Raw genomic sequence first — 72,089 nt, 5'->3', positions numbered from 1 at the left:
TGGCTAAGGGCGCTGACTTCAAATCACTAGCCATTCATCGATGTGGGTTCGAGCCTCACTCGGGGCGTTGAATTCTTCATGTGAGGAAATCATCCAGCTGATGAAATAACACCTGGAGTCTTCCTCCACCATTAAAGCTAGAAAGTCGCCATATGACGTAAAATTGTGACGGTGCGACGTTAAATCCAACCAATATATATATATATCCTATTTGCGTTCGGTTTTCTTTTTTTTTGGGTAACTTAATGGTTAGTTTGACTTGTTTTAGATATACCCCCTTTTATTTTCTCGCTATGTAAGACTGTCAGAAAGGCGTTATGGGCGCCGATGACGACGAGCAGCCCCAGTTTCGGGGATGCTAACAGCTATCACGAAGTAAGTATCGTGAAAGTTTTTCGCCTTTTCTTAGTACCTTTATAACGTAGGACTACAATACGTGTAGAGATTGTGGTTAGTATGGTAAATTCAGTACATATTTTGAGTCTAATATTTTTATTTGTAATTATTTATTTAATAAACTCGTTTCTGTCGCATTTCAATTAAAACAGTATGATTTATTTTATTTTCAGATGTCTTCCATCTGTTGGGATGTAAGTATTCGATGAATTCTCCAATAAAATAATCGGTCTTTTGATTAAATGAAAAAAAAAAACAAAATTGATTGTGAAACAAATTTTTACAATTTATATCGTTAGTGCTATAATTAAGAAATAATAAGTTCCCAAGAGTGGTTTATCGTAGAATAACCCGTGTTTTGTGTTCTTATGCGTAAGAATATATCACGAAGGCCGTAGGAACGAAAATCTAGGGTTATTCTACGATAAATCACAATTGGGAAGTTGTTATTTCGATTCTTACACGACAAATTAATATCAACAGTGTTAGAAAAAATAGTTACTACTTTTTACGACCGTGCTACGCACTTGGATTGGATGACGTCATTGCACGCGAGTGGTTTATTGCAGAATAACCCGAGATAGATTTTGCTCTACATGTATGTAGGTTATTCGCTGGTTGTGTTAGAATGATCGTTTCAGGGGTTTTATAACCCATATACTCTTTCCTTACAACACTTAAGGCCTTAATTATTGGTGTTCTAACCTTGGACCGCAGTTTATAAGCAAAATTACATCTGTCTATCTGTATGTCTGTTTGTCTTAATAATCTTACCTATTTTTAGGATGCACTTTCCAAAGACAGAGACTTCGCATTACGGAGGCCTTATTACAACTCCTCCTAGAGGAAATTGATGCCTTAAAAAAGTGACATAGGTAAGTACTGCTTAAATCATATTTTTCAGTAAAGAAATTCAGAGAGAGAAAAACATATCGTTATTCCAAATGTTTTATAAGTGTTTTATTCTTGCGCCAAAGCTTTTAAACTGTTGTAATATACAAAATGGATATATATTAGAAAGCTTTTTATCGCGTTAATTGGTTCAGAATGTCGTAAAAAGGTCGTAAATACTGATGGTATAAGAGATGACGGGAAATGGTTCAATTTCAAGCCGTTTAACTTAATTACAGAATATTAGCCTAAGATCTTAATTTTTCATTGTTAATTGATAAATGTTTCTCTTTTCAATTTCAGAATGAACACAGAAAAAAATCTTTTCAAGATCAATTCAATTTATTTATGTTTTTTTATTATTATTATTTTTATTTTATTTTTACTGTACTGTTTTTGTGTTTTTATGTTTTTATTTTTATTTTGTCGAACCTCTTTAGTTTTTTTTTCTTTTATTTAAAAAATACTACAAAAAATTTAATATTGTTTCGGTGTTATGCGTTTGTACAACTGTTAGCTCTAGGTTATTAATGTCTGAGTTTAGTTTCGCTCTAAGTACGGGTCTGGAACTCGGGATCCTCTCTGAGTCATAACTCATTAGACAATCGAAGTGTATTATTGCTTATCTGTTGAAACGTGACTCATCAAAATTCCCTGGATGATGGGCTATGATTCGTCTTATTAATACCTAAAGAAAGGGTTTGGCTATCTGCTACGTAATACATGAATCATCGAAATTCCACTACTATTTAGATGATAGGCCATGATTCGCCTAAAGAAAGGGTTTTGTTATTCATACTGGAATGGGCTATAATCATTTAGGGGTAGGGCCGTGATATCTCGCTTGAAGTGATTGAGTCATTTAAATGAAAGTTCGGTGACTCACTGATCACTCCTTAATGACGTCGACGTCACACTGGATGACTGGCCCCATGACTCATGATGACTCATCCGTGACGTCACGGTGACACCTTGCCACCAAAGTTCCCCCAAACGATTGCTATATACAACTGTTATCTCCAAATGACATCTCCTGCTTGCCCTATTTTGAAATAATTTCACACACATGGTCCTTCTGTGATACTCTGCCAAGATTATTTTGATTATTATTCTGATTTGTCAAAAACATGTTGCAACACAGGCCTGGTTGTAAGCATGGAAATGCTGAGGTACTATTGAGAATGCCGGCAGATGGATGGCACGGAGGATTTAATGCTGGGGTACGACTAAAAGACTTGTCTTGTGGTGGGTGTAAGTTTTGTGCGCGAGCTCATGAAAATTGGGCTTCCTTCACAGAAGAAGTAGACGACGCAGTGCCAGTGGTAAAGGGATCACTCCTGGATGATATTGCAAGGGCTGGCCACTCTTGTAATCAGGTAGGTGTATCGGATTACCTGGAGGGCATGGGTACGACTACGGGCAGAAGAATGAATCTACGGACTACTTGCGGAATAGTGATATGGTTGAACCATGCTGAGACCATTATTTCGCAATGAAGGCTTGTCATTAAAACAAAGGGAAAGTCTTAGAGATGTTAGTCAACTAATAGCTAAAATTTAATGTGCTCATGAGTCTGAAAACCACAGACAAATGAAATTAGACTATGATCTCCGGCAGAGAAATTACAAGGTGGGTAACATAGTCTAATTATTAGATTCTGCAGTGCTAAAAGGAAATGCAGAAAACTCCTCCGTGGAAAAGACCGAGGTAATATTTTAGAAATTATCTTCTTACCTTTTCAGGGTAAATTTGAGAAATAACGAAATAAAGCACGACCATATTGAACCATGTCGGGAAAGAGATTCCTCAGTGGATAACAACACTGGCTAGTGAATCCAGAACAGGCGTAAACAACCGCTATAGACCTAGATAAGTACAATTGCAAAGAATGTAAATACCATAATAAAATGTGGGTAAATTTGTCCTTATCATTTCAGAACTTCCAACAGAATCATTTGAGTCAGCAAGGGATTTACAAACTCCTTACATCGTCTGCCAGCTTGAAAGGTGCAACTCAGTCTTGATATTAGGTGTAGGGTGCCAACGTGTATCCCTATTTCCGTGTACCAAAACTGGTTAGTAATCCAGGCAGCTGTACTTCGAAACCCAGAAGTTAGCGATAAAACTGTACTGGTCAGAAACCCAGTAATAACACTTTGAATCAAAAGTGAGTAAATTTAATCTACTGGTTAGAAAACCAGTACTAACTATACTGGTTAGCAATCCAGTAATAGTACTTCGATATCTAGGAGTACAATGTCTGAAGACTCGGTGTCTGTGTGTATAGGACCAGTAAACACCATCCCAAGAAGGCGTTGTCAGTTTTCTCTGTAAGTATATATAGTGGAAAGTTAAGAAAAATATTTTAAGAAACAGCATGCCTAATTAAAAAAAATACACAAATGTTCCTTCCGTGACCCTTTATTAATACGAGGGATGTTCGAAATGAATTGCTTATTTCTATCTGGAGACTTCAAATTTCAAGTTAGCCCAAAAGGGCTAATTTCATGCCCTCGAAGTACTCCCCGTGGCTAGAAATGCAAAGTTTCAGCCGATGTATCCACTTCTTGAAGGCGTCACGGTACGCTGATTTGGGCACAGTAATAAGGTACTGATGAATGGCAGATCCAAGTGCCTGTCGGGACTGGTATTTCCGCCCAGCAAGGAATGATTTCAATTTCGGAAACAAAAAGAAATCACATGGGGCAAGGTCTGGGGAATACGGGGGGTGAGGCAAAACAGTTACTTTTTCTTTCTTCAAAAACGCCGTAACTATTGCGGGGGTATGAGCGGGGGCATTGTCATGTAGAAGACGGACATGTTTAAAACCAGTGGCAGGGCATCGTTTCTGATGATACTTTTTCAGTTTCTTCAGTACTACGTCTTTGTAGTACTTACCGGTGATGCTTTTGCCCTTTTTCACCGGCACTTTTATTGCGACTCCTTCACCAGAGAAGAAGATTAAATACAAAACCTTCTTTGCACTCAAAGAACGTTTGGCAATTATTGGGCGTTTGCTGTGTTTAGTGACCCAGATCTTATTGCTAACCTTTCTGACGGGCTCAAAATAATGGACCAGGTTTCATCACCTGTGACGACATTGGCAAACTGCTTTTGTCATATTTTGGAAACATTTGAAGCAGCTTTTTGGCCACTTTAACCCGTTGCCTCTTTTGCTCATCAGTCAACAGATGTGACACCCATCTAGCAGAAATCTTTCTGATTTTCAAATGCTTCTTCAAAATAAGGTAAACCGTTGATAGTGATATGCCTACCTTTCGTGCAATATCACGAACTGTAAATCTGGCATCTCCTTCAATGATTTCCTTTATTTTGGAAACGATTTCTTTACGAGATGCAGATTTTGGCCTACCTGATTTCGGTGCATTTTTGATGGACTCTACACCAGACTCAAATTTCTTTTTCCACCGCCGAGCTGTGTCATAAGACACACAAGAAGGTCAATAAGCAGTAGAAAGTTCAGTCATCAGCTGCTTCAAAGAACAACCAAGTTTTGAGCGAGCTTTGATGTAAGCCCGTATTTCATCTTTCTTGTCGACGCTTCTACCAACCATTTTTACTACAGTGGTCAATGATTGCGTGTATTCAAATGGCAAATTTTATGTCTTATACTTAGTCTAACATGTACATTTATACACCGTTGTGTAGGTATTGAATATCCCTATACAGGTAGGTATTGGTTTTTATCGTGCCCCACGTGGATATCGAGCTAGAGGACAATAAGCAATTCATATCGAACACTCCTCGTATTTTGAACTATTCAGATTTGTCAAACAGCATGGCATCCAGGGATGTGTTGTCATTTATCCCCTATATGTACATTGTATAAAGTGAAAACTTAAAAAAAAATCAGCAAAAAACAAGCCCAATTTAAGAAACATTGATACTAATTCAAAATAATTTCATAGATGTTTTTCTGCATAACTATCTACCAAAAGTGTTACAAGCAAGCGGTGTCACTCAGGTACGCGACCCTGGGCCATTATGAACCTCTTGTTGTATTACCCACGTAAGCAGCAACAACTTAGTTGTAAGACCTGATCTGATTTTCGTGTGTGCTTTTTCTTTTTTGTATACAAGGAAAATCTTTCAAAGCTATGTTTCATTGTGATGACATTTTTATGATATTCTTGGTTCATTAAGCGGTGCTGTATCTTTGTATTAACAAACCATTAAATAGGAAAGAACTTTTATTCTATCTTAAATTAAAGGACATAATGCCTAGTTACTTAAATAGTACATGAGTGTCTTCTCATATTTATATACCCTTAATATTGACAATGTTTCGTCAGCAGATATTTATAGCGCGTTTTAACTAGCCTACACAACGAAATTATGTCAACATGAACTCAGAATCGAATTAATTGTCTCCCACATACGCACCCTGCAAAGATAGTCTTAAATTGAGGTGTAGTGTAGAGCTATATCTGTAGCAGTAGTATTTCTAAATGTTGAAGTGCTTTAAACGGAAAAATAAGGAACCGCCCCTGGTAACCACACACAGATATGTCGGTAGGATAAGAATTAATCACTAGCTAATTTATCTAAATTCCGGTGAAATATAATGTCCTGAATACATTTTGTTAAATTATATAAACTTGATTATCGAATTTCATCTATTACAATCTTTTAATTTTGTGTGTAAAAAAAATCATGGTTTTGCTCAAAATGACCAATTTTGTTGGGAAATGAAATAGCAGATTTCCTCTGTAGAGACCCTCTATGATCCTAGCGGATCCTAATAGGTCGATATGTACGTTATGGTAACCTCATTATGCTTAGTGCTATGCTGCATTCTGGTTAATAACAAGGGAAAATGTGTGTGTTTTAAACTTTGTTAGCCGTCCATGCGTACGAGTAAGCACATTCAACCCGTTCATGGGCCACTTCTGTCCATATCATCAGCACATAGACAACATAAACACATGGGGAAGGAGTGTCTAGGTAAACCACAAACTAATACACCGACTAATGCATGCCACATTGCAGCATCACCAAAAGCAATTTAATATCATAAACTAATGAAGTGGTATCCATGTTATTAAAATGAAACAATTAAACATGTATGAACGTCAGAAAGAAACACATAAACATAAAATGCACAAACGGTCATGTAACAATGAAAAATGGGATGTCAGATGCATGTGAATATGAGAATCACTAACGATATATGTAAATTGCAAGATTGGATATACGAAATCAGAACGCAGTTTATGTCCTAATTTTGTTCCATACTATATATTTCACAACTTATTCGTTTTGCAAGAGCTTGCTCAAACTTAGATGATTTTAATGATAGAAATCTTCGTATCTGGTATTTTTCACTTATTTTAGAACCTTTCCCAGTGGGAACTGTGATGTCTAACTTGTTGAAAATAGGGTAAGTGCGAGGTTGGCATGCCCTTTTCTTATATGTAGGTGATATACTATAAAAGAGAACAAGCGTCTTTACAGTGGCATAACTGGGGTATAAGAAAAGCAATTGACTCTTTTATATTCTTTATTAACGTTTCACAGAAACAAATATGCATATGTAAATCAATATCAGTATCCAAAAGAAAAATATTTTGTCATTTTTTATTTCTTCTGAATCTATTGTCGATACTAAAAAATCCTGGTATCTGATGTCTTGCATACATACTATGTTGACAAATTCTGAAAAAAAAGAATTATAATAAGAATGATTTTATGATTGAGGATTATGTTAGTCTCACATGTACATGTATACGAAAACATGTCGAGTCCTCTAGCTGTCAAAAGAACTAGGTCTTGTACACGACAAGATGTCTCATTGAGGCAAACATTTTTGCCAAATAAAAATGTTGCAATAAGTCACAATATAAATTATTTATAGTAACAGTAAAGGGAAGTAAATCTTAAAAAGTCTAAGTCTAAATTTGTGTCCACACAAAAATCCTGACCAGTAGAGATATGTCAAAATACACCTCAAAAATGAACGTAACATACATGTTGTACTACAGAAAAGTGGTCTTGCTTTTTCCCTATGCCCAGTAATAAAGAGTTACAAAATAAGCTATTGGTAGTAGCAAAAAAAATGAAGTAATTCTAGGTTCTCGTGCATGACACTCCGACTCATGATGCTGAACAATTGTGCCAAGTTACACTAAAATCCCTCTTTGCATGAAAAAGAAATAGGAAACAAAGTTATTCTTGTATCTGACATTTAAGCTCTACGTGTGACCTTGACCTTAGACTTAGGAATCTGGTTCTTGTGTATAACACTCCGTCTCATAGTAGTGAACACTTGTGCCAAGATACATTAAAATCCTTCCATGTATAAGGAAGAAATATCATTCTTGTATTCTTTGACCTCTAAATGTGACCTTGACATTTAATATAGGAAGCTGGGGTTAGCGCAAGACACTCTGTCTCATAATGGTAAACAATTGTGCCAAGTACCATCAAAATCTCTCCATGCACGAAGAAGAAATGCTCCGGACAAAGATTATTGAATTTGACCTTTGACCTCGAAGTGGGACCTTGACCTTTAATATAAGAAATCTGGGTTTTTCGCAAGACACTTCATCTCATGATGGTTACGATTCATACCAAATATAAACAAGCTCCATGCATGTCAAAGTTATGGTCCGGACAAACAAATCCGGACGCACGCACGCACATACACCGAACAGTCATCTGGACGACTATGTTTTCGCTTCCGCAAGCGGGCTTGACAAAAATGATAAAATTGTTTTCCAATAAATGATTACTCCCATATGTAACGGATATTTACAAGAGTAAAGTTCAAAAATGTGTATAATATTTAAAAAAATACACTCTAATCATTCAGTTATGAGTATTGGATCCACTGTGTTTCATACATATATCTGGTGAATCGAAGTTCATAAACTGTTATATAGAGATGCACCGAAATATCTTTAATCAAGTTTTTCAGTTCTTCCTCAGTATATCAAAAAGATAGCAAATCGTTTTTTCTCAATATGTTGCCTTTAATTTTACTTAGATCATGTCCTCATGCAAATACCCACAAATTACCTATTTTTATGTGCAACTTGTCTTCGACCACGACCCATTTGCTTTGCACTTAAGTGTCGTTTTGCTAGTTGAAAACCCTGGATCACACGTGACAGTCGCAGTAGACCCATAAGTGGTTGACAAGCTATCATCAAGGATGGCAACACCATCTGAGATTGTAGGCAAATCTGATCCGCAATCTAATTGAGTAAATACATGTAATGTTAAATGTTACCGGAATATTTATGACGTACTGATCCTAGTTTACACAAACATTTTGTTTATCCTGCAGCATGTTAGTATTTAATTTATCTTAATAGTAGTCATGTTTCTGCAATGCTACCAGAAAATTTGAATGTCTTGTTGGAGATGAGAAATCATGCTCATTTGTTTACACAAGAGGGCCATGATTGCCCTATTTTTCTCACCTGAGTTTAGTTTCTTGCTTTAACAAATCTCTTTGCTATAGCTTCAAAAATAAATAAATAAAAAGTTGAGTAGGCCAAGAATTATTCATGATAACTTATGAAATCTTTTAAAAAAAACTATACAGGTCAGGGTAAAGAATATTAGATATGGTTATTGAAATCTGTATTGAAAGTTATACACGTGGTCCATATTTTTATGCTGTACCTCCAAAATCAATTAAGTTGGTCAGTATGTCAAGATCAAACTTTTCAAGATGAGTATTATGATCTGTATGAAATATTATACAAGTGATTAAAATTTCTGTAACTTCAAAAATGAAAATTAAAAATTGGTCAATAGGTCACAATTAAGATTATTCGGTATGAGTATTGAAATCTGAATCAAATATTATACTCAGTCATGTGGTTCAAATTTCTTTTTTATATGAGCTACGTTTCAAACCGATAATTAGATATTAAGAAAATAGGTCAGTAGATCACATTTCCGGTCACTAAAAGTTCAACTAAGGACTTCAACATGCTTCCCCGTTAGGGGGTATAACGACTTGGATGGTTTACTACATATAAACGGTAATTTCTTCCCAGCAATAAAACCATACTAGCTCTAGTTAAATAAAATGCATAAATATGTAATGAATGTATATCTCTGAAATCCTTTACTTAACTGCATCTTGAAAAATAAATCTTTTAGAAAACATATCTGTATAGTTACTTCGCATAAGAAGTCTTGGTAGAAAAATCTTTCATAAGACTAAAATTTCTGAATAGCGATAAGTTTGACATGAGAGTACCATAGAAAATTTCTAATATCGGGTACCATCAATAATGTAATTTAAAAAAGAATAAATTATGTATTAGTTACATCTCATTTTAATTTTATAACATCTTTTCCCTATAATATCAAGATGTCCTAAAATTGCGACTTAATAGCAAAACGGCACCATAACAACTACATATAATTAATATCTCTTATATTTATCTCACCTACGATGGTACATTTCGCATTTTGCCAGTTTCCGTTAGTCTTGCACTCTATAGAATCTTTGCTCGCCTCATAACCCTCAATGCATGTTACAGATGCTGTTGACCCAACAGTTGTTACTGAAGAATCAGGTGTCACAGTTCCATCAGAAACCGTAGGTGTACCGCAGTCTGAAAATGTTATCAAATGTTATCAAAATTTACAGATTTTCAACTAGAACAGTATTACAAAATGATAATTTAATCCAGGATTTATTCTGCCTCTGCGACCAGCGTAGATCATGATCAGCTTGTACATCCGTGCAGTCTAATCAAGATTTGGACTATTCACTATTCAATCAGTTTCTATTCAGTAAGTACCCCTTACATCAGTTTAGGGTGCTGTCCAAATTGAAAGTTGGATAATTTTCTTACAGAAATGGGTCAAATGTACCCTTTCAGTTTGATAAACTGCTGCACTGGTTACTCTTTACTTTCACAATTCAGTTCAAATGACCGCTTTACTGGTCAAATTACTTAAGCGTGCCGTGTAAAAAGACACAACAAAACAAATCGAATTTGTAGCATGATTAAACATATTTTTGCCTAAAGTATACATACTTGCGTGTTTTGCCCAAACAAATATATTAACAAAACGTATTTTAAAGGTTGTTTCAATGGTATTTCTACAGTAGACTAACGTTAAAGGCGCTCGCGGTAGTTTTTTCGGACGGGTCGATATTTACCACAACACCGTGCCAATTTGGATGTTCCTAATCCCCGTACCGTATCCATACCGTACATCCGTATTCGTGAAGTTTCTTGAACTATAGGTTTTGTTCGGAGAATGGCGGAAACCTACATCATTCTATGAAATCAAAATACTTCAGAAACATGTAAAGTCCGCTTATTAAGAAATCTGCCGTTTGATAATTTGATATATCTCTAGATCACTTGCTCAAACACTGTCCGTGGCATTTGTCGAGAAGCCTTTAACCTGCACTCTTCAAACTTAGTGGGTTGATTTGCTAAATGGAGTAGATAATCCCTACTGCTTTTTAGATCAATATGTTAAAGGTAAAGGATGCAGCAACCGAAATGATTTCTTTCTAAAGAAATACAGAAAAAATAGTTTCTTCAGTAACACTTTCAGCGAGTTTATTCCAGATGTTCCTCAGATTAGCGAGCTATGGCAATTTGATCCTCTTATTAACTGTGCCTGAAGCTGTGGACAAAAACAGAATACTGTCCAGAGTTTGGCTGAACATATGCCCTTCTTTGAAATAAAAATTGATTACGTATTTCGTACCAACCTGCGTTTTATAAATGCCCGCCACACCCCACCTCGTTGTAATTTAATATAAGCCAAATCTAATATAGTGACCTATCCATTTTCTTTTTGTTTTAGATTAGGTAGACATAACCAAATGTATGTACAGAGTTTGACTGCACTCTATAGTGTGAAACTTGATAAAATACAAGATTCACAAAAATATGAAAAAAAAAAATACGCATTGGATCTGCTGAACAAGTATTCTTTTTTTACAAAATCAATTTCTTTTGATTTCTCTGAGCATGTTTCCATTAGATATATTGTTTTCTTTACAACAATGCTTAGATATCAAATTGAGGCTGCTTATTGAACTTTACTGAAATATATATTTTAGGAGTATGAAAATTTTGAAAACTGTTGAAAATAGCATTATATCTAGGGGCAAATAAAACTGAAACAATGCTGGTGACCTAGTATTTTTATTTCATTTTTCAATACATCATAACATGATCTTGTAATACAGAACATTTCATCAAAATCTATTATTGGAAAAAATACGAAACTGTAGCGAGCGTCTTTAAAATGGGATTAATGTACAGATTAAAACCGAAAAAGTTATTATTTTTCATAACTTTTCTTTCAGTCGTTGAAGAACACAAAAATATTTGCAGTCTTCAAGTAGCGGCTGGGAAATTTCTTCCAATTCTTGGAGTCTAAATTAAGTTGTATTACGATAATAGAATTTAGCTCAAGCAGGTGCTAGGACGCATAGGATATTTGGCATTTCATTGACATAGTCATACAGAGTCTGCTTATTTTTCTTGGATCCGTTTTATGCGTTCAAAGGGTCGTTATATAGATTTTGTTTCATATCAGGACCCTTTATCTGTGTGTTTGTCTTATGAAAGAAAGAATGCTTTTCATGTTATCGTTTCTTTAATTTTCATTCGTGGTGAAAAATTCCATGCAAGAAATGTAGGCTGAAATACTTTTTCCATAATACCTCTATCCGAATATTAACAAAAAGTTACTTTGTTTGACAATAATAGCAGCACAATTTTGGTAATTTTGAATAAATGTTCAATAAATACCAGATGAAAGGGAATTTTATATTTCCGCAATCTTTTTCTGTAACGTATTTTAAAGTATATCTTCTATCAGATTTCTTGATTGTCTTAAATGACATGCTATAGCTTTACATCATACACTTTCACGTTTCATGCTTGTTGCAAAAGCATAAAGTGGACGGCTCTCAAACTTCTCTTTGCAGCAGTGTTTGAAAAAAACAACACTTAAAGCTGGCATATATCAATGAAGTTACGAATGCAAAGTAAATCACAACCTTTAATACATATAACTAGTATGATTTCCGGTTTTAGGTATTGTTAACCGAACGCATTATCATTTCTACTGTGATATTCTACTACTTCACTTTTTTCCGAATAAAACCTGTAAAAAAGTTTTGGAAGCAAAGAATGCAACCAAGAAGAAAAACAACAGACACGGTTTGAGTGAAACTGTTCATGTTAGGTAATGAAATGTGCAACACCTTTCACGCCCCCTAGCACCGGCTTAAGTCTATTACACATATGTTGAATGAACTCCATGATCCCAAAGGCCAAGAAAATTTAACAACACTGAACCCAGTGTTGATTCTGTTAAATTCGTTATAAACAGATCAAAAACATGTCAGCAAGTAAGTATGTGGAACTTTGTTAAAAAATAAATAAATAAATAAACTATAATAAATAAACTATATCAACCGTATATATATAGAATACCTCTGATGGTGCATGTTGGTGTTTCCCAACTTCCACTTGCCTGGCATGTAATTGTATCAAGATTTGAATCGTATCCGCTATTACAGGTGACACTTGCAGTTGATCCATAAGTAGTAGATGTTGAAGAGGTCAGGGTCACAGTCCCGTCAGATACAGATGGTGCAGCGCCGCAGTCTGTTTAATATTACATTTTGTTATAATCAAAATGAAGATATTTATATTTCTGTACGTTTCAGATACATTGAAATTCAAAATTTGATAAACCTTTAACTCTAACCTCCGAATATCACAAACAACTCTTCGCAAATCGTTTTATCTTTATATATTAAAACAATTACGTATCCAAGGAAATAAATGAGTAAAGTTTTAGTGTTTAGAAAATATGATTTGCCTAAATGTTTGTAATTTTCTAGACTTTTGTAATAGTTCCTGCTATGCAGGAAATATAGGCTGAAATAATTTAGTTACCATACCTCAATGAACTTGTAATGCAAAGAAAATCACTTCATTATCATTTACCTCTCTTGCAACCTTTGACACATATAACTAGTATGATTTCCGTTTTCAGGTATATTGTTTACCGAACGCATTAGCATTTCAACAGTGAATTTCTATTCCTTCATTTTTTTCTGAATAAAATCTGTAAAACGATCCTTTTGAAGCAAAGAATGCAACCAAGAAGAATAATAGCAGACTCGGTTTGAGTAAGCCTGATCAATGAGAGGTAATGAAATGTTTTACACCTCTCACGCCCCCTAGCATCGGCTTAAGCGGAATTCTATTACCCATATGTTAAATGAACTCCATGATCCCAAAGGCCAAGAAAATATAACAACACTGAACCCAACCTTGATTCTGTTTAATTCATCATATTTAAACAGATCAAAAATATGTCAGCAAGTAAGCATGTGGAATTTCGTTAATAACAAATAAATAAACATGATCTGTTCCGAAATGATCAAAAATAATAACAACACTGGTTAAAAATATGTTGCGTTTCTATGGCCGCTACACGAAATTTAAAGTTGTAAAGGCCTTTCAAATCATAGAACAAAATCAAGCAGAAACTAGCAGGCGCATTTATTGAATAATAACAACGCATTTATATATAAAGTGTACCTTTGATGGTGCATGTTGGTGTTTCCCAACTTCCACTTGCCTGGCATGTAATTGTATCAAGATTTGAATCGTATCCGCTATTACAGGTGACACTTGCAGTTGATCCATAAGTAGTAGATATTGAAGAGGTCAGGGTCACTGTCCCGTCAGATACAGATGGTGCAGCGCCGCAGTCTGTTTAATATCACATTTCGTTATAATCAAAATGAAGATATTTATATTTATGTACGTTTCAGATACATTGAAATTCAAAACTTGATAAACCTTTAACTCTAACCTCCGAATATCACAAACAACTCTTCGCAGATCATTTTATCTTTCTTTATATTTAAAACATTTACGTATCCAAGGAAATAAATGATGAAAGATTAATGTGAAGAAAATATGATTTGGCTTAATGTTTGTAATTTTCTAGACATTTGTAATTCGTGCAGTCTAATCAAGAGTTGCACTGTTTGCTATTCAGTCAGTATCTTTTACAGTAAGCACCCCTAACAACAGTTTATGGTGCTGTCCAAATTAAAAGATGTACAAATTCATTATAGAACTGAGTCAAATATACTTTTTTCGTCCGATAGACTGCTGCATCGGTTACCTTATACGTTCACAATTCTGTTCAACAGACCAATTAACTGGTCAAATTACTAAAGTGTGCCGTGTAACAAGTCACAATAGATCAAATCTAATTTGTAGCATGATTAAACATATTTTTTTGCCTAGAGTTTACATTTCCTTGCGTGTTTTGCGCAAATAAATGAAACAAAACGGACTTTAAAGGTTGTTTAAATGATATTTGTACAACAGACAAACGTTAAAATGGGATCAATGTATAGGTAAAAACTGAAAAAAAAGTAATTTGTTATTATTATTCAAAACTTACATTTTGTTGTGTTTTTTATCATGGAGCCTTCATTCAGTTATATTATGATAACAGAATTTAGCTCAAGCAAGTGCTAGGGCGTATTGGATATTTGGCATTTCATTGTCTTAGTCAATCAGAGTCTTCTTATTTTTCTTTGATCCGGTTTATGCTTTCAAAGGGTCGTCATATAGATTTTATTTCATATCACAGCCCTTTATCTGTGTTTGGTTTATGAAAGAAAGAATGCTTTGCAATTTGTCGTGACTTTATTTTTTTATTCGTGGCGGAAAGATTTATGTACACGGGTGGTAAACAAGCAATCCAGTTCCAACTGGGAATACGCTAAAAATGGGTTGCGCGACTTCCGGTGCTGATGTTGCGCATCAATATATACAAAATCGAGGTAGGTCCCTTTTTGTTTTTGAAAATAATGACACATTTACGAGTGTTTTCGAAAAAAAGCAAAATTCTATTCGACACAAAAATGAATAAAAATCATGTGTGAAATACTAACTTATTCATTTAAGAATCAGCTCTTTTATCACGAATACTCTGCTGGTTCGAACTATAAAAAAAAAGCATGAAATCATGAGAAATGCCAATTTTCTAACGCTTGTGACTTCTTTCTGGAAATGTGACTCTGATCAAACACGTGTAAAACAGTCATGAATATTTCATACACTTGAATGAAATGTTGCTTTTGGGGGAGAGATTGGCAAAAAAATTATTATCGGGAAGGGGGTTGCGCCCCGGGAATGGAGTTGCGCGTATATATTATATACATTATCATGTATATGAGCAACTCTATTCCCGGGGCGCAACCTCATTTCCGATTATTTTTTTGTCAATTATGTCCCCGTAAGCAGAATTTGAAGCAAATAATTTTAATATTCGTTACTTTTTAACAGTTGAGTTTCATAAAAAGCATCAAATGTCCTCAGATTAGGCATATGAGGCCAGAAACGTCCATTTTTGTTGATTTTATACTCTTTTTCACGCTTCTTGTCGCCTGAGTTTTTGTGATAATAGAACCGAATCTCAAAGTCCAAACCAGATATTTTACACATATGATGTATTTTTATATTTGTGTCGAATAGCATTTTGCTTTTTTTTGAGAAAATTCATTCTTGTCTCATACTAAGCAAAATCATAACTTCTCATACCTCAATTTCCTCCTTTATACGCGCAACACCAGCACCGAACGTTGCGCAACCCATTTTAAGCGTACATGTATTCCTAGCGTGAATTGGATTGCGCGTTTACCAGCCGTGTATGCAGGAACTATAGGCTGAAGTAATTTATTTCACAATACCTCTATCCAAATTAAAAAAAATTACTTTCAAATTGATAAAAATAAACACGCCAATTGGGGTAATTATGAATAACTGTTCCACGAATGCCAGATGAAAGGGAATTTTATATTTCCGCCTTCTATTTCTATCACGTATTTTATAGTATATAATCAGATGTTTTGATTGTCTTAAATGACATGCTATATCTTTACATCATACACTTTCGCGATTCATGCTCGGTGCATAAACATGAATTGCAAGGCGTTCAATCTTCTCTTTTCAGCAGTGTTTGAAACATTACACTTAAAGTTGCCATACATCAATGATTTTGTAATGCAAAGAAAATCACTTCATTATCATTTACCTCTCTTGCAACCTTTGATTCATATAAGTAGTATGAGTTCCGTTTTCAGGTATTGTTTACCGAACGCATTAGCATTACTACAGTAACTGTGAATTTCTATTCCTTCACCTTTTTCCGAATGAAATCTGTAAAACGATCCTTTTGAAGCAAAGAACGCAGCCAAGAAGAATAATAGCAGACTCGGTTTGAGTGAGTCTGATCAATGAGAGATAATGAAATATGTTACACCTCTCACGCCCCCTAGCACCGGCTTAAGCGGAACTCTATTACCCATATGTTAAATGAACTCCATGATCCCAAAGGCCAAGAAAATATAACAACACAGAACCCAGTCTTGATTCTGTTTAATTCATTATAAACAGATCAAAAACATGTCAGCAAGTAAGCATGTGGAATTTCGTTAATAACAAATAAATAAACATGATCTGTTCCGAAATGACCAAAAATAATAACAACACTGGTTCAAAATATGTTGCGTTTCTATGGCCGCTACACGAAATTTAAGTTGTAAAGGCCTTTCAAATCATAGAACAAAATCAAGCAGAAACTAACAGGCGCAGTCCTTTATTAAATAATAACAACGCATTTATATATAAAGCGTACCTTTGATGGTGCATGTTGGTGTTTCCCAACTTCCACTTGCCTGGCATGTAATTGTATCAAGATTTGAATCGTATCCGCTATTACAGGTGACACTTGCAGTTGATCCATAAGTAGTAGATATTGAAGAGGTCAGGGTCACAGTCCCGTCAGATACAGATGGTGCAGAGCCGCAGTCTGTTTAATATCACATTTCGTTATAATCAAAATGAAGATATTTATATTTCTGTACGTTTCAGATATATTGAAATTCAAAATTTGATAAACCTTTAACACTAACCTCCGAATTTCACAAACAACTCTTCGCAAATCATTTTATCTTTCTTTATATTTAAAACAATTACGTATCCAACGAAATAAATGTTGAAAGTATTAATGTTAAGAAAATATGATTTGGCTTAAGGTTTGTAATTTTCTAGACATTTGTAATTCGTGCAGTCTAATCAAGAGTTGCACTGTTTGCTATTCAGTCAGTATCTTTTACAGTGAGCACCCCTTACAACAGTTTATGGTGCTGTCCAAATTAAAAGATGTAAAATTTCATTACAGAGCTGAGTCAAATATACTTTTTCAGTCAGACAGTCTGCTGCATCGGTTACCTTATACGTTCACAATTCTGTTCAACAGACCAATTAACTGGTCAAATTACTAAAGTGTGCCGTGTAAAAAGTCACAATAATCAAATCTAATTTGTAGCATGATTAAACATATTTTTTGCATAGAGTATACATTTCTTTGCGTGTTTTGCGCAAATAAATGAAACAAAACGGACTTTAAAGGTTGTTTAAATGGTATTAGTATAGTAGACAAACGTTAAAATGGGATCAATGTATAGGGAAAAACTGAAAAAGAAAGTAATTTGTTATTTATATTCAAAACATATTTTGTTGTCTTTTTTATCAAGGAGCCTACATTCAGTTAAATTAGGATATCAGAATTTAGCTCAAGCAAGTGCTAGTTCGCATAGGATATTTGGCATTTCATTGTCTTAGTCAAACAGAGTCTGCTTATTTTTCTTGGATACGGTTTATGCTTTCAAAGGGTCGTCATATAGGTTTTATTTCATATCACAGCCCTTTATCTGTGTTTGGTTTATGAAAGAAAGAATGCTTTGCAGGCTGTCGTGACTTTAATTTTTTATTCGTGGCGGAAAGATTTATGTACACGGGTGGTAAACGCGCAATCCAGTTCCCACTGGGAATACGCTAAAAATGCTAAAAACGCAACTTCCGGTGCTGGTGTTGCGCATCGATATATACAAAATCGAGGTAGGTGCGTTTTTGTTTTTGTAAATAATGACACATTTACGAGTGTTTTCGAAAAAAGCAAAATACTATTCGGCACAAAAATGAATAAAAATCATATGTGTGAAATACCAACTTATTCATTTGAGAATCAGCTCTGTGATCACGAAAACTCTGCTGGCTCGAGCTGTCAAAAAAAGCATGAAATCATGAGAAATGCCAATTTTCTAACGCTTGTGACTTCTTTCTGGAAATGTGACTCTGATCAAACACGTGTAAAACAGTCATGAATATTTCATACATTTGAATGAAATGTTGCTTTTGGGGGAAAGATTGGCAAAAAAATTATAATCGGGAATGGGGTTGTGCCCCGGGAATGGAGTTGCGCGTATACATTATATACATTATCATGTATATGAGCAACTCCATTCCCGGGTCGCAACACCATTCCCGATTTTTTTTGTCAATTATGTCCCCGTAAGCAGAATTTGAAGCAAATAATTTTAATATTCGTTACTTTTTAACAGTTGAGTATCATAAAAAGCATCAAATGTCCTCAGATTAGGCATATGAGGTCAGAAAGGTCCATTTTTGTTGATTTCATACTCTTTTTCACGCTTCTTGTCGCCTGAGTTGTTGTGATAATAGAGCCGAATCATAACTTCCAAACCAGATATTTTACACATATGATGTATTTTTATATTTGTGTCGAATAGCATTTTGCTTTTTTTGAGAAAATTCATTCTTGTCTCATACTAAGCAAAATCATAACTTCTCATATCTCAATTTCCTCCTTTATACGCGCAACAACAGCACCGAACGTTGCGCAACCCATTTTAAGCGTACATGTATTCCCAGCTTGAACTGGATTGCGCGTTTACCAGCCGTGTATGCAGGAACTATAGGCTGAAGTAATTTATTTCACAATACCTCTATCCAAATTTAAAAAAAATTACTTTCAAATTGATAAAAATAAACACGCCAATTGGGGTAATTATGTATAACTGTTCCACGACTGCCAGATGAAAGGGAATTTTATATTTCCGCCTTCTATTTCTATCACGTATTTTATAGTATATAATCAGATGTTTTGATTGTCTTAAATGACATGCTATATCTTTACATCATACACTTTCGCGATTCATGCTCGGTGCAAAAACATGAATAGCAAGGTGTTCAATCTTCTCTTTTCAGCAGTGTTTGAAACATTACACTTAAAGTTGCCATACATCAATGAATTTGTAATGCAAAGAAAATCACTTTATTATCATTTACATCTCTTGCAACCTTTGATTCATGTAAGTAGTATGATTTCCGTTTTCAGGTATTGTTTACCGAACGCATTATCATTTCTACTGTGAATTTCTATTCCTTCACTTTTTTTCTCAATGAAATCTGTAAAACGATCCTTTTAAAGCAAATAATGCAACCAGGAAGAATAATAACAGACTCGGTTTGATTGAGTGTTTGAACTCTATTACCAATATGTTAAATGAACTCCATGATCCCAAAGGCCAAGAAAATATAACAACACAGAACCCAGTCTTGATTCTGTTTAATTCATTATAAATAGATCAAAAACATGTCAGCAAGTAAGCATGTGGAATTTCGTTAATAACAAATAAATAAACATGATCTGTTCCGAAATGACCAAAAATAACACTGGTTCAAAATATGTTGTGTTTCTGTGGTCGCTACACGAAATTTAAAGTTGTAAAGGCCTTTCAAATCATAGAACAAAATCAAGCAGAAACTAACAGGCGCAGTCCTTTATTGAATAATAACAACGCATTTATATATAAAGCGTACCTTTGATGGTGCATGTTGGTGTTTCCCAACTTCCACTTGCCTGGCATGTAATTGTATCAAGATTTGAATCGTATCCACTATTACAGGTGACACTTGCAGTTGATCCATAAGTAGTAGATATTGAAGAGGTCAGGGTCACAGTCCCGTCAGATACAGATGGTGCAGCGCCGCAGTCTGTTTAATATCACATTTCGTTATAATCAAAATGAAGATATTTATATTTCTGTACGTTTCAGATACATTGAAATTCAAAATTTGAAAACCTTTAACTCTAACCTCCGAATATCACAAAAGACTCTTCGCAAATCATTTTATCTTTCTTTATATTTAAAACAATTACGTATCCAAGGAAATAAATGTTGAAAGTATTAATGTTAAGAAAATGTGGTTTGCACACTGGCCTTCCAATCCTGAGGTCGGGGGTTCGATCCCCGGCAGCTACTCGGGAATTTTCAGAAACGCTTTTCAGTGTTTCCCACCTAACTAGAGGTGTACTGGTCAGGAACCCAGGCAATCCTTGCGTGTATCAGTGCTATACACTGGGCACGTTAAAAGAACCAGACTGTCTATTCGCAACGAGCTAGGCTAAGTTAGCCGGACAAGCCTTTATCTGATTTCTGATCTCTCTGTCGTGGGGACTTTGTCTCACTTTGTCCCTCTGGTCAGATCGCTCTGTGTCTGTACTAGTAGAGGATGAATTATGCGCCCTGTGTGGCTACATTTGAACTATGTAAAGCGCCTTTGAACGTGAAATTGGTCATGAAAAGGGCGCTAAATAAATCTGGTATAATAATAATAATAATAATAATAATAATAATAGGATATTTGGCATTTCATTGTTTTAGTTAAACAGAGTCTGCTTATTTTTCTTGGATCCGGTTTATGCTTTCAAAGGGTCGTCATGTAGATTTTATTTCATATCACAGCCATTTATCTGTGTTTGGTTTATGAAAGAAAGAAGGCTTTGCAGGTTGTCGTGACTTTAATTTTTTATTCGTGGCGGAAAGATTTATGTACACGGGTGGTAAACGCGCAGTCCAATTCCCACTGGGAATACGCTAAAAATGGGTTGCGCGACTTCCGGTGCTGGTGTTGCGCATCGATATATACAAAATCGAGGTAGGTGCGTTTTCGTTTTTGTAAATAATGACACATTTACGAGTGTTTTCTTAAAAAGCAAAATACTATTCGACACAAATATGAATAAAAATCATATGTATGAAAAACCAACTTATTCATTTAAGAATCGGCTCTGTTATCACGAAAACTCTGCTGGCTCGAACTGTCAAAAAAATCATGAAATCCTGAGAAATGCCAATTTTCTAACGCTTGTGACTTCTTTCTGGAAATGTGACGCTTCTAATGATCAAACACGTGTAAAACAGTCATGAATATTACATACACTTGAATGAAATGTTGCTTTTGGGGGAAAGATTGGCAAAGAAAATATAATCGGGGAGGGGGTTGCGCTCCGGGAATGGAGTTGCGCGTATACATTATTGACATGATCATGTATTCGAGCAACTCCATTCCCGGGGCGCAACCCCATTCCCGATTATTTTTTTGTCAATTATGTCCCCGTAAGTAGGATTTGAAGCAAATAATTTTAATATTCGTTACTTTTTAATAGCTGAGTTTCATAAAAAGCATCAAATGTCCTCAGATTAGGCATATGAGGTTAGAAACGTCTATTTTTGTTGATTTCATACACTTTTTCACGCTTCTTGTCGCCTGAGTTTTTGTGATAATAGAGCCGAATCATAAATTCCAAACCAGATATTTTACACATATTATTTATTTTTATATTTGTGTCGAATAGCATTTTGCTTTTTTCGAGAACATTCATTCTTGTCTCATACTAAGCAAAATCATAAATTCTTATACCTCAATTTTCTCCTTTATACACGCAACACCAGCACCGAACGTTGCGCAACCCATTTTAAGCGTACATGTATTACCAGTGTGAACTGGATTGCGCGTTTACCACCCGTGTATGCAGGAAATATAGGCTGAAATAATTTATTTCACAATACCTCTATCCAAATTTTAATAAAAGTTACTTTCAAATTGATAAAAATAAACACGCCAATTGGGGTAATTATGTATAACTGTTCCATGAATGCCAGATGAAAGGGAATTTATATTTCCGCCTTCTATTTCTATCGTGTATTTTATAGTATATAATCAGATGTTTTGATTGTCTTAAATGACATGCTATATCTTTACATCATACTCTTTCGCGTTTCATGCTCGGTGCAAAAACATGAATTGCAAGGCGTTCAATCTTCTCTTTTCAGCAGTGTTTGAAACATTACACTTAAAGTTGCCATACATCAATGAATTTGTAATGCAAAGAAAATCACTTCATTATCATTTACCTTCTTGCAACCTTTGATTCATATAACTAGTATGATTTCCGTTTTCAGGTATTGTTTACCGAACGCATTAGCATTTCTACTGTGAGTTTCTATTCCTTCACTTTTTTCTGAATGAAATCTGTAAAACGATACTTTTGAAGCAAAGAATGCAACCAAGAAGAATAGCAGACTCGGTTTGATGAGTCTGATCAATGAAAGATAATGAAATGTGTTACAACTCTCACACCTAGCACCGGCTTAAGCGGAACTCTATTACCCATATGTTAAATGAACTCCATGATCCCAAAGGCCAAGAAATTATAACAACACAGAACCCAGTCTTGATTCTGTTTAATTCATTATAAACAGATCAAAAACATGTCAGCAAGTAAGCATGTGGAATTTCGTTAATAACAAATAAATAAACATGATCTGTTCCGAAATGACCAAACATAATAACAACGCTGGTTCAAAATATGTTGTGTTTCTATGGCCGCTACACGAAATTTAAAGTTGTAAAGGCCTTTCAAATCATAGAAGAAAGGCAAGCAGAAACTAACAGGAACAGTCCTTTTTTGAATAATAACAACGCATTTATATATAAAGCGTACCTTTGATGGTGCATGTTGGTGTTTCCCAACTTCCACTTGCCTGGCATGTAATTGTATCAAGATTTGAATCGTATCCGCTATTACAGGTGACACTTGCAGTTGATCCATAAGTAGTAGATATTGAAGAGGTCAGGGTCACAGTCCCGTCAGATACAGATGGTGCAGCGCCGCAGTCTGTTTAATATCACATTTCGTTATAATCAAAATGAAGATATTTATATTTCTGTACGTTTCAGATACATTAAAATTCAAAATTTGATAAACCTTTAACTCTAACCTCCGAATATCACAAACAACTCTTCGCAAATCATTTTATCTTTCTTTATTATATTTAAAACAATTACGTATCCAAGGAAATAAATGTTGAAAGTATTAATGTTAAGAAAATATGATTTGGCTTAAGGTTTGTAATTTTCTAGACATTTGTAATTCGTGCAGTCTAATCAAGATTTGCACTGTTTGCTATTCAGTCATTATCTTTTACAGTGAGCACCCCTTACAACAGTTTATGGTGCTGTCCAAATTAAAAGATGTACAATTTCATTATAGAACTGAGTCAAATATACTTTTTTCAGTCCGATAGACTGCTGCATCGGTTACCTTATACGTTCACAATTCTGTTCAACAGACCAATTAACTGGTCAAATTACTAAAGTGTGCCGTGTAAAAAGTCACAATAAATCAAATCTAATTTGTAGCATGATTAAACATATTTTTTGCCTAGAGTATACATTTCCTTGCGTGTTTTGCGCAAAAAACAAAACAAAACGGACTTTAAAGGTTGTTTAAATGGTATTTGTTACGTAGACAAACGTTAAAATGGGATCAATGTATAGCTAAAAACTGAATAAAAAAGTAATTTGTTATCATTATTCAAAACTTATATATTGTTGTGTTTTTTTTATCACGGAGCCTACATTCAGTTATATTACGATAACCGAATTTAGCTCAACAAGTGCTAGGACGCATAGGATATTTGACATTTCATTGTCTTAGTCAAACAGAGTCTGCTTATTTTTCTTGGATCCGGTTTATGCTTTCAAAGGGTCGTCATATAGATTTTATTTCATATCACAGCCCTTTATCTGTGTTTGGTTTATTAAAGGAAGAATTCTTTGCAGGATATAGTGACTTTAATTTTAATTTTTTATCCGTGGAGGAAAGTTTTATGCCCAGGGGTGGTAAACGCGCAATTCAGTTCCCACTGGGAATACGCTAAAAATGGGTTGCGCGACTTCCGGTGCTGGTGTTGCGCATCAATATATACAAAATCGAGGTAGGTGCGTTTTTGTTTTTGTAAATAATGACACATTTACGAGTGTTTTCGTAAAAAGAAAAATACTATTCGACACAAAAATGAATAAAAATCATATGTATGAAAAACCAACTTATTCATTTAAGAATCAGCTCTGTTATCACGAAAACTCTGCTGGCTCGAACTGTCAAAAAAATCATGAAATCATGAGAAATGCCAATTTTCTAACGCTTGTGACTTCTTTCTGGAAATGTGACGCTTCTAATGATCAAACACGTGTAAAACAGTCTTGAATATTACATACACTTGAATCAAAGGTTTCCTTTGGGGGAGATTGGCAAAAAAATATAATCGGGAATGGGGTTGCGCCCCGGGAATGGAGTTGCGCGTATACATTATATACATTATCATGTATACGAGCAACTCCATTCCCGGGGGGCAACCCCATTCCCGATTATTTTTTTGTCAATTATGTCCCCGTAAGCAGGATTTGAAGCAAATAATTTTGATATTCGTTACTTTTAACAGTTGAGTTTCATAAAAAGCATCAAATGTCCTCAGATTAGGCATATGAGGTCAGAAACGTCTATTTTTGTTGATTTCATACTCTTTTTCACGCTTCTTTTCGCCTCAGATTTTGTGATTATAGAGCCGAATCATAACTTCCAAACCAGATATTTTGCACATATGATGTTTTATCATATTTGTGTCGAATAGCATTTTGCTTTTTTGGAGAAAATTCTTTCCTGTCTCATACTAAGCAAAATCATAACTTCTCATACCTCAATTTCCTCCTTTATACGCGCAACACCAGCACCGAACGTTGCGCAACCCATTTTAAGCGTACATGTATTCCCAGCGTGAATTTGATTGCGCGTTTACCAGCCGTGTATGCAGGAACTATAGGCTGAAGTCATTTATTTCACAATACCTCTATCCAAATTTAAAAAAAAATACTTTCAAATTGATAAATTAAACACGCCAATTGGGGTAATTATGAATAACTGTTCCACGAATGCCAGATGAAAGGGAATTTTATATTTCCGCCTTCTATTTCTATCGTGTATTTTATAGTATATAGTCAGATGTTTTGATTGTCTTAAATGACATGCTATATCTTTACATCATACTCTTTCGCGTTTCATGCTCGGTGCAAAAACATGAATTGTAAGGCTTTCAAACTTCTCTTTTCAGCAGTGTTTGAAACATTACACTTAAAGTTGCCATACCTCAATGAATTAGTAATGCAAAGAAAATCACTTCATTATCATTTACATCTCTTGCAACCTTTGATACATATAACTATTATGATTTCCGTTTTCAGGTATTGTTTACCGAACGCATTAGCATTTCTACAGTGAATTTCTATTCCTTCACTTTTTTCTGAATAAAATCTGTAAAACGATCCTTTTGAAGCAAAGAATGCAACCAAGAAGAATAATAGCAGACTCGGTTTGAGTAAGCCTGATCAATGAGAGGTAATGAAATGTGTTACACCTCTCACGCCCCCTAGCACCGGCTTAAGCGGCATTCTATTACCCCTATGTAACAACACTGAACCCAACCTTGATTCTGTTTAATTCATTATAAACAGATCAAAAACATGTCAGCAAGTAAGCATGTGGAATTTCGTTAATAACAAATAAATAAACATGATCTGTTCCGAAATGACCAAAAATAATAACAACACTGGTTCAAAATATGTTGCGCTTCTATGGCCGCTACACGAAATTTAAAGTTGTAAAGGCCCTTCAAATCATAGAACACAATCAAGCAGAAACTAGCAGGCACAGTACTTTATTGAATAATTACACGCATTTATATATATAGCGTACCTCTGATGGTGCATGTTGGTGTTTCCCAACTTCCACTTGCCTGGCATGTAATTGTATCAAGATTTGAATCATATCCACTATTACAGGTGACACTTGCTGTTGATCCATAAGTAGTAGATATTGAAGAGGTCAGGGTCACAGTCCCGTTAGATATAGATGGTGCAGCGCCGCAGTCTGTTTAATATCACATTTCGTTATAATCAAAATGAAGATATTTATATTTCTGTACGTTTCAGATACATTGAAATTCAAAATTTTATAAACCTTTAAATCTAACCTCCGAATATCACAAACAACTCTTCGTAAATCGTTTTATCTTTCTTTATATTTAAAAGAATTACGTATCCAAGGAAATGAATGTTGAAAGTATTAATGTTAAGAAAATATAATTTGGCGTAATGTTTGTAATTTTCTAGACATTTGTAATTCGTGCAGTCCAATCAAGATTTGCACTGTTTGCTATTCAGTCGGTATCTTTCACAGTGAGCACCCCTTACAACAGTTTATGGTGCTGTCCAAATCATAAGATGGACAATTTTATTATAGAACTGAGTCAAATATACTTTTTCAGTCCGATACACTGCTGCATCGGTTACGTTATACGTTCACAGTTCAGTTCTGTTCAACAGACCAATAAACTGGTCAAATTACTAAAGTGTGCCGTGTAAAAAGACACAATAAATCAAATCTAATTTGTAGCATGATTAAACATACTTTTAGTCTAAAGTACATTTACTTGCGTGTTTTGCGCCAATAAATTAAACAAAACGGACTTTAAAGGTTGTTTAAATGGTATTTGTGCAGTAGACAAACGTTAAAATGGGATCAATGTACAGGTAAAAACTGAAAAAAGTTATTTGTTATTATTCAAAACTATTATCTTCAGTCGTTGAAGAACACAAAAATATTTGCAGTTTTTAAGTGGCGGCTGTGAAACTTCTTCCCGTACTTGGACGCTGTTCATTTTATATTTTGTTTTGATGTTTTATCAAGGAGCCTACATTCAGTTATATTATGATAACAGAATTTAGCTCAAGCAGGTGCTAGGGCGTATGGGATATTTGACATTTCATTGTCTTAGTCAAACAGAGTCTGCTTATTTTTCTTAGATCTGGTTTATGTTTTCAAAGGGTCGTCATATAGATTTTATTTCATATCACAGCCCTTTATCTGTGTTTGGTTTATGAAAGAAAGAATGCTTTGCAGGATATAGTGACTTTAAAGTTTTATTCGTGGAGGAAAGATTTACGCACACGGGTGGTAAACGCGCAATGCAATTCCCACTGGGAATACGCTAAACATTGGTTGCGCGAACTGTTTTGAGACATACCGCATGTTTGGTGTTCAACCCGTTTACAGTTGGACACTACGCTTCCCTCTTTGATTGCGTCTGACGGAAGAGGGGGAGGACTCTATGAGAAGCAGTTTTAAATCCTACCAGGACTGAACTGTTTTGATATTTGTCTTCTGGCCTGTTTCGTCGGGCCCTTAAGGGTATTTCTCTTGTTACTCTGTCTTTTGAAAAGGCATTGAGTACATACGTTTTTTATTCTTAAGGTTTGATTTTTATATAATTATACACGAGCATTTTTGTGTTTTACATGCCATGTCTTTTTGTTTCCATTACGTATGTAAGAGATTCACCTGAAGGGGATTACTTTTATTTACACTGCCCCGTGTCTTTGGAAGATGGTGGGGGTAAGAGCGAGGTTGGGTGCGCACCATAAACCGGTTTAAGCTCCCCAGTGGTGTTTTTGCCACTGACCGTTCCAAGGCGGTGCCCCACTGTGTTCCTTTATTTGTTGATTTTGTCCTTATGTGTTGGCCTTGTGTGTGGGTGTGTGTGTGGTGCAAGCGTCTGCGTGCTGGGGGATTCGTTTTGAGGAGGCTGCGTTTTTGGAACGTGGCATTCCCTGTTGGATAATTGTCTTTGTTTTTTTCCAGTGCTGGTGTTGCGCATCAATATATACAAAATCGAGGTAGGTGCGTTTTTGTGTTTTGTAAGTAATGACACATTTACGAGTGTTTTCGAAAAAAGTAAAATGCTATTCGACACAAAAATAAATAAAATCATGTGTGAAATACCAACTTATTCATTTAAGAATCAGCTCTGTTATCACGAAAACTCTGCTGGCTCGAACTGTCAAAAAAAGCATGAAATCATGAGAAATGCCACTTTTCTTCAAGTGGTGGATGTGAAAATTCTTCCCATTCTTGAACGTAGATTTTTTTTTTATATTTGTTATCCCTCTTTGATCATGGAATAATGGTAACAGAATTCCGTTCAAGCAGGTGCTAGGGCGCATGGAATGTTAAGCATTTCATTAGATTAGTCAAACAGAGTCTGCTTTTTTTCCTTGTATCCGTTTTACGCTTTTAAAGGATCTTCATATAGATTTTATTTTATATTACAGCTCTTTATCTGTGTTTGTTTTGTGAAATAAAGAATTCTTCGCAGGTTATGGTTTCTTTCATTTTTATTCGTGGTGGAAATTTCTTGCAAGACATGTGAAACACTTATTTTCACAATACCTCTATCCGAAGTTAAAAAAAACGACAATTGGGATCATTATGAATAACTTTTCCATGAATGCCAGGCGAAAAGTAATTTTATGTTTTTACCTACTCGTTCTATAACGTTTTCATAGTATGCCATTTATCAAATGTCTTGATTTGTCTCAAATGGCTTGCTATACATGTATTTTAACATCATATGAACTTTCATGTTATCTAATATGTCGTTCAGAGATATGTCTTCACCACATGCTTGTTTCAATAACATGAATTACAAAACTCAGTTATCTATTTAACCTCCAATTACAGTATGCACAAACTATCTTTGCACAAACAGGTTCTACAACATTTTCTTTAATAGAAACAAGATGCAACTTAGTCATCATTGAGCATCTGAAATATTAAAGATGGCCACCAATATGGCCGCTAAAACTGCAAAATTGACTTATCTCCTAAAGTACAGAAGGTTTCGACAAGATTATTGATGTCTGTATTGTTTTTGTCGAGCTCGCTTGCGGATGCGAATACATAGTTGTCCAAATGACTGTTCTTGGTATGTGCGTGGGTGCGTCCGTTTGTCCGTGCGTCCGTCCGTGCGTCCGTCCTGATCTGTTTTTCCAGATCATAACTGACAAGCAATCTTATCCCCGTACATTCAATCAGTGCCGTTGTATTTCGATCTTCTCAGATCGTTCAGCACGACTTTTATGTTATTGGTACTGTTTAGTTTCTCGGCATGACCATTTCGACCTGGGTGGTTCCAATACCCCCTCTTTCAAAGCCTTGGGTATTGTACAAATGTATATTCACCCATAGATATGGTGCCTACTATTTAATTTTGTCTTTTGACAGTTCCTGTGATATGCAGGCTCAATAACCTCAGATCCTCTTTCTAAATTCCAGTTTGTTTAGTTCTGCCCATTGTTTTCTCGTTTGGGGCAAACCCATTACTTTATCTTGTGACCAAACGCCGTTTTTCATGGAATTACACGCCACAACCCGTGTATCATTGAAGGTTCCATGTTCATTGCCGTTTGAATACATCTTCGGATGTCTCTAAATTGCTTTTTGTACTTTTAGCATGTGTAAATGTTGAATTCTGCTCAACCCGGGGCTAGAGGGCGTGGACGGTAGCATGCATTTCCACTACCGTCCATGAACAGGCTTAATCAAACGGAGCCTGCAACATTTTCGTTTTTGTCGTGTTGAGCGACCTGTTAAGTTTCTACTTTTTCTATTTTATATATATTTGACATGAATGTTGACCACAGTGAGGCGGAATGTCATGCGCAAACCCCAGGTTTCTATATGCACTGAGGAATCCTGTTTATATTTGGCATGAATGTTAACCTTCTTGAGACGGAGTGTCATACGCTAAACCCAGGTTCCTATATCAAAGGCCAAGGTCACAGCTGGAGATTAAAATAGAGAAAAGTGGAAGCTTCACAGGTCGCCCAACACGACAAAAACGAAAATGTTGCAGGCTCGGTTTGACTGAGCCTGCTCATGGACGGTATTGGAAATGCATGCTACCGTAACCCTAACCCTAACCCTAAAGGCCATTTCAGAGCTTGTCCGGCCCATAACTTTCAGAAATTTTGTTTATATTTGGGATGAATGTTTAACTCAATGAGACAAACTGTGTCTCAAATGTCATGTTCACTGTTAGGGGTCAAAGGGCGGGCTCGACCTGTTGCCCGTGGGCATCCAGATGTTGTTAGAGGTAACAATATCATCATTAAATGTTTATTTTAAAGAAGAAAATCATTTGAAAGATCCACAATGGCTGTCAAAATGACCACCAAAACGGAAAATCCATATATAGTTGGGACACCAATCAGTGACTGAATATGAATACGCATATACGTATACATTGTGTATTTAAGGTTAAGTGTTTGGCTTACTAAATTTTCAGTTCCTTAAAAATTGTGTTATTGTTTAAAATTAGAAGCTGGATTTCTTTCTAATTACGAATGTTGAGGGCTCATTATATGTTTGAACCTGTGTAGAACCACCGACCTTCCACTAGCCAATTATATGGCGTTCTAATATAAAAGTAAAATATTGTTGGACACTCTAAGCGGTATTTCGAACACACAACGGTAAGGGGCAAGATATTTGAATTCAGCGTCCTTAGCTAAGCGGTAACTAAGACCCTACAAACAACTTAGTATAAATTGAGAGTGTCTAAGAGCTTATTGTTATTTTTATAAACTGGTCCCTCAGGGTTATAGGCAGATATTTAGAATTTGTAGATCTAAATTTGTTCGACATCTTACAACAAACCTACCAATAAAGCAATCTGTACATAGAACGAACTATTGAAGAATAAGATCTGTGCATATATTTGAAATACGGCTGTATAATCTATTTAAGTCTTACATATGTCATCTCTGATTAATATCTGGAGATTCATCTTTGGAAAAATATAATATCTTGAATACCTTTAATAGTACATAACGGTATTCCCCAGCTTCCACTTGCTTGGCATGTAATTGTAGCCAGATTTGAGTCATATCCAGAATCACAGGTGACACTTGCAGTTGATCCATAAGTAGTAGTTGTAGAGGTAAGGCTCACAGTCCCGTTTGATACAAGTGGTACAGAGCCACAGTCTTTTAAAAATAACTTTTATTATATTATACTGATATTTTACAAACACTGAATACATATCAACACTCAGTAGATACACAGAAATTATTTCATGATAATATTATATACCTAGTTTCTTGTTGTATGCATGTTACCAAAACCCTTCCATCTTAACGCTATCAAGATAGAGCAAGAGGGTCTTTGCAACGATTTAATACAGGAATGCAAACAAGAGACTAATGTAATGTAGAATACCGGTACCTTTGATGGTACATGTTGGCGTCTCCCAACTTCCGCTTGCCTGACATGTTATCGTATTCTCGTTTGAATCATATCCCGGATAACAGTTGACAGTCGCAGTTGATCCATAAGTGGTGGTTGTAGACGTTAAGATGACAGTCCCGTTAGATACAGATGGCACAATGCCACATTCTTTCAAAGATTAAATTGTATAACCATTAATTTTTAAAAATAAAGAGAATGACAGCATTCCAACAATGAAAACATAGTTTATAACAATTACGCCGATACTACTCCCGGAAGATAATTTAAACGACATACCATGTTTATATTATTATTTGATTGATATTGTTCACATGCGTCGTTGAATAAGGTTGTCAATGAAAGAAGTTAACTGAATACTGTAATGTTATACAAAAATATTTTCTGAATTGAAACGTTTTATGTAGAAAAATCATAATTATAAAATATGTTATCGTTTGAGTCATCGTGCGGGATTTATACACTGAAATTGAAGTATAGCGAAAGGACGAGAATCACTTCATTCATGCTACAGGAGATAATATGTCTTAGGTTTTATATTAAAATTTTTCAATTTATTTTATTTTGTTGGGTTTAACGTCCCACCGACACAATTATAGGTAATATGGCAACTTTCCAGCTTTTACCTTCCGTAAGCGAGCTTGATGGATTCCGCAAATGAAGAATTCAATGCCCCGAGTGAGGCTCAAATCGACATCGATGACGGTAAGTGATTTGAAATCAGCGACCTTAACACTGAGGCCCCCTTTTTATTTCTTCTAAACGATTTATATTGTAATATCTAATTAGGACGAAAAGGTGATATAATAGGTTATTATAATAGTAGCTCAATTTATGATGCTGTCCTTGCATCCCAGATCTAGCTACTTTTATAATATACCGTCACCTTTTTGTTTGTTGTTTTGTTATCGAGCGGAATATGAAAAATGTTTGTCGATGTTAAAAGTTTTTGTATGCTCTATTTTCAGAAGTATGTCAGGTCGTGAATAATAAATGAAAGTAGTCCTCAACATACAGCACAAAAGATACAATTTTGCCTGATCATATTTACTTGTAAACACAAGCTGTATCTTTGACAGGATTTATATATGTATATAATAAATACAATATATTTGATAATGCATATCAGTGTTTGCCAATCCCCACTTTCTGGCTTGTTACTGTGGCTCAATCTGAATCATATCTAAGGACAAATCTGACAGCTGCACTTGATCCATAAGTATTAGTTGTAGAGACTAGGCCGACAGCTCCGTTCGATAAAATTGGTTTTGAGCAAAAGTCTTGAATTTCATAATAATTTCATCAATGATTCATATTTTGAGACTGATCTCTGAGAAAAGAAAAATATTAAATACCTTTGATTGTACATGTCGGTGTCTCCCAACTTCCACTTGCCTGGCATGTTATTGTAGCTCCATTTGAATCATATCCAGGCTCACAGATGACAGATGCAGTAGATCCATAAGTAGTAGTATTAGCGGTTAGGCTAACTGTCCCGTCAGATACAAAAGGTGTAGAGCCACAGTCTTTTAAAATAATAATAAAATCATAATAATAATTGAAATACAGTCATTGATATTGTTTCTAGTAGAAATTATTTAGCAACTTTGTGCATATACCCTGAAACCATTAATGAAACTATTATTTACATAACTTTTTGTCAGCCTGTAACTACAAACCAGCCAATTTAACAGTTATCAGATAGAATGAGAGGACGAGGCTCTTTAAATGAGTTGAATAAATGATAAACGACAGCACTGAAAATATTCTAACTAGGATGATATATAAATCACCTTTGATAGTACATGTTGGTGTTTCCCACATTCCACTTGCCTGGCATGTAATGGTAGCTACATTTGAATCATGTCCATCATCACAGTTAACACTTGCAGTTGATCCATAAGTAGTAGTTGTAGCGGTAAGGCTCACAGTTCCATTAGATACAGATGGTGTAAAGCCACAGTCTTTTAAAATGATATTCATTATAATTAAAATACAGGCTAAGATTTTTGGCCAACACTAAGCATATGCCACAATTAATCAGATGAACTGACATCTTTTTTATGATAAAAGTCATTTACCAAGTTTTTATTATCAGCTTGTTATGACAAACCTATAATTCAATGATCTTCAGGTAGAAACACATAATGAGGCTATTTACAACGATTTGAGTAAAGGTTAAACCTATCAAGTGTTAAAAAATTCATCACTGATTAATATTGGGAAATGACTATGTGTGATTAGAGTAATATAGAAATTACCTTTAATGGTGCATGTTGGTGTCTGCCAAACTCCATTGTCCTGACATGTTATTGTAGCTACATTTGAATCATATCCAGTGTCACATGTTAGAGATGCAGTAGATCCATAAGTAGTAGTTGTAGCGGTTAGGCTCACAGTCCCGTTAGATACAGACGGTGCAGAGCCACAGTCTTTTAAAAATAGGTGCATTATTATCAGATTGAATACGTTGATAGTTTGAAAAAACATATTACATTTTTTTTCAGATACGCAGAACGCATGCTTATGAAGCATTATTATTTCATAAACATTAAACATTCTCCTCCTAATGTAAATTTGAACAATTTTCTCTCAGAAATTTATTATTTTGTTAAGTTCTAAACATTCATGTACTCTGTGAAGTATTACTGTCTATAATTACTGTCGTCTTATGTGTAACGTCTACTATCTTAAATGTACATTACTTTTATTGACTCTTTGATACAAAACCTTTAGGATTTACTAGTCTCTCGATAGAATCTGATGAGGAGGTTCTCTTCAATGATCTGATAAAGGCAATATATCTTCAGTCTTATTTACTTAATATTCCATTGAGTTTGTTCTGCACGTTTGATTAACTGGACGTGAAGGCGTAAAGTCAATATCCGGAAACTTAGAAAACTGCCTGGTAGAATTTATATAGATATACTGTCGAGAATCTTTAATACCGTATGTACTAAATGTTGAAAAGTCAGTCTTTGTCTAGTTTGAAATAGACCTATTGGAAACAAACATGTCGCCCATCACATCAAGTACCCTTCTCGGTAAATTCAATCAGAGCTGTAACATTTCGATATCCAAAGTCGTTTAAGCTAAAGTCACACATACGGGTATGTCCGTGCATTGAGGTACGGTGCGGAAGGAATTGGTCTGTTTGGGGGCACACGGATAAGTACGGAACAATACGTCTTAGTACGGGGAAAATTGTGAGAGACGGGGAACAAGTAAATAATACAGGACGCGAATAAGTACGGAAAGGTACGGCGTACTACGTTGAACTGCGTTTTACTCCGCCTGGCAACATGATCAGCGAGTGAACGGGTCTGCGGTGAACTAAGTTGAACTACGCTTAAGTACGGTCAGCCTCTGATAACTACGTTTAGCTACGGATCAATTCGCTTGACTACGGTAAGGGAATTTTCAGTACGGATAACTACGATTTAGTACGTTTAACTACCGTACGGATGAATAAGTTTCAATCAAGTTGTGCTAAAGTCACGCTCATGTGGCTTCGGATCACTCAAACTTTCGTACATGTTCAAAAGTTGGAGAAACTTGCAATTTTGAGATAAGTCTTGAAAGCGTTTTGACCCAGTACGGATTACTGCTTTGAGGTACGGCTCAGGTACGAATCGATACGGATATCTACGTTTCTATCCGTGGCTAGACGTAGCTATCCACGCCGTATGTGTGACTGGGGTATTAACACGACAATCATATTGAGTAATTTAGTATTGATCCTTAGCTGAAAGTAGTTATCCTAGGCTGCCCGTACGTAAGCGCAGTTCAACGTAGTTCACAGCAGACCCGTCCAAGAGGCGCAGTAAAACGTAGTTCAACGTAGTACTTATTCGTGTCCTGTATCTCTCGCCATTATTTCCGAACTAAGACGTACTGTTCCGTATTAATCCGTGCCCGCCTCCGCCTTTCCCCCCCCCCCCCCCCCCTCCCCCCCCCCCCGCTCCACCACAGACCAATCCCGTCCGCAACATACCTCAATACCTCAACGTACGGACTTATCCGTATGTGTGACTGTAGCTTAAGTTTTACTGTAAAGCTTTCCAGTTTGTACATTCCGGCTTGGTTGGTTCCAACAGTCCCGCTTTCATAGCTTTTGGTATTGTCTATCACCTCTTCGATATGGTTCCTGCTTCTTTTCCATTTAGCAGTTTTTGTGAAATGTAGGCGGCATTACCTCGGATCCTCTCCATAAATTCAAGTATATTTTATTTTGTCTATTATTTTCTCGTTTAAGAGATAGCCCATTGTTGTATCTGATGACATTTCTTCCTTTTCTTGTAGTAGTTCCATCTGTTCATTCTTTTAGGGTTCGGTGATCTGATGTCTCCAAATTATGTTTTGTCATTTGTAGCATGTGCAAATGTTTAACTCTGCCCAAGACGGTAGCAAACATTTCGACTAACGCCCTAAAAGAGGCTCGATCAAACCGAGAGTAAAACAGTTTCCTTTTTGTCGTGTTGGGCGACTTGTGTAGTTTCCACTTTTCCTGTTTAGTAAAATTCTACATGATTGTAGAAAATAATGCTTTCAAACGTGCAGAGCTATCTTTATATTGAGAGATTTATACATGAAAAAAGTAATATAATAGATACCTTTGATGGTACATATTGGCGTTTCCCAACTTCCACTTGCCTGGCATGTTATTGTAGCTCCATTTGAATCATATCCCGGGTCACAGGTGACAGATGCAGTCGATCCATAAGTAGTAGTATTAGCGGTAAGGCTTACTGTCCCGTCAGATACAAAAGGTGTCGAGCCACGGTCTTTTAAAATAATAATAAAATCATAATAATAATAGAAATACAGTCATTGATATTGTTTCCAGTAGATATTATGTAGAAACTTTGTGCAAATACCCTGAAACCATTAATGAAACTATTATTTACATAACTTTTGCTGTCGGCCTATTACTACAAACCAGCCAATATAACAGTTATCAGATAGAACGAGAGGACGAGGCTTTTTAAATGAGTTGAATAAATGCAGTAATTATTAACTATAATAAACGACAGCACTGAAAAACTAGGATGATATATAAATCACCTTTGATAGTACATGTTGGTGTCTCCCACATTCCACTTGCCTGGCATGTAATGGTAGCTACATTTGAATCATGTCCATCATCACAGTTAACACTTGCAGTTGATCCATAAGTAGTAGTTGTAGCGGTAAGGCTCACAGTCCCGTTAGATACAGATGGTGTAAAGCCACAGTCTTTTAAAATGATATTCATTGTAATTAAAATGCAGGCTAAGATATTTTACCAACACTAATCATATGCCACAATTAATCAGATGAATTGACATCGTTTTTATGATAAAAGTCATTTACCAAGTTTTTTATTATCAGCTTGTTATGACAAACCTATAGTTCAATGTTCTTCAGGTAGAAACACATAATGGGGCTATTTACAACGATTTGAGTAAAGGTTAAAACCTATCAAGTGTTACAAAATTCATCACTAATTGATATTGGGAGATGCCTACGTGTGACTAGAGTAATATAGAAATTACCTTTAATGGTGCATGTTGGTGTCTGCCAAACTCCATTGTCCTGACATGTTATTGTAGCTACATTTGAATCATATCCGGTGTCACAAGTTAGAGATGCATTAGATCCGTAAGTAGTAGTTGTAGCGGTTAGGCTCACAGTTCCGTTAGATACAGATGGTGCAGAGCCACAGTCTTTTAAAAATACATTTTATTATTATCAGAATGAATACGTTGATAGTTTGAAAACGTACTACATCTTTTCAGATACGCAGAACGCATGCTTTTGAAGCAAAATAATTTAATAAGCAGTAAACATTCTCCTCCAAATATAAATTTAAACCATTTTCTCTAAGAAAGTTATTATCTTCTTTCAAGTTCTAAACAAGTATGTTCTCTGGAAAAAATAGATGACAAATATTACTGGCTATAAATACTGATTTCGTCTTATGTAAAAGTACATTTTTGACCTATGTTGTAACTCTTGTTACCCTAAATTTTACGATATTTTTGGGCTATCTGATACAAAACATGTAGGATTTAATAGTCTCTTGGAAGAACCAGATTAGGAGGTTTCTTCAATCCGATCCGATGGAATGCAATATATCTTCAGTCTTGTAAACTTTCAAACTTTCAAATTTTCAATTGAGTCTGTTCTGCACGTTTGATTAACCGGGTGTGAGAGATATTGAAAAGTTTATACATGGTAAAATTAATATATTACATACCTTTGATGGTACATGTTGGCATTTCCCAACTTCCACTTGCCTGGCATGCTATTGTAGCTCCGTTTGAATCATATCCCGGGTCACAGGTGACAGATGCAGTAGATCCATAAGTAGAAGTATTAGCGGTTTGTCTTACTGTCCCGTCAGATACAGATGGCACAGAGCCACAGTCTATTTAAGAATAATTTTAAACTAATGAAAATATTCATTTAAAGACGATGGTACATTGAAACATACTGAAGCTGAGCAGGTTCACTGAAATTATTTCTTAAACCTGTCGTTAATAAATGTTTTTATTTTACATATGTTACATCAAAATGTTTTATTTTCCATGTGTTACACCAAACCTAACTTTTAACAGTTTCCATAAAGAGCTAGATGATGAGATTCCCTTTAGCAACCTAGTGTTAAGGGAAATCTATTAAGTCGTTTATCCATATTGTAGCTTCATCTATGACAAACACCAACATATAAAATACCTTTGATGGTACATGTTGGTATGTCCCAACTCCCACTTGCCGTGCATGTAATTGTTGCTCCTTTTGAATCATATCCCGGATCACAGGTGACACTTGCTGTTGATCCATAAGTAGTAGTTGTAGAGGTTAAGCTCACAGTCCCGTCAGTGACATTTGGAACCAAGCCGCAGTCTGGTTGAAATTAATTTTTGATAAAAAAAACTAATTATAATAACAGTTAAGGCTTTGTACTTTTTATCACAACTTGATATATATTCTTATATCTGTAGTATGAATGTGTAATGAACATTTAAGTATTTTCTCTCTCTAAGACTAATGCTATGAAAGTTCGAAACATTAATTATGTACCATACTGAGTATAACTTTTGCTAAATATTATATCAAGGAACTATTATTTCGCTTAAGTGTTTTGAGCACATAGATTCTTGCCAATATCCCTAGTCCTAAACTACATTTCTATTAAAGAAATTCCGTTTAAGTCGGATCCACTTGCGTGGAGCTAAACATTGCCGTAAAAGAGCTGCCTGATGTATGTGCTTTACAGCAATCATTTTTATATAATCATATATTTGGCATAAATGTTTAACCCAGTTTGAGTGTCCTGCGCAAATGCCAGGTTTTTATGTTTAAGGTAAATGCCGCTTTTGGGCTTCAAAGGTCATGTCTAAAATTTACTGCATCAATTGATGTGCATGAATTAATTACTGTATATTAGAAAGTATTTTTTGCATTGATAAGACTCCATGTTGCTCTTATCTGGAAGAGCAAAAGTAAAATTTTGGCTGAAAGGTTATTTAAGGGTTTTTTCGGGCCACACTTTAACATGCATGGATAAATCAGTCTTCCGTTTGACATAAATGTAAAACTCATACGTAGTAAAATGCGCAAATGTCCTACACTTACATCTAAGGTACAGATCACACGATTGGTAAAAAATGAATGTTAGAGCTTGTCCCGGTGAAACGTAGATATGCATAAAGCAACATAATTTTCTGTGCAGAAATGTATTTCTTAATAAGACAAAAAGTGAAAGGCAAAAACAAGTCCACTTTTTAAAGGTCCGTGTCATACATAGGGGTCAGAATCTTTCTTGTCCGAAATGTAACTTCAACATTCATTTTACATGCATGGCGCATTTTTATTTGGCATACATGACTTTTTATTGCGACATATCAAGTGTAAATCCCATCTGAAATTTCAATTTTAAACTAGGGGTTGGGGCAATCAAATGTCATTTAAGGATAACTTTGACATGCATTCAGCAGCCTATTTATACGGCAGAAATGGGTTACTCGTTGAAACAAAGTTATGCCACATATCCCTTATCTCTTACTCATAAGACATGCCGGATCTTGTTGTAGCATTTCCTTTTATTGACTTTCGTTTTCATTTGCTGAAATATTTCAGTCATTGAGTCAATGTGTCAACAAATAATGAACTTGAGTGTTTCCGTTTGGACATTAACATTTTTAAAAGTTTTGGATTGATCTTGTTAACATGTAACATGATGATTAGTTAACCCATCAAATTCCTGATTTTCCCGGTAGAAAAACGGGACGATATCTGAAAAAAAGACAATATTTCTTCAGTCGTACACCTTCTAAGACTTAAATCAATTGATTCATCTATTGTACAAAGTGATCTATTATTACTTTTAATGGTAAATATTGGTGTCTCCCAACACCCACTTGCCTGGCATGTTATTGTCGCTCCATTTGAATCATATCCAGGGTCACATGCGACAGTTGCAGTTGATCCATAAGTAGAAGTTGAAGAGGTTAGAATTATAGTACCATTAGATACAGCTGGTGCAGAGCCACGGTCTTTTTAAAGGTATATTTCATTAGAATTAAAATGCAACCATTGATATTTTTAACGTTTTAGATAAACTGCGCTTCATTACATGATAAACTGTCAACTATTCTCTGAACATCAGAATCAACTCTTCGCAAATAATTTTATCTTTCTTCAAAGTCGAAAATATTAAGTACCCAAGAGAAATGAATGTGGCAATTGTTAAAGTTTAGATAAACCTATTTAGCTTAATGTTTGTAATCTTTCTAGATTTTTGTTATAACTTATACTTTTGTTGTAAATGCTGCTATAATAACTCTTATAACACATTCATTAAAATATTTTTGCATTATATCCATTTTAAAAAAATATTCTGATTATCGCTGTTTTCATCTAATTATCAATAAAACATATGAGCCGCGCCATGAGAAAACCAGCAAAGTGGCTCAGCAACCAGCAATGGATCAAGACCAGCCTGCGCATCCGCGCAGTCTGGTCAGGGCCCATGTTGTTCGCTTTCAAAACCTACTGCAATTAGAGAAACCGTTAGCGAACAGCATGGATCCTGACCAGACTGCGCGGAGACCTCGGCCTCCATTGGTGTTGTTATTGTTTTTGTCTGCACTTGCCAGAGCAAGGTTCACGTGGGGAAATACCCCTGGTGTCAAATTATGTAGGGAATAACTCAGTTTCGTGAAATAATAACAAAGAATTGTTAAATTGTCTGCTTTATTTCCACAAAGAACATGAATTTGCCGTGAGTGAGAAACCAAGTACAGTCCGACACCGGGTACACTGACTCTACAGTTACAACCAGCCACAACTCATTCATCCATAAGCGAGGTACGCGACGGGGGAAGAAATTTACTTTCGATTTCTCTAGCGGTTTAAAATTTTAAATTAGAATATATCATTTTAGCTTAGGGTAACAAATCTACTAAATACGTTCCATTTAATATGTGCCTTCTGATAATCAATGTCATTTGAGACTTAATAATTGGTTTATCTTCTCAGCGCGCGCCTGTTCCGTGTCCCGATTACTACAGAATCTAGGTCAAAACCCATGTTATTCAGCTAACGCCGAAAAATCATTTGATAACTATTTAATGATATTTCAAAAATCCTAGTGGTCCGGTAATCTACCGAGTATCGGTTTGAATCAAGTCAGGCAACATGTGACGGACGCAGCTCATCTACCAGTCCAAGTTGCGTTTTATATTTGGAAAATTTATTTTGTACGAAGGAATGACATATATATATATATACCTTTAATAATACATGCTGGTGTTTCCCAACTTCCATTTGCCTGACATTTTATTGAGGGTTGGTTTGAATCATATCCAGGGTTACAGTTGACAGCTGCAGTTGATCCATAAGTGGTTGTAGATGGGCTCACACTGCCGTCAGATATAGATGGTGCTGGGCCACAGTCTTTAAAAAAAAATCATTATAATGAATATGGTTGCATTATTTTTCCAATACTGAAAATATTTCATAACTTAACAGAAATGCTAATGCCACTTATTTCTATATTATGTTTCTTATTTCTTTTTCTTAAAAAAATTTCAGTGTCATAATCGACATTAATTTTGTCGAAATCAAATACATACTTTCACGTTGGAATATTATATCATTACTGTGGTCCCTAGAAAATGAACCTATAAATTAAGAGATAAATATGTAGGTAGAACTAGGAGACGAGCTCCTATGAATGGATTTGAGAGAAGACATTGTCTATAAAAAAAATATCATGCATTTTCTATCTCTGATTTATATTTGGAAGATTCATCCCTGATAGATGTATAATGTAAGTAATATTATATATATTGGTTTTACCTAAATCTAACACATCTTTCAAACTACAGTCTTTACTTCAAACATGTACTACTACGCAGCTTACTGTCTCAGTTGAACCTACGGAGAGAGGGAATCCCTAATAAATCTTGCTATACGGCAGATTAATTATATGCTATAACCTCTTATTTTGCATTTTGCAGACTGCCAAATTCCATTTGGCTTGCAAGTAATTAACGGTTTGTTAGCCTCATATCCAGAATCGCAGCTGATACTTGCAGTTGATCCTACTGTAGAGTCAGAGTCATCGAGCGTGACATTTCCATTTTGTATTGTTGGTAAGGAACCACAGTCTTGAAACGAAATGATTATCATTCATTTTATTTCAGTACATAAAGATACTGTGTTAATTTCATTGGCTTGTCTATATTTCCGACAGAGTACAAGGTATGTCTACTTTTCGGTAAATTATAATATTATGTCTATATTTCATCTGTTGATAAAGCTTTATTCTTATTCGATCTAAGTGTATGAAAAATCATCGAATATAGAATCATATCCAAGATCACATGCGACAGTTGCAGTTGATCCATAAGTAGTAGTATTAGCGGTTAGGCTTACTGTTCCGTTAGATACAGATGGTGTAGAGCCACAGTCTTTTGAAATCATAATAGAAAAATAATAATAATTGAAATACAGTCATTGATATAGTTTCCAGTAGAAATCATGTAGCAACTTTGCAAATACCCTGAAGCCATTATTAAAACTATTATTTACATACCTTTTGCTGTCAGCCTGCTACGACAAATCTGCCAATTTAACAGTTATAAGATAAAACGAGAGGACGAGGCTCATTGAACGATTTGAATAAATGCAGTAATAATTAGCTAGAATAAACGCCAGCACTGAAAATAATTGTGAATAGAGTAATATATCAATTACCTTTGATAGTACATGTTGGTGTCTCCCAACTTCCACTTGCCTGGCATGTAATGGTAGCTACATTGGAATCATATCCTACATCACAGTTTACACTTGCAGTTGATCCATAAGTAGTAGTTGTAGCGGTAAGGCTCACAGTCCCGTTAGATACAGATGGTGTCAAGCCACAGTCTTTTTAATTGATATTCATTGTAATTAAAATGCAGGCTAAGATATTTTACCAACACTGATTACAAGTCACAATTAATCAGATGAACTGACATCGTTTTTATGATAAAAGTCATTTACCAAGTTTTTTATCATCAGCTTGTTGTGACAAACATACAATTCAATCATCTTCAGGTTGAAACACATAGTAAGGCTATTTACAACTATTAGAGTGAAGGCAAAGAGTATCAAGTTTTACACAATTCATCACTGATTAATATTGGGAGATACCTATGTGTGACTAGAGTAATATAAATATAGAAATTACCTTTAATGGTGCATGTTGGTGTCTGCCAAACTCCATTGTCCTGACATGTTATTGTAGCTACATTTGAATCATATCCAGTGTCACAAGTTAGAGATGCAGTAGATCCATAAGTAGTAGTTGTAGCGGTTAGGCTCACAGTCCCGTTAGATACAAATGGTGCAGAGCCACAGTCTTTTAAAAAAATAAATTTAATATTATCAGATTAAATACGTTGATAGTTTGAAAACATATTACTTTTTTCGTTCAGATACGCAGAACGCATGCTTATGAAGCATTATTATTTCATAAACATTAAACATTCTCCTTCTAATGTAAATTTAAACAGTTTTCTGTCAGAAATTTATTATTTTCTTAAGTTCTAAACATTCATGTACTCTGGATAGTATTACTGTTTATAAACACTGATTTCGTCTTATGTATAAGACCACTTTTGACCTAAGTTGTAACTTCTGCTACCTTAAATGTACATTACTTTTATTGACTACTGATACAAAACCTTTAGGATTTACTAGTCTCTCGATAGCATCTAATGAGGAGATTCTCTTCAATGATCTGATAAAGTCAATATATCTTCACTCTTATTTACCTAATATTCGACTGAGTTCATTCTGCACGTTTGATTAACCGGACGTGAAGGCGTAAAGTCAGTATCCGGAAACTTAGAAAAATGCCTGGTAGAATTTTTATAGATATACTGCCGGGAATCTTTTATACCGTATGTACTATATGATGAAAAGTCAGTCTTTGTTTAGTTTGAAATAGACATATTGGAAACAAACATGCCGCCAATCACATCACGCACCCTCCTCGGTAAATTCAATCAGAGCTGTTACATTTCGATATCCAAAGTCGTTTAAGCTACAGTCAGATATACGGATATGTCCGTGCGTTGAGGTACGGTGCGGATGAGATTGGTCTGTTGGGGGCGGACACGGATAAGTACGGAGCAGTACGTCTTAGTACAGGGAAAATGGTGAGAGACGGGGAACAAAAAATAAAACAGGACGCGAATAAGTACGGAAAGGTACGGCGTACTTCGTTGAACTGCGTTTTACTCCGCCTGGCAACTTGATCAGCGCGTGGACGGGTCTGCGGTGAACTACGTTGAACTACGCTTAAGTACGGTCAGTCTCTGATAACTACGTTCAGCTACGGATCAATTCGCTTTACGGCAAGGTATATGGCAAGCCAATTGTCCAATAATTACGTGAACCCCGGTTCACGGTCGAAAAACTAGGATTAACGATCGATAAACTAGGTTTTTCAAATACTAACCTGTATTTTCGAGTGAAAACATCAGATACCGGGCGTAAACCATAGTTTACGCTCGTGAACCCAGGTTTACGTTCGATAAACTAAGTTTCTCCATTGAACTATGAATTTCTGTCGTTATCCTATGTTTACGACCGTAAACTTGGGTTTACGAACGTGAACCTACGTTTACGAGCGTGAACTATGGTTTACGACGTTATCCTACGTTTTCGCTCGAAAAAATAGGTTAATATTTGAAAAACCTGGTTTCACGTTTGAAAAACCTGGTTTATCGAACGTAAACCTAAGTTCACGCTCGTAAACCCAAGTTCACGTTCGTAAACATAGGTTCACGCACGAAAATATAGGTTCAGGTCCGTAAACTATGGTTCACGGTCGTAAACATAGGTTCACGTCCGTAAACATAGGTTCATGGCTGTAAACCCATGTTCATGCCCAAAATTCATTGTTGATTCTATAATCCTAATATATCGACCGTAAACCATGGTTTACGTTTGATAAACTAGGTTTCTCGATTGAACTATGAGTTTCGGTCGTTATCCTATGTTTACGATCGTTATCCTATGTTTACGCTCGTAAACCCCGGTTCACGCTCGTAAACCATAGTTTACGAACGTGAACCTATGTTTACGACCGTGGACTGGTGTTTACAATCGTGAACCTACATTAACGAGCGTGAACTATGGTTCACGGCGTTATCCTATGTTTTCGCTCGAAAATATTAGTTAGTATTCGAAAAACCTAGTTTTACGTTCGAAAAACCTAGTTTATCGATCGTTAATCCTAGTTTTTCGACCGTGAACTAGGGTTCACGTAATTATTTGACAATTGGCTTGCCATAAAGGTACGTTTCAGTACGGATAACTACGTTTTAGTACTTTTAACTACGGATGAATAAATTTCAACCAAGTTGTGCTAAAGTAACGCTCAAGTGGCTACGATCACCCAAACGTTTGTGCATACTCAAAAGTTTGAGAAACTTGCAAGTTTGAGATAAGTCTTGAATGCGTTTTGACCAAGTACGGATTACTTCTTTGAGGTACGGCTTAGGTACGGATCGATATGGATTACTACGTTTCTATCCGTGGCTAGACGTAGCTGTCCGTGCCGTATGTGTGACTGGGGTATTAGCACGACAGTCGTATTGAGTAATTGAGTATTGATCCTTAGCTGAACGTAGTTATCCGAGGCTGCCCGTACTTAAGCGTAGATCAACGTAGTTCACCGCAGACCCGTCCAAGAGGTGGGCAAGTTGCCAGGCGCAGTAAAACGTAGTTCAACGTAGTACTTATTCGTGTCCTGTATTTTTTGTTCCCCGTTTCTCACCATTTTTCCCGTACTAAGACGTACTGCTCCGTATTTATCCGTGTCCGCCCCCGCCTTCCACCACAGACCAATCCTATCCGACCCATACCTCAACGCACGGACTTATCCGTATATGTGACTGTAGCTTAAGTTTTACTGTAAAGCTTTTCAGTTTGTACATTCCGGCTTGGTTGGTTTCAATAGTCCCGCTTTCATAGCTTTGGGCATTGTTTATTATCACCTCTTGGATATAGTTCCTGCTTTTTTTTCCTTTTAGCAGTTTTTTGTGAAATGTAGGCGGCATAACCTTGGATCCTCTCTATAGATTCCAGTATATCTTATTTTGTCTATTACTTTCTCGTTAAAGAGATAGCCCATTATTGTATCTGATGACTTTATTCCTTTTCTTCTAGTAGTTGAACTCTGATCATTTTTTTAAGGTTCGGTGTGCACTGTCGTATGCAAACATCTGCTGATGTCTCCAAATTATGTTTTGTCATTTGTAGCATGTGCAAATGTTTAGTTCTGTCCAAGACGGTAGCAAACATTTCGACTAACGCCCAAAAAGAGGCTCGATCAAACCGAGCCTATAACAGTTTCGTTTGTGTCGTGTTGGGCGACTTGTGTAGTTTTCACTTTTCCTTTTTAGTAAAATTCTACATAGTAGAAAATAATGCTTTCAAACGTGCAGAGCTATCTTTATATTGAGAGATTTATATATGGAAAAAGTAATATATTAGATACCTTTGATGGTACATGTTGGCGTTTCCCAACTTCCACTTGCCTGGCATGTTATTGTAGCTCCATTTGAATCGTATCCAGGGTCACAGGTGACAGATGCAGTCGATCCATAAGTAGTAGTATTAGCGGTTAGGCTTACTGTCCCGTCAGATACAAAAGGTGTCGAGCCACAGTCTTTAAAAATAATAATAAAATCATAATAACAATTAAAATACAGTCAATGATATTGTTTCTAGTAGAAATTATGTAGCAACTTTGTGCAAATACCCTGAAACCATTAATGAAACTATTATTTACATAACTTTTGCTGTCCGCCTGTTACTACAGACCAGCCAATTTAACAGTAATCAGATAGAACGAGAGGTCGAGGCTCTTTGAATGAGTTGAATAAATGCAGTAATTATTAACTATAATAAACACCGCACTGAAAATATTCTTACTAGGATGATATATAAATCACCTTTGATAGTACATGTTGGTGTCTCCCACATTCCACTTGCCTGGCATGTAATGATAGCTGCATTTGAATCATGCCCATCATCACAATTTACACTTGCAGTTGATCCATAAGTAGTAGTTGTAGCGGTAAGGCTCACAGTCCCGTTAGATACAGATGGTGTAAAGCCACAGTCTTTTAAAATGATATTCATTATAATTAAAATGCAGGCTAAGATATTTTACCAACACTAATTATATGCTACAATTAATCAGATGAACTGACATCGTTTTTATGATAAAAGTCATTTACCAAGTTTTTTTATCAGCTTGTTATGACAAACTTATTCAATGATCTTCAGGTAGAAACACATAATGAGGCTATTTGAGTAAAGGCAAAACCTATCAAGTGTTACAAAATTCATCACTGATTGATATTGGGAGATGCCTATGTGTGACTAGAGTGATATAGAAATTACCTTTAATGGTGCATGTTGGTGTCTGCCAAGCTCCGTTGTCCTGACATGTTATTGTAGCTACATTTGAATCATATCCAGTGTCACAAGTTAGAGATGCAGTAGATCCATAAGTAGTAGTTGTAGCGGTAAGGCTCACAGTCCCGTTAGATACAGATGGTGTCAAGCCACAGTCTTTTTAATTGATATTCATTGTAATTAAAATGCAGGCTAAGATATTTTACCAACACTGATTACAAGTCACAATTAGTCAGATGAACTGACATCGTTTTTATGATAAAAGTCATTTACCAAGTTTTTTATCATCAGCTTGTTATGGCAAACATACAATTCAATCATCTTCAGGTTGAAACACATAGTAAGGCTATTTACAACTAATAGAGTGAAGGCAAAGCGTATCAAATTTTACAAAATTCATCACTGATTAATATTGGGAGATACCTATGTGTGACTAGAGTAATATAAATGTAGAAATTACCTTTAATGGTGCATGTTGGTGTCTGCCAAACTCCATTGTCCTGACATGTTATTGTAGCTACATTTGAATCATATCCAGTGTCACAAGTTAGAGATGCAGTAGATCCATAAGTAGTAGTTGTAGCGGTTAGGCTCACAGTCCCGTTAGATACAGATGGTGCAGAGCCACAGTCTTTTAAAAATACATTTTATCATTATCAGCTTGAATACGTTGATAGTTTGAAAACGTACTACATCTTTTCAGATACGCAGAACGCATGCTTATGAAGCAAAATAATTTAATAAGCAGTAAACTTTCTCCTCCAAATATAAATTTAAATATTTTTTTCTCAGAAGGTTATTATCTTCTTTCAAGTTCTAAACAAATATGTTCTATGGAAAGAAATAGATGACAAATATTACTTGCTATAAATACTGCGGCTTATGTAAAAGTACACTTTTGGCTTATGTTGTAACTCCTGTTACCCTAAAGTTTACGTTACTTTTTCGGCTACCTGATACAAAACCTGTAAGATTTAATAGTCTCTTGGTAGAACCAGATGAGGAGGTCTCTTCAATCCGATCTGATGGAATGCATTATATCTTCAGTCTTATATACTTAATATTCACTTTAGTCTGTTCTGCACGTTTGATTAACCGGGTGTGAGAGATATTGAAAAGTTTATGTACCTTTGATGGTACATGTTGGCGTTTCCCAAGTTCCACTTGCCTGGCATGTTATTGCAGCTCCGTTTGAATCATATCCTGGGTCACAGGTGACAGATGCAGTAGATCCATAAGTAGTAGTATTAGCTGTTGGTCTTACTATCCCGTCAGATACAGATGGCACAGAGCCACAGTCTTTTTAAGAATAATTTTAAACTAATAAAAATATTCATTTTAAGACGATGGTACATTGAAACATATTGGAGCTTAGCAGGTACACTGAAATTATTTCTTAGACCTATCGTTAATAAATGTTTTTATTTTACATATGTTACATCAAAATGTTTTTATTTTCCATGTGTTACATCAAACCTACCTATTTTACAGTCTCCATAAAGAGCTAGATGATGAGATTCCCTTTAGCAACCTAATGTTAGGGGAAATCTATTAAGTCGTTTATCCTTCAGCTATGATTAATATTGTAGCTTCATCTATGACAAACACCAACATATAAAATACCTTTGATGGTACATGTTGGTATGTCCCAACTCCCACTTGCCGTGCATGTAATTGTTGCTCCATTTGAATCATATCCCGGGTCACAGGCGACACTTGCTGTTGATCCATAAGTAGTAGTTGTAGAGGTTAAGCTCACAGTCCCGTCAGTGATATTTGGAACCGAGCCGCAGTCTAGTTGAAAATAAGTTTTGATAAGATAAATCTAATTATAATAACAATTAAGGCTGTGTACTTTTTATCACAACTTGATATATATTCTTATATCTGTAGTATGAATGTGTAATGAACATTTAAATCTTTTCTCTCTCTAAGACTAATACTAAGAAGTTTGAAACATTATTCATGTACCGTACTGGGTATAATTTTTGCTAAATATTATAACAAGGAACTATTATTTCGCTTAAGTGTTTTGAGCACATAGATTCTTGCCACTAACCTTAGTCCTAAACTATATTTCTATTAAAGAAATTCCGTTTAAGTCGGATCCACTTGCGGTGAGCTAAACATTGTCGTAAAAGAGCTGCCTGGTGTATGTGTTTTACATCAATCTTTTTTTATATAATTATATATTCGGCATAAATGTTTAACTCAGTTTGAGTGTCCTGCGCAAATACCAGGTTTTTATGTTTAAGGTAAATGCAGCGTTTGGGCTTCAAAGGTCATGTCTAATCTTGACTGCATCAATTGATATGCAAGGATTAATTATTGTATATTAGAAAGAAATGTTTGCATTGATAAGACTCCGTGTTGCTCTTATCTGGAACGGCAACAGTAAAATTTGGCTGAAAGCTCATTTAAGGGTTATTTCGGGCCACACCTTAACATGCATGGATCAGTCAGTCTTCCGTTTGACACAAATGTTAAACTCATACGTGGTAAAATGCGCAAATGTCCTACACTTACATCTAAGGTACAGATCACACGATTGGTAAAAAATGAATTTTAGAGCTTGTTCCGGTGAAACTTAGATATGCATAAAGCAACATAGTTTTCTGTGGCAGAAATGTATTTTTTAATAGGACTGAGTGAAAGGCGAAAACAACAGTCCACTTTTCGGTTGATTCATCTATTGTACAAAGTGATCTATTATTACCTTTAATGGTACATATTGGTGTCTCCCAGCTCCCATTTGCCTGGCATGTTATTGTCGCTCCATTTGAATCATATCCAGGGTCACATGCGACCGTTGCAGTTGATCCATAAGTAGTAGTTGTAGAGGTTAGGCTTACAGTACCATTAGATACAGCTGGTGTAGAGCTACAGTCTTTTTAAAGGTATATTTCATTAGAATTAAAAAGTAACCATTGATATTTTTAACGTTTCAGATAAACTGCGCTTCATTACATGATAAACCGTCAACTCTATTCTCCGAACATGTATTTTTTAATAGGACTGAGTGAAAGGCGAAAACAACAGTCCACTTTTCGGTTGATTCATCTATTGTACAAAGTGATCTAGTATTACCTTTAATGGTACATATTGGTGTCTCCCAGCTCCCATTTGCCTGGCATGTTATTGTCGCTCCATTTGAATCATATCCAGGTTCACATGCGACCGTTGCAGTTGATCCATAAGTAGTAGTTGTAGAGGTTAGGCTTACAGTACCATTAGATACAGCTGGTGTAGAGCTACAGTCTTTTTAAAGGTATATTTCATTAGAATTAAAAAGTAACCATTGATATTTTTAACGTTTCAGATAAACTGCGCTTCATTACATGATAAACCGTCAACTCTATTCTCCGAACATCTCAATTAACTCCTCGTAAATCATTTTATATTTCTTCAAAGTCGAAACAATTAGGTACTCAAGGGAAATGAATGTGGCAATTGTTGAAGTTTAGATAAACGTATTTAGCTTAATGTTTGTAATCTTTCTAGACTTTTGTTATAACTTATACTTCTGTTGTAAATGCTGCTATAATAATTCTTATAACACATTGTTTAAAATATTTTTGCATTATATCCATTTTTAAAACATTATTCTGATCATCGCTGTTTTCATTTAATTATTAATAAAACATATGATGAATTGTTGCCTTTCCTATACATTATGAGTGCATTTACTTCCACTTAAGTTTGTACATCAATGTACCCTCAGAAAAAAAAACTGTTGATGAATGTTACTATCCGGACATTTAGTGTTTATCTTATGTTTGTGAATACTAAACATTTGTGATAATTGTTGCTCTCATATAGTTACCCATCTGATTACACAAGTCCACAATGTAAATAGTATCGGTTATGAACAAAAGACAAATGCTCCTTGTTGCGATCTTATAGAAGACAATGTCAATTTAGTCTTTAAATCTTTAACTTAAAAATACTTATTATTTACTTGACAACAAAGATTGTAATTTAAAAAATCATTTGATAACTATTTAATAATATTTCAAAACTCCTAGTGGTCTGGTAATCTACCGAGTATCGGTTTGAATCAAGTCAGGCAACATGTGACGGACGCAGCTCATCGAACAGTCCAAGTTGCGTTTTATATTTGGAAAATTTATTTTTTACGAAGGAATGACATATATATATACCTTTAATAATACATGCTGGTGTTTCCCAACTTCCATTTGCCTGACATGTTATTGAGGATTGGTTTGAATCATATCCAGGGTTACAGTTGACAACTGCAGTTGATCCATAAGTGGTTGTAGATGGGCTCACACTGCCGTCAGATATAGATGGTGCTGGGCCACAGTCTTTTCAAAAAAAAAATCATTATCATGAATATGATTGCATTATTTTTCCAATACTGAAAATATATCACAACTGAACAGAAATGCTAATGCCACTTGTATTTCAATATCATGTTTCTTATGTCATTTTCCTAAAAAACTTTCAGTGTCATAATCGAAATTAATTTTGTCGAAATCAAATACATACTTTCACGTTGGAATATTATATCATTACTGTGGTATGTTTGCAGCTGATATTTTAACACACACGTATATACATCTTTACATAACTGATTTTAGATATGCTTTACATTTTTAAATGGATGTTTTAGATATGTTTTACTTTATTCATAGTGTTCTTTACATTTTTACATGGATGTTTTTAGTTATGCTGCTTTACATTTTTAGATCAATGTTTATGCTTTACAGCTGGCGTTTGCAATATGACTTCTTCTCGGCAATATATAAACATTTTGTGCCGATTCGCCGTACAACCCAACTCACTCACTCATTACTGTGGTCCCTATAAAATGAACCTATAAATTAAGAGATAAATATGTAGGTAGAACCAGGAGACGAGCTTCTATGAATTTATTTGAGAGAAGACATTGTCTATAAAAAATATCATGCATTTTATATCTCTGATTTATATTTGGAAGATTCATCCCTGATAGATGAATAATGTAACTAAGATTATATATATTGGTATCCCCTAAATCTAACACATCTTACCAACTACAGTCTTTACTTCAAACATGTACTACTACGCAGCTTACTGTCTCAGTTGAACCTACGGACAGCGGGAATCCCTAATAAATCTTGCTATACGCAGATCAATTATGTGCTATAACCTCTTATTTTGCATTTTGCAGACTGCCAAATTCCATTTGGCTTGCAAGTAATAAACGGTTTATTAGCCTCATATCCAGAATTGCAGTTGATCCTACTGTAGAGTCAGAGTCCTCGAGCGTGACTGTTGGTAAGGAACCACAGTCTTAAAACGAAATTATTATCATTAATTTTATTTCAGTACATAAAGATACTGTGTAAATTATATTGGCTTGTCCATATTTCCGATAAAGGTATGTCTACTTTTCCGGTAAATTATAATTTTCATCGGTTGATAAAGGTTTATTCTTCTTCAATCTAAAAGTGTATGAAAGATCATCGAAAATAGCATTTCAATTATGAATTGTTGGTAGGAAAACACAGTCTTGTTACGGAATGTTGACATTATTATTTATTTATATGTCCCTGTTACTAACGTTTGAAAAAAGTACATTGGAGGAATGGATGATAGTTTTTCAATATGTTTATAGTTGATATCGCATGACTCCTTTAAGCTACATAAATCGTCGGTCCATAGGCTTTGCTACGAAACAGGTCTTCGATCCTCGAGCAAATAGTTTTGACTAGAGACCAAGACGCCATTTAATAGATATACATTATTGCAGCTTATAAACCACACTGATAGATCAAGATTATGATAAGACAAATAGGAAATAAAAATAGATTTGCAAAATAAAATAGCTATATCGGAAATCCAAATGTACAGAAAGATCAATGTGAATGGGTCATCCTCACATCTTCGTTTAGAAGACCAAGTCAGATTGGTCCAATGCCTGAAGTTTCCAATCCTGCTCCCTACTGAATTTTTACAGTAATTTCCATTACATATTGCAATTTAAATATTTACTCAAACCTCTTATTTTGCATTTTGCAGACTGCCATATTCCACTTGGTTTGCAAGTAATAGACGGTTTGTCAGCCTCATATCCAGAATCGCAGCGGATACTTGCAGTTGATCCTACTGTTGAGTCTGAGTCATCGAGCGTGGCATTTCCATTCTGTATTGTTGGTAAGGAACCACAGTCTTAAAACGAAATGATTATCAATCATTTTTTTAAATAAACAAAAAGCTCGATAACTGCATCTCTGTTTTTCCAGTAAAATCTAACAGGCTCTCTAGAAATGTTCGCTATTACGTATTCTTGTATGCTATTGCTATTGTCACGCTATTACATATTCTTGTATGCTATTGCTATTGTCACGCTATTACGTATTCTTGTATGCTATTGCTATTGTCACGCTATTACATATTATTGTATGCTATTGCTATTGTCACGCTATTATGTATTCTTGTATGCTATTGCTATTGTCACGTTATTACATATTCTTATATGCTATTGCTATTGTCATGCTATTACGTATTCTTTATGCTACTTCTGTTTGATTACATATTCTCAAATGCTATTTTCATGTTATTACTTATTCTGGAATCCTTTTTCTGTGTATTCTGGTATGCTACTTCAGTGCAATTACGTATTCTCGTATGCTATCACGTGCAATTACGTATTATCGTATGCTATCACGTGCAATTACGTATTCTCGTATGCTATCACAGCATTCCTAGATGATCATTAACGCAGCACACAGCTTTCTGTACCAACCAAGGAATGCCCACATGACTACACTGGCATACAGAGAATATGTAACCGAATGGAATTAAGGACATTTTTTATGTCCACTACCTTATACAAGCAACAAGAAATGATATATCCCCATATAACACCCAACTTACTGTGAAATCATTAATATTCTTGGGGGACTAATTTTCGTGGATTTCGCGGTTGAGTCAATCCACAAAAATTAACCCCAACGAACAAGTAAATTTCCCATTCATTTCATGTTCAAAAGTTGAAATCCACTAATTTATATCCCCACGAAATTGCTGTTTAGACCAAGACCACGAAATTTTATGCCCACGAAATTAAATGATTTCACAGTATCTAACGTTCAATTTATTATATACCTATACATTGCTTAACCAAGCTGTATCATCTCAAAATCTTGTACATTTCACATAATAATGTTTGTGGTATGTATTTGTCAATATTTTACCATGTTCCAATTTTTGGACACTAAAACAAGAGCTGTCTCCGTAGGATGACACATGCCCCCGATGGCACTTTGAATGAATAGTTATGGCTGATGTTAGAGTTTAGGACCTTTGACCTACGGACCTGGGTCTTGCGCGCAACACATTGTCTTACTGTGTCACACATTCATGCATAGTTATTTTAAAATCCATGCATGAATGACAAAGATATGGACCGGACATGCCCATCAATGCACTATCACGAAAAATGATCTTTAACGTCTAAGTGTGACCTTAACCTTTGAGCTACGGACCTGGGTCTTGCGTGTGACAGGTCGTCTTATTGTGGTACACATTCATGCCAAGTTATTTGAAAATCCATCCATCGATGACAAAGATATGGACCGGACACGCCCATCAATGCACTATTCTTTAACGTCTAAGTGTGACCTTGACCTTTGAGCTACGGACCTGGGTCTTGCGCACTGCACGTCGTCTTACTGTGGTACACATTCATGCCAAGTTATTTGAAAATCCATCCATCGATGACAAAGATATGGACCGGACACGCCCATCACTGCACTATCCTTTAACGTCTAAGTGTGACCTTGACCTTTGAGCTACGGACCTGGGTCTTGCGCACTGCACGTTGTCTTACTGTGGTACACATTCATGCCAAGTTGTTTGAAAATCCATCCATCGATGACAAAGATATGGACCGGACACGCCCATCAATGCAATATCCTTTAACGTCTAAGTGTGACCTTGACCTTAGAGCTACGGACCTGGGTCTTGCGCACTGCACGTCGTCTTACTGTGGTACACATTCATGCCAAGTTATTTGAAATCCATCCATCGATGACAAAGATATGGACCGGACACAAAAATTGCGGACAGACCGACAGACAGACAGACGGTTCAAAAACTATATGCCTCCCTTCGGGGGCATAAAAAGCTCATGGTTTTTTTCCTGACTGTTGTAAAATTAGCCACTTAACATATTCTAACCTCTACCTTTGCTACTTTCATTTTTTTCTTTCAGTATGGATGGCAAATCAATGACCATATAAACATAGTATGGCATGATATATTTGTGACACTAAGAAGCATGTATTATGTATGTACAAAAGATGTCAATATTAGCAAGTAAGTGTGAAATGCTAATCACAAAGCTGAAGTGTGGCGAAACTGAATTTTTTTTTATGTATGGTGTTTGTTTTCATAATGTCCATACAGTCATAGAGAAACATACAGGTATATAATCAACAGATCTAGTGTAAAATTTGAAATGCAACAACCTGACTGCACAGACATATCTATAAAAAATCAAGAAGAAGTGAGAGTTAAGGTTCTTTTGCTACAAGAGCAGTACCTACCAGAGAGCCTTGTAATTGTAACTTGAGCTCTGCCATTTGCTGAGTTAACTGTTCTTTCTCTCTCTCCAGATTGGCCACAGAATCTGACAAAAGATATATCGAGATATAAATCTATGACAGAACCTAACAATAAATATATAGCGTTATTTATGTACATGATTGAATCTGACAAGATATTATAGAGATATATCCTTGTACCAAAGAATCTTGCAAGCAATATATTGTTATACGCCAATGAATGATGGAATCTGACAAATATTATATATATATTAAAGATAATTATAAATGTGTATGATTGACTCCAAAAATAAATATATAGAGACATATACTTGTATCAAAGAAAGTTGCAAGAAATATATTGCTTGTTTTGGGTATTTCAGTTATGAAACGGCTGGCAGTTAACCTAACCAGTGTTCCTGGATTCTGTACCAGTACAAACCTGTTCTCAACAAGTAAATGCCAACTTCCACACACAAATCAGAGATGGAGGACGAATGATTTCAGATACATTATGTCTTTTATCAAAAGGTAATGGAGAACATATGTCTCACCAGGGCATCAAACTCATGACCCTGCGATCCATAGATCTGCGCTTCCTTTATTTAGCTAAGCGGGCGGGCTTAGCATTATATTGAGATACACCCATGAATGATGGAATCTGACAAAATTAATCTTATATAAAGATATACATGTATATGATAGAATCTTGCAAGAAATATATTAAGATATACCCAATGGGCTACCAAAATTTTGTCTATTGTTGCCGGACCATGTTGCTTTATTTGACAATATTTGCTTAGTGCTTGTATTCTATGGTTTGGTTTCATAATTTTAGCCATACACATAATATTATGTTCTTATAGATTTTGTTCTACAATAAAGCAATTACCATTACTCATTTTCTTCTTACTGGAGTTTTTATGAGAGTTTCAAGATAAAACTAGTTAAACTGGGAATTCTTCTCCATTAAGTTATTGAAAAATGAAAGTATCATAAATAAAACTGTCAGTCAATTTTCATTTTACTTTATAAATCCCTTACTTATTTCAATCATATTCATTCTCAATATTATTTAGTGAAAAGATTCATAAAAGGACTACAACCAAGTAAATAATGTGTACTGCCTATTTACTTTTCCGAATATATGTTTGTCTATACTACTGTACAGTTTCTGATATGAACTTGCCGATTTTTGTTGATTAATAGTTGAGTTTTGCATTCTGTGCAAGTATCTAAATTTAAAAGCATAGACTTGATGTAAGCACCAAACTGCATCATAAGCAACTGTCACTGATCCGATGTGTTTGATAAATATTGATGAGAATGAAAACAAAAGTACACTTTGACAGGTGGCGGTAAAGTTGTTTTAATTTTAAGACTGGTTTTGCATATGAGCCACACCATGAGAAAACCAACATAGTGCATTTGCGACCAGCATGGATCCAGACCAGCCCGTGCATCCGCACAGTCTGGTCAGGATTCATGCTGTTCGCTTTCAGGAGAAACCGTTAGTGAACAGCATGGATACTGACCAGACTGCACGGATGCGCAGGCTGGTCTGGATCCATGCTGGTCGCAAATGCACTATGTTGGTTTTCTAATGGTGCAGCTCATATACTGTTTTGAAAGCTATGGTTCAGCTATTTCAATGCTGTTGGATCAGTTTAAAATCGTGTGTGCACTTGATTTGTAAACATTTACCTCCGAGTACGACTACAATAGGTAACTGTTTGCCGACTGTGTCAATAGGTGATCAGATAATTACTGCCTACACATCTCTCACTCATTAAACAAGAGGATTATTGGCGACAGTTAAAATTCATGCTTTGCTGTGGCCATCATGAAGAGTATATTATTGATTTCAAGACCACTTAATAGAAATTTAAGGTAGACTGCACAATCTGAAAATATTTAGTACTGTGGCAGAATTTTCTGGCAGCCCCCCCACCCCCGACCCCCAGGGCTCTAGACATGGGAATTCTCAAACCTTAATATCTGTATCTAGAAAAATTCCCTCATAACAAAATGTATTTCTATGGATTGCTTTAGAGAATGAAATCTCATCACAATTTTTGCATAAACCCATCTTAAATTTTGCATAAACTCACATTAATTTTTGCATAAACCCATCTTAAATTTTAACCTTAATTTTTGCATAAACTCACCTTAATTTTTGCATAAACCTATCTTAATTTTTGCATAAATCTGCACAAACTCCCATCTTAAGTTCTTCATAAAAATGCTATAAACTTGAAAATAAATATGTTACTTCATTAAAGAACTTTTATACTTTAGACAGGGGTGCATGCGTACTGAGCATTGACAAATCACTAACCCTTGACAGCAAACAGTGTCCAAATCAATACCTTTGTCAATAGAAAGCAACATATTGGACAACTACCCTTTGAATAATTTATCTAATCTAGCCTTATCTTTAGATGCAGAAGAGGGAACTTCAGCTTCAGAAACCATAATGTTACCTGGACAGAAGTGCTAAATCAAAGCTTTCACAAAAAGTGGAACAAGATACAGCTATATCAAGGTAAGTAGGTCAGAATTTCAACTGTAAGTGCGTAAAACTTGCACCCAGCTAAACTTGGACCAGAAAAAGAAACCATGTTATTTGCAGCAGATAAATATGCTAATTAGAAACCTTCTACACCCACATAAATTGTGCATCAGTAAGCAGTGTTCAATATGCATTTATGTAAATCAGCTTTACTTTTCAACAACCATCTATTTCAATCAGAAGTCAAAATCTTAAGAGATGTGTAATTTAATTTCAATCTAGTGCAGATCAAGGTACTGTTGAAACATCCCTATTTTACCTTGTACATACCTTAAGTGTGGTACATCAAATTTGAGCAACTTTTTATGATTTTTTTTCAGTTTTTGTATATTCTATATGAGACTTATTAAATCATTATATGTAGTAAGATCACTACAAGAAATGTATGTTTTATTACTGTTTAAAAAAAATTTAATTACCACCAAACCCGGCCTTACAAATGCAAGTATTTATAAAGGGGACTATTTCTTTTAGTTTAACATAATTTCGAGTTTTACAGCTGTACATGACAGATTTTGGGATATTTCAAAATCTGAACCATAAGACAGGTTTTAAAATGGTGTGTAAGTGCTGAATGCGTATATTTCTAAGCTACCTAGATAGGCAAAGAGAGGTTATAATAATTTTATAAACTTGCATTTCAAATGAATTTTGGCTAAATATTATAAGTGTCAATGCAAATCTTTGACTGACAAATATAATATAATAATTCTTGTATTAGCATCATTCATTAGGCTAAGTTACATGAGATAATGTTTATTAAATTTATACCTTAATACACTAAAGTCTTGATTGGGAAATCTGGGTAGGAAAATCAATCCAGCAAATATCCAACATGTATTTAATACTCAGTGAACATAAATAAGTGTAAGTGATCAGTTGAGTTTTTAAACAAGAGCTGTCCGTAAGACAGCCAAGCTCGACTATTCGAAATATTGTCACAGAAGCAGGAAATTATTACCCAAAATGTTAAATATCAAAAGAGTTTTAAGTTCGAAAGGGGACATAATTTGACCAAAATGCATATCAGAGTTATGGGACTTGATGCTATCAACTAGTTTTATAACCCCGAAGAAACATGTTAAGTTTCAATTCCATAATCTGCATTAGTTTTGGAGATAGTAACTTGCATGTAAAACTTTAACCAGAATTTTCTAAGTCCAAAAGGGGGCATAATTTGCTCAAAATACAAGTTAGAGTTATGGAACTTGACCCAGTGAGCTTGGTAATTGGCCTAGAAAAAGAATAAATAAGTTTCAAAGCTATATGCCTTTTGGTAATAGCTGTATGTACTTGCACGCAAAACTTTAACCAGAATTTTCTAAGTCCAAAAGGGGGCATAATTTGCCCAAAATACATGTCAGAGTTATGGGACTTGATTCTATCAACTAGTTTTATAACCCCGAAGACACATGTGAAGTTTCAATTCAATATCTGCATTAGTTTTGGAGATAGTAACTTGCATGTAAAACTTTAACCAGGATTAAGTCCAAAAGGGGGCATAATTTGCCCAAAATACATGTCAGAGTTATGGGACTTGACCCAGTGAGGTAGGTAATTGATCTAGAAAAAGAAAAAATAAGTTTCAAATATATATGCCTTTTAGTAATAGCTGTATGTACTTGCACGCAAAACTTTAACCAGAATTTCTAAGTCCAAAAGGGGGCATAATTTGCCCAAAATACATGTCAGAGTTATGGGACTTGACCCAGTGAGGTAGGTAATTGATCTAGAAAAAGAAAAAATAAGTTTCAAATATATGCCTTTTAGTAATAGCTGTATGTACTTGCACGCAAAACTTTAACCAGAATTTCTAAGTCCAAAAGGGGGCATAATTTGCCCAAAATACATGTCAGAGTTATGGGACTTGACCCAGTGAGGTAGGTAATTGATCTAGAAAAAGAAAAAATAAGTTTCAAATCTATATGCCTTTTAGTAATAGCTGTATGTACTTGCACGCAAAACTTTAACCAGAATTTTCTAAGTCCAAAAGGGGGCATAATTTGGCCAAAATGAAGGTCAGAGTTATGGGACTTGGTGCTATCAACTAGTTTTATAACCCCAAAGACACATGTGAAGTTTCAATTCAATATCTGCATTAGTTTTGGAGATAGTAACTTGCATGTAAAACTTTAACCAGAATTTTCTAAGTCCAAAAAGGGGCATAATTTGCTCAAAATACATGTTAGAGTTATGGAACTTGACCCAGTGAGGTTGGTAATTGACCTAGAAAAAGAATAAATAAGTTTCAAAGCTATAGGCCTTTAAATGATAGCTGTATGTACTTGCATGCAAAAACTTAACCAAGGTGTGACGCCGACGCCGACACCGACGCCGACGCCAGGGTGAGTAGAATAGCTAGACTATTCTTCGAATAGTCGAGCTAAAAATCCATTTCTTTACCAAAATCAGTTTTATCACCATTAACACTAGCTGTTTACATGTACTTTTCCAGTATTTCACTTACTACAGTATATAACTCATACAGCCCGATATTCTCCTTTTCCCTATTTCTAGATATTTCTTGTTTCAACTGGTTATACTCATCATTCGGATGATTAATATCTAGTTTTATTTACCTTTAAGACTAGCTATTTCGAGGGATTTTTCCTGTTTAAACTGGTTATATTCTATTGCACGTTCCTCGTCCTGTTTCTTGTGTTCCTCGTTCTCTTTTTCCTTCTCATTCTGTAAACGACCAAACTCTGTCTCCATGTCTTCATGCTGACTCTGAAATATCATGTTCCATGTGTAAACTATATACAGCCAAATCTGAACAGTGAAACATAACCCACTCGAGAATCAATGACACACAGGGTCTTTGGCCAATTTCCCACAGTATTTAAGTTACATAACAGCGGTGTTGCATTTATGTCCTGTCACTTCAATTTTTTCAATTTCTCGAATGAAAATTTCATCATGAACATCCTTCACAAACGTAATCTCCGAGTCTCTCTATACCCATGATTCAGAAACAATAGAGACAGATAGCAGAGACCTGCACAGTCAGAAATACAAGTAACACATGAACATGTACGTACCTTCAACATTTTATATTGCTGTTGCTGTGAGTTTAGTCTGTTTGTCATCTGTTCCTAAAACAAATAAAACTTTTATAAATATTTATAATTTACAAGTGCTTTCATTTTTCAAGTAATACAAATTGATTTTTAACAAAACTTAACAGCTATCTACATCTGTATCATGTATGCTGCATATATAGATAAGAATCACTGTCCACATTCACCAAGTCCTAATGTCTACCTATTCTGACCATATCAGTGTCAACATGTGGGTTAATTTTTTTAAACATGACAGGATTTTAGTAACATAATGGCAGTCAGTTTACCAAACCTGTTCAGCATGTTAAAGTAACATCTTCATCACCAAGACCCTACAACTTCCTAACAAAATTCAGAGGTGGAGGTAAAATTATTTTAGAATGGATGGAGAACACTCACACTGTGCTTAGCACCCCCCCTCCCTCCCCCCCAAAATTCCCTAAACCAAACCCAAGAGCAGAATTATTAAATGACCTAACAATTAAGTCTTGTGCTCTACGTACTGAACTGTTGTTTTTTTTGTTTGGTTTTATGTCGCACAGACACAATTATAGATCAAATGGTGACTTTCCAGTTTTGATGGTGGAGAAAGACCACAGGTGCCCCTGCCCACCCTCCCCCCTCCTCGCATTATTTTATCACGGGCAGCCACCTGGGTAGAACCACCTACCTTCCATAAGCCAGCTGGATAGCTTCCTCACTATGCACTAAGGTATCTGGGTAAGTAACTTAGAGATGTAAAACTTGCTAAAATTAGAACAACTTGCACCTTTATACTCATGCTAAGAGTCCCTGACAGCCCTAATACCTGGAATGGCACCATAGACCTCCCTCTACCATTGAAAATTTGAGCAAGTACATGAACCAATTCATAAAGCTATACATATGATGTGATAAAAAACACCCCCTCTTCATCTAGAGCAACATAAATATCTGTGCCACTTTGACAATATTTATACTTTCCTGCTGACATGGCCATAAAGCATACAATCCTATTATGTCAAACAGAAGTCACACTCGTGTAAAATCTATACATTGAATTTGGAAGAAAGGAAATAACTTTAACCTTGGAAAAAAGTTTATCTGCACTTGATATTATAATAATACTTACTTTTTCATTATCACATCTCTGTTTCAGCTCATCTTTTGCAATAATCTGGTCTGCAAAATGTAAAACAATGCTTATTAAAACAGTCATTATTACACATGGAATTATCGTAGTTTCTTTTTCACCACATTTTACATTTTTAACCTTTAGCCTGCTGACGTTAATTGATTCTGCCTTTGCGACTAGCAAACACCAAGATGAGCCTGTACGTCTGTGCAGGTTAATCATGGTCTGCACTGTTCGCTATTCAGTCAGTAGATTTTCAGTGAACACCCCTTCATATTATAAGTGGTGCTACCCAAACTGAATAGACCAGTCCATTTGGGTAAAGGTTAACTTTATCTACCGAGTTGTTCCATGATTTGCATGTCTGCTACCTTACGATCTGCTAATTGAAAAGAGTTGAATAAATTAACCTTTACCCTGCTAAACTTCTAAAATGGACTGATCCATCATCCAATTTGGGCAGCATCACTTATTATTTAAAGGGGTGCTCACTGAAAATTTACTGACTGAATAGCAAACAGGGCAGACCATGATCAGCCTGCAAGAACGTGCAGGTTGATCTTGGTCTGCACTGGTTGCAAAGGCAAAATAACTTGCCGCCAGCAGGCTAAAAGTTAAGACAACCCATACAGAAATTATTTCTAGGTAGATTTTCCTGGGAATTCTTGATATCCTGGTGTATAAAACTCCTTGTATTCAAGAAATACTAAAATCCTAAAAATACCTTCGACCATATTTTGCTAAGAAAATCCCAGGAAAGCGAACATTACAATAACAATACCAAGGAGACCTAGGAATTTAACACAAAAAATTTCAGGAAAGCCAAATGGAGATAGAAATTCTTTTTAAAGATTTTCCTGGTACACACAAATGTCCACTTCCTTGTTTCCTGGAACCTGGAAAACGTATTCTTTATCTATTTCTATACTATCAGTAAGTTCATACTTTGAAATCGACAGGAAAAGTTCTAAATTGGAAATCATTATAAATTCATTTCTGGTCATGCAGGTATCCAAAGCAATTGAAAGAAAACATTGAATCTAACTTGATAAAATTTCACTCAACATTTTTTATTTTGTAAAAAAAAAGAATTACTCTGAAATTATCTTAAGCTTTAGAACGCAGGTGACATGTGATATTGCCTTTGCGACCAGTGTAGACCAAGATCAGCAAGCACATCTGTGTAGGCTGATCATGGTCTCCACTGTTCGCTATTCAGTCAGTAAATTTTCAGTGAATACACCTTTGAATAATAAATGGTACTGCCCAAAATGAATGATGGACCAGTCCATTTTAGAAATTTAGCAGGCTAAAGGTTAAAATATTCATAGAGCGCTATTTTTTAGGATTTCATGGTTGTGTTAATCTACAAAATTAAATTCCAGTGAACTCATACAATTCCCTGCATGCATTAATTTATTTCAACATCTAAAGCTGAAATCAACGACCACAACATTTTATGCCCACAAAATTAAATTATTTCACAGCATAACAGGTTCATCAATTATTCTAGATACCTAAAGAAAGTCATTCTTTTCTTTGTTATTGAAAGTCTCAAACAACAAACATTGAAATGAACACAAATTTGAATAAAATATTATTTAAATGCTATAAGATACAGGCATTTTAAAACTTTATAACTTATAATGTGCTATTTGTTATAGGACAGTGACTGCTATATCGCAAATTTGTGTCATTTTTGCTGACCATTAACATTAACAACAGGGTCAAACCATATGGTCCGAGAGCTCACGGACTTTTATTGCAACATTTGAGGCCAAAAGAAGTTTATACATTTTTGGAAACAATATTTCATATTCTCCATGAAAACCCATTTCTTAAGTGTCAAAGCCGTGCCTATCTATATTTTGTTCACTTATGTTTGTAATAGGGGAGGTAAAACTCACTTGTGAAAATTTAGGGGGTAGGGTAAAGTTTACGTCTACCAGTTTTTTCACTGTTTAATTACAGTAGCTATATTATTGTCAGTGAAATTATATATGTCAACCAATGTCAGCAAAAAGAAATTCATCAAAAAGGAATGAAGGGCAAACTTGATATTTAAGGTTAAAGGTCAAATTTATGTACAAATCACAAAAAAATGGCATATTTGAAATTTATTTTTATTCTTAAAAATTAGTTTGTTATCATAAGTCACTCAGCTTTGTATATGTAATGTGTATATATCAGTCAAAGTCAGAAATGCAAATCTTATTGCAAAATGTCAAGGTCAACCCTGATAATTGAAGGTCAAAGTTCATTTTCATGCAAAAATATGAAAAATGTTACATTTACTTTTTCTAACGTTTTTAATATGTATTCACATTGTTAGTCACTGAAGTTAATTCGTTTTAATGTCTGTATATCAGGCAAAGACAGCAGTGCAAAGTTTACCCCAAAACTGCCAAGGATAAAGCTTATATCAAAGGTCAAAGGTCAAAATTTTGTGAAAAACTGCATGAATAGTTTCCTTTTTGAAATATAACAGCTATTTCTGATCATTATTTGTAATTGCTCGTAATTTGTTTTAATGTATATATGTCCGGCAATGTCAGTAATAAAGATATCGTCTAAAATCAGACAAGTTCAAATGTGATATTAAGGGTCAAAGGTCATTTTCAAGTAAAAGAATGAAAAAATAGCTCTTTAACTTTTCTTCTTGTTATGATATTTTGTCGATATTAATCAAAAATATCAGTTCATTTTAATGTATAAAAAGTAGGCGATGTCTGGTATGCACATATTATTTCAAAACATTCAAGGTCAACCATAATTTCAAAGGACAAAGGTCAAAAAAGTGAATAAAATGTTGCAATAATATCACCTGTTTGTAATGATTTCTATTGTTTAAAAGTATTTGTTTTGTCATTTTAGTAACTGATCGTTTTCATTTTACTGTATATATGTCAGACGATGTCATGGAAGAGAAAATAAGTCAAGGTCGAACCTGGTATTAAAGGTCAGGGGTCATTTTTGTGTAAAAGATCAAATTGTAGCATACTTACTCATTACTTTGTTAAAAAATAATAGCTCTTGTTAGAATTTTCTGTTAGCAATTTATTTTAATGTATACATGTCAAGCAAGGTCAGGAATGTAGGTCTTATCCAAATAAGGCAAAGCCAAACCTATTATCAAAGGTCAAAGTTCAAACTTGCGTGAAAATTAGCCAAAAAACCCAGTATTTTTGCAATGATTTTTCATTATGTTTTGAGGGTATTTAAAAACTATTAACTAATTATAATTCATCAACCTCATTGGTACCTGCTTCCAAAACCTGTAAAGATAAACTGGACTAGGTTAAATTTCAGGTCTAAGGATAATCCCGGGGCAATGAAAACAACTCAAATAAAATAAATCGGAAAGACAGCCAACCCTGAACCATTAGAGACAAGACGAGAGTACAAAGCTTTTGTCCATGCAGAGAAGGCAAAGAGACTACCATCCCACCCACACCACTCAAAATTCGAGAGCAGAACCAAGAACAGACTGAAAAGACAGAGTCTTAACCACATCGTCAAAAAAAACTGCAAAAAGGGAAAGCAGCAGCACTGGATACAGAGGCAGAGCCGCTCGAGTCCAATGAATGGGTTCCCAGTCAATGTGCTCCAAAGATCAGATTGGAGGTGCCAGGAGCAGAAGAAAAGGGAAAGCAACACCAGGTTTACCAACAATCTCTTACGCTAGAAATGATCTATAACCGCTATCCAGCACACTCTTGGATCCAAGAATATACCAATGGATCTGTGAAAAAGGCAATTCAGAAAGCTTAGGGTGGTGCCTACATCAAACTTTCAGACAGCTCCTCCTTCATACTCTCTCATACAGTCGGCAAGAGATGCTACAGATCCAGATGCAAGCCCTCACATCAGCGACACTGGAACAGTATGAGCGAGGAGAAAAGGGATAATATGTTGCTAACAGACCCCAAGTCAGCTCTTCAGGCTCTCTCAGCAGGTCCATCAGTCAACTTTATCAGACAACTGTTGAAAAACATCAATCTGCTGCCTGAGAACAACAATGTAGCATTTCGATAGATTCCTGCACATGTGAGCATAGCTGGAAATGAAGCTGCGCACAAACTTGCAAAGACAGCAACCCGGCAAATACAGCCCCAACCTCCAACTTCATACAGAGAAGCTCAGACTCTGTGGAAGAACAGCTTTGCGTCAGACTGGAAGAACATAAATGGAGGTTACCTGCCAAATCAGGACTGTCTACACAAGCTAAACAGGCAATTAACTGTCTTCTGTCTGCGCACTGAAGACTGTGGCCTGAGAAAACATATGAAGAAGCTGGGAGTTGCAGAGAAAGCTAAATGTCAGTGCGGATCAGAGGAACAAACACCGTTTCACATTCTGCAGAGCTGTTCCTATCTGGAAGAAGCAAGCCAGAAAGTTTGGCCAACAGACATCCCTTTTGAGACCAAGCCGTGGAAAAATATCAGCGACCTGCAGAATACGGTGCAGTTCATTGCCGCATCTAATCATAAAATATAAAACGGCCATAAGAAGATGGAAGGCAGTAAGGAAGTAAGTAAGTAAAGGCTAACATTAAAATGAATTAACATCAAGTTATAACAAGATATGTTTGAACAAAGAGATAAAATAACAGTGCTATGTTTTGAATTTATTACCAGAAAATGAATTTTAAACTTTAACATCAGGGCTGATCTAGACTCATGTCTTATGATATCTCCATTGTTGACATTGACCCATATATATATATATATATATATATATATACATGTATGAAACTTCAAGGAATAACCATAAGATATTATTAATGACAAAATACCTTTAAACAATGAAAAGTATTGCAAAAATGCTATTTTTTTTTTTGCGATCTTTCACGCAAATTTCACCTTTTACCTTTGATATAAGCTTTACCAATCACTGTTTTTGAAATTAGATCTGCATTGCTGACATTGATTTACAAATAAACATAAGACAGAATTATTTTCAATGAACAAAATGACAAGATAATTTGTAACGAAGAAGAAATTAAAAATGCTGTATTTTGAATTTTTACATGAAAATGACCTTTTGAACTTTAATGTCAGGTTTGATCTTGACTTTTTTTCATTATTATTTCAACAGTGATATTGTCAGTTGTATATACTTTAAAATGATCAGTTTTACTAGTAGTGACACAAATAACCTACACAATAAAGAATCAAAGCCTTGAAATGTCTGATGGTTGCAGGTTTTTGGTAGATTTATTTTCTGTTTAAATGCCAATCTATGAATATACATGAATGAGAAACAAATACAAATTTAATGTGCCTCATATCTAAGATGAACTCTGCCTGACCCAGCTTGTGATGTCACCATAGGCTGGAATACCTTATCATTGATAGATCATATATAATCTAAATGGTCAGTGTGAGTGGATACAGGTTGAATAAGAACTGATTGTTCATTGATAATTCATCCGCACTGTTTATGAATGGGACTATTTTGTGTAGCACATGAACATCTTTTGGATGTGATTCGGAATAAAATAAAGATGCTATGATTGTCAGAAATACACTTTAACTTTGGTAGCGGGATAAACCCGCAACCAAGAATCGTTGCATAATTCGTGTTATTTTGCGAATTCTTACACAAATTTGACCTTTGACCTTTGATAATAGGTTTGCCTTTGACTTATAAGGATAAGACCTACATTGCTGACCTTGCTTGATATGCATACATTAAAGTAAATTGCTAACAGTGAATTATAACAACAAGCTATTTTTGATCAAAGTAATGAGTAAGTATGGTAAAGGTTGTGATTTTTTATACAAAAGTGACCCCTGACCTCCAATACCAGGTTTGACCTTGACTTATTTTCTCTTCCATGACATCGTCTGATTTATATTCAGCGAAATGAACAAGGATTAGTTACTAAAATGACAAAACAAATACTTTTAAACAATAAAAATTATTACAAATAGGTGATATTTTTGAAACATTTTACTCACTTTTTTGACCTTTGACCTTTGATACTATGGTTGACCTTGGATGTTTTGAAATTATATGTGCATACTAGACATTGCCTAACATTTATACATTAAAATGAACTGATATCGTTGACTAATATCGACAAAATATTATCAACAAGAAGAAAAGTGAAAGAGCAATTTTTTATTCTTTTACATGAAAATGACCTTTGACCCTTAATAACACATTTGAACTTTTCTAATTACAGACGATATCTTTATTACCGACATTGTGGGACATATATACATTAAAATAAATCACGAGCAGTTACTAATAACGATTAGAAATAGCATTTATATTTCAAACAGGAAGCTATTCATGCAATTTTTCACACAAATTTGACCTTTGACCTTTGATATAAGCTTTACCCTTGGCAGTTTTGGGGTTACATCTTCACTGCTGACTTTGCCTGACATACAGACATTAAAACGAATTAACTTCAGTGACTAACAATGTGAATACATATTAAAAACGTTAGAAAAAGTAAATGTAACATTTTTCATATTTTTGCATGAAAATGAACTTTGACCTTCAATTATCAGGGTTGACCTTGACATTTTGCAATAAGATTTGCATTTCTGACTTTGACTGATATATACACATTACATATACAAAGCTGAGTGACTTATGATAACAAACTAATTTTTAAGAATAAAAATAAATTTCAAATATGCCAATTTTTGTGATTTGTACATAAATTTGACCTTTAACCTTAAATATCAAGTTTGCCCTTCATTCCTTTTTGATGAGTTTCTTTTTGCTGACATTGGTTGACATATATACATTTACTGACAATAATATAGCTACTGTAATTAAACAGTGAAAAAACTGGTAGACGTAAACTTTACCCTACCCCCTAAATTTTCACAAGTGAGTTTTACCTCCCCTATCACAAACATAAGTGAACAAAATATAGATAGGCACGGCTTTGACACTTAAGAAATGGGTTTTCATGGAGAATATGAAATATTGTTTCCAAAAATGTATAAACTTCTTTTGGCCTCAATTGTTGCAATAAAAGTCCGTGAGCTCTCGGACCAATATAAAGGTTCAGTATATAGATTTTCATCCGTCGGACCTTAGGCTGGCCGTAACAGACCGGGACACGGTTTATAAAGGTGGGAGACAAGCTATATATGGAAAACAGCTGTTCTTTGTTCAATGAAACAACAATACTATGTAAAGATAATATCATATAAAATTATTCTGTCAGTCTGGTACAATGTATATATAGAACAGCTGTTAAGTTACTGTCACAGCTGAAAGCTAGCAATTTCTGAACAGAAAATATAAGAAAAATAAATGACAGGGACCACTTAAATTGCTTAAGTGAGTGAAGGTGTCGTATTCCAGTAGCATCTAACATTTAAAAAAAATCTTAACTTTGTATTTTTTTCTTAAGTCTTGCATTTTTTTCTTAAATCTAAGATTTTTTAAAGTTTTAGAAAGTTTTTATCTTAAATAAAATCTTAAGATAGTTTGGGGTTTTTTTGTCCTTAAATCTAAGGAATTACATTCACCTTCCTTAACTTTCTAAGAAATTTCTTAATTCACAAATATCAGTAAAAGATAAAAATATTTACTCTAATTTCGGTATTTTAATACCTTATAATATTATTGGATTTTCTGGATGTCAGATGTATTGTTAGTAACCCAGTAAATTACAGCGCTGCCTGTTATCAGATATTATTCAAGAGAAGAAAGACAACTCAACTGGAAATATTTTTTACCTAATGAAAAAAAGACAGATTTTCCTTAATCTTAAACATGTTAAAGGTATCATCTTAGACACTACTGAAATACGGCACCTGATGCTTAGCCACTGATGCTAAAGTCAGCGATATTTGAAGTTTAAACTATTAGTTGGTTTCAGAGTAAGATCTAAACATCTGAACACTGGGTGAACACAGACTGATGTAATATTTTCACTTCAGGCATAGCCTTATAAGTCAAAATATAAAATCTGGTGTTCCTGGGAAATGATATCAAATTGAACTTTTAACACTGCCAATTACTTTTTATTTCATGACTTAACAACAGTTTTTACAACATTTTATTCATAAAAGTTGTAAAACAAAATTAATACTGTGCAACATCACACACTTAAATGTCTAATAGGAGAACATTCATTTAAACTAGAGCTGTCACAGAAGTAAGCCAATGTCAAAGTCAAACTGTTCCGGGTCAATGTGACCTTGACCTTTGACCTACTGACCTCAAATTCAATAGGGAACATCTGCTGGTCGTAAACAACCTTCCTATAAACTTTCATGATCCTAGGCCCAAGTGTTCTCAAGGTATCATCCAGAAATGGTTTGACTGTTCCAGGCCACTGTGACCTTGACCTTTGACCTACTGACCTCAAAATCATTAAGGGTCATATGCCTCCCTCTTAAGTTTTGTGATCCTAGGCCCAAGCGTTCTCAAGTTATGGTCCGGAAACTGTTTAATTGTTCCAGGTCACTGTCATCTTGACCTTTGACCTACTGACCTCAAAATCAATAGGGGTCATCTGCCAGTCATGACGAACCATCTTTTCAACTTTCATGATCCTAGGCCCAAGCATTCTCAAGTTATTATCGGGAAACAGTTTAACTGTTCTGAGTCACTGTGACCTTGACCTTTGACCTACTAGCCTCAGAATGATTAGGTGTCATCTGCTTGTCATGATCAACCTCCCTATTAACTTACATGATCCTAGGCCCAAGCGTTCTCAAGTTATCATCTGGAAACGTTCTGCGTCATTGTGACCTTGACCTTTGACCTACTGACCTTTAAGTCGAAATGGACCTGATTTTAGGATGTTATACCTGTGTACCAAAAATTATTTAAATCTGTCAAGCCTTTCATGACTTACTGTCCGGAAACCATGAAAACCAATGGACCAACAGACTGACCGACAAGCTCACTCCTATATACAACCCCAAACATTGTTTGTGGGGGTATAATTATACATACTTCCACATTTTCTAGCGACTTTGGCCGCTTTAAACTAAGCTGTCCGACTGAAAGAAAGTATTCACATGCTTTTTAAAGATAAATTGCATACAGGGATTTTTATCAAACACACTCTACTTGGAAGAAAAAGTTCCTAAATCAACATTGGGGAGAGGGTGATATTTACTGGTAAAGGATTCATGGGAGTTAATAACTAAATATCTCATGCTCTAAAAGAACAGCATGCTAAACTCACCAGTCAGTGGTGTGTGTAAGCTTTTTTATTGTTGACACCAGTAATCTACATGGGCGACCGCTCCAGAAGACTGTTAAAGCATTTTTAGTTGGAGGATAGTGCAAGAAACAAAGAACTATTCCAGATCTTTCCCTGGTTCTTTAGCCTGCCAGGGGTAAAACAT

General features: G+C 35.2%; 2 protein-coding genes across 2 annotated transcripts; both read right to left on the bottom strand.

The window, feature by feature from the left end:
• Nucleotides 1–32,829: 32,829 nt before the first annotated feature.
• On the bottom strand, nt 32,830–55,944 carry LOC123526736 (sushi, von Willebrand factor type A, EGF and pentraxin domain-containing protein 1-like). The gene is made up of 16 exons (XM_053522560.1): nt 55,929–55,944; nt 53,455–53,625; nt 51,612–51,776; nt 48,580–48,750; nt 47,912–48,082; nt 47,437–47,607; nt 46,526–46,696; nt 43,205–43,375; nt 42,730–42,900; nt 41,260–41,424; nt 37,721–37,891; nt 37,017–37,187; nt 36,547–36,717; nt 33,744–33,914; nt 33,276–33,446; nt 32,830–33,008 (listed from the first exon to the last, which is right to left on the bottom strand). The coding sequence occupies exons 1-16, from the start codon at nt 55,942–55,944 to the stop codon at nt 32,830–32,832; spliced, it is 2,577 nt and encodes an 858-aa protein (XP_053378535.1).
• On the bottom strand, nt 55,605–63,485 carry LOC128548144 (rho GTPase-activating protein gacV-like). Its single transcript, XM_053522559.1, has 5 exons — nt 63,476–63,485; nt 62,749–62,798; nt 61,617–61,670; nt 61,155–61,305; nt 55,605–56,089 (listed from the first exon to the last, which is right to left on the bottom strand). Exons 1-5 carry the CDS (start codon nt 63,483–63,485, stop codon nt 55,974–55,976), a joined length of 381 nt encoding a protein of 126 aa, XP_053378534.1. The 3' UTR covers nt 55,605–55,973.
• Between the last annotated feature and the right edge of the window lie 8,604 nt (nt 63,486–72,089).

The sequence above is a fragment of the Mercenaria mercenaria genome, chromosome 14, assembly GCF_021730395.1.
Source record: "Mercenaria mercenaria strain notata chromosome 14, MADL_Memer_1, whole genome shotgun sequence".
NCBI lineage: Eukaryota > Metazoa > Mollusca > Bivalvia > Venerida > Veneridae > Mercenaria > Mercenaria mercenaria.
This window is presented reverse-complemented; position numbering and strand designations above follow the sequence as displayed.

Bases quoted from the DNA above. Each gene is read 5' to 3' on its own strand.
- LOC128548144 (XM_053522559.1), bottom strand. The intron at 61,671-62,748 runs GTAAGTATTATT...TATTTGTTTTAG, and splicing joins AGAGATGTGATAATGAAAAA to GAACAGATGACAAACAGACT. The intron at 61,306-61,616 runs GTACGTACATGT...ATGATATTTCAG, and splicing joins AGCAATATAAAATGTTGAAG to AGTCAGCATGAAGACATGGA.
- LOC123526736 (XM_053522560.1), bottom strand. The intron at 46,697-47,436 runs GTAATTTCTATA...TTATTTTTAAAG, and splicing joins ACCAACATGCACCATTAAAG to ACTGTGGCTCGACACCTTTT. The intron at 42,901-43,204 runs GTAATTTCTATA...TCAATTAAAAAG, and splicing joins ACCAACATGCACCATTAAAG to ACTGTGGCTTGACACCATCT.